The sequence below is a fragment of the Camellia sinensis genome, chromosome 11 (genome assembly GCF_055761805.1).
Source record: "Camellia sinensis isolate YWXY chromosome 11, ASM5576180v1, whole genome shotgun sequence".
NCBI lineage: Eukaryota > Viridiplantae > Streptophyta > Magnoliopsida > Ericales > Theaceae > Camellia > Camellia sinensis.
Window position 1 is genome coordinate 148,047,326 of NC_138971.1, and position 72,089 is coordinate 148,119,414.

Here is a 72,089-nt window from a genome sequence, read left to right on the forward strand (position 1 = left end):
AACAAAATTCCCACTGGTCTTTTCCCAACTCGGGTTTCATTGTAAATGTAGCTCAACTGTTAATTGAATCTCTGATTTTTAATTCAATCATGGGAAAGATTAGAGAAGGCTCTTGATTGAATGCAGTGAAAAAGGCTTTCAGGTCTCCCACTAAAGACACCCAGAAAAGTAGTAGCAGAGGGAGATTAGAAGACAATGAACAAGAAGAGGAAGAGAAGGTAACAACAATCCTGCTACAACATCTTTCTCGATGTGTTTTCTATAAATGAAATTTTTTGTAGAAGAGAGGAAAGCGAAGATGGATTTTTTGCAAACCATCGCATCACGAAACCATGATAGAGCACAATGAAGCTAAGAACTTAACTAATAGTAATGCTGCTAATACCTGTGATTCTAAAAATCCTGTCCCTGAGGCTGCCGAAGCGGCGCAAAGATTATGAGACAGATGATTACACAGATAACACCCCTTATAGATTAGCAGAAGATACTGTTTATTTTACAATAAAAGTTGAACATCATTTTTATTTTCTAGTGTTTGGGTAAAAATTAAAAGATAAAATAAAAATAACAAAATTTTTCCATTGACACATTTTATCTAACATTTGACATGCAAGGAAAATGATACAATAAGAATCACAATATCAACAAGCTATTCCAACCAAAAAAAAAAATCCATAATTTTTTTTTTTATGTCAGTAGGATAAGAATCATAGCATCAGGAATACTAACCTCAACTACAAATCGGTCATCATCAACATGCATAGGAGAGCACCAACGAACTAGTCACCAGCACCAATTTTAGAAACTGTTTTGACATTTTCTATAAGGAAAATGTGATAGAGTGAGAAAGATAATGAGATTCAATCAAAAATAGAGAGGGAGAGAGGTCCAAATCTCATAGAGCAATGAAGAGAATACGTGAAATTCGATCGGAGAGATTGAGAAAGCAGATTTGATATTACCATAATAGCAGGTCGGAGAGACAGAGAGAGCAGATCTGATCGGATAGAGAGCAGATCTGAGAATAAGATCTACATCTCTACGTCGTTGTGCTTGCTTCTACTCACTGTTGCTAACGATCCAGATCCAACACTGCTTGCTTATCTTGTACATGATTAGATACATTAACATGGCACTCAAAACCTAGATAAATCGATTCGAAAAAAGAAAATACAAAACAGAAGAAAAGAAACTAGAAATCAACTATAAATCGTTAGTTTAAGCCATGAAAGTCTACGGATCTTGTGTGAATGTAGTAAATCCATATAAAAAAACTCTAACCTTGAGCCCTAGATCGACTTAGATAAGAGGGATTCAAACGATATTACAGACAAACATTCAAATCAAGTGTAGAACAAGAGTTTCCAGATCATACAACCAAAGAATCGATGGAGATGGAAGATCCAAGGCCTTGATTTCTCTCTCTGCCTCTCTCTCTCTCTCTCTCTCAAAAGTCACGCTCTGTTCTCTGAAGTCACGCCTCTGCTTTGATCAGAGAAGTCTTGCCTCTTCCCTCACAAATAAATGTTATTTCACAATTTTGTAATAACGGCACACAAAACAAGATGGGATAATTAAATTTACTCAAAAAGTAAAAATTATAAGAGATTTCACGACGTTTTTCAAAAAACGTCAGAAAAAAAACGTCGTAATTTCCTATTTTTCTTGTAGTGCATACTTTTATTTACTAGATATTAATAACTAATAAAATGGCTTCATTAACAATTTACAGCATTAGAAAAGATTTTTTTTTTTAAAAAAAACTTGTTAAATGTATTTATTTTTTTCTCATAAATAATTTGTTTTTACAACCCTTATGTAAGAAAATATTTTTTATAAATAATGTGCCAAAATTATTTTTTTTTAGGCAATTACCTCGGCCCCATACACATAATTTTTGGTTTTGCCCCTGATGATAGATGGGCGTAGGGGAGAAGGCACATGAGGACCAAGAGGGTCACATGCCACCCTCAAAAAAAAAAAAAAAAAAAAAAAAAAAATTGCAATTAATGTATGAAATTATGTAAAAGGGCTAGATAATATATGATTCGCATAGAGAAATTTTTTTAAATCAAAATTGATAGTCTTACCTAAGATGGACTAAAAATATTTGAATAAATCATAATATCAATTGAAAATGAATGTGCTAAAAAAATTGAATACAATTAGTAATTTTTTATATCTCAAAAAGCAAGAAAAATATCAATTTTAAATAAAACATTTAGAACATAAAAAGATGAGTGGTTTCTTTTATGGGTCCAGCTTGTCTCAAGTTGAGATCATGGACCCATCTAGTTCGGCCCATGGGGCTCATTTTTTGGGCTCGTTTTGATAATACGAACCGTGCAATGTGTAGAACTCGTCGAGTACTACATGCTTGTAAAAAATCACGTTAATCGGATATCAATAGCTATGTGATCAAATCAGTTTTGTATAAAAAAAATTGGACGGTGAAACAATTAACGGTTGATAAAAAACTGTTTTGTTCACATAGCTATCGATATCTGATCAACGTGATTTTTTACAGGCATATAGTACTTAACGAGTTCTACACATTGAACGGCTCGGATTATCAAAACGGGACCCGTGGTGGGCCCCCACGGGCCAACAGCACAGTGCAGTCCGATTTTAGACTGGACCAAAGCCACTGCCTTCTTTTATACCACACTAAGTTTTTAAGTTTGAATCTGCACTCTAGATGCTCTAAAATTTTTTTTTTTTTTTTTTTCAAAATACTTTTCCAAATATATCATTTTTCTTAAGTTCCATATGAAAATTATATTACAAAATAAATAAATTATTCCTGTGCAAGTTCCACTTGATAAAGTAGATGTGAATTTCCCACATAAGGTCTGTTTGGGAAGAAAATTTGTGGCTAAAATAGTCACAAAAGACAAAATAGGCGATTTTAGTCATAACAAACAAAATATCACATCCAACCCATAATCATTACACTCTTCTCTTACAAAAAAAAGTCAAAAAAGCCAAAAAGCCAAAAAGTCATTCCCAAACCAATCTTTTTAGCCCAGGCTAAAATAGCCAAAAAAGCTAAAAAGTCAAAAAGTCAACCCACTTCCCAAACCAACCCTAAGATATTCTTAGAACTCATTTGGGAAATCAATTTTTTTAGTGGGTTTTTAATTTTTTAGTTTTTTTAGGAGGTGAAAAAAGATGTGTTTAAGAATGATTATTTTTAATTGAATAAATAGTTGTGAGAAAAAAAAAAATTGATGTATAAGATATATCACCCTTTATTGTTGGGGTTGAATTTTTCACTTTTTGGCGACGACCCCTTAAATAACACAATAAACTAGGAAGAAAAGAAAAAAGAACAAACTATATCAGTGATTCCTACATTTTGATCTTTATATTATTTTGGTCTCTATTATTTAAATTAACTCAATTTTCACCTTTAATTTTAAATTTTGTATCAATTTAGTCTAATTGCTAATGCTAATTAGGGTTTTTGAAAGAAAATAATCACTGAGTTTGCTTAGATTAACTCACAAAGTTGAACAATTTACAATTTTCCTATAAAAGCATGACACATGATGTGCTTATGTGTGTATTTTTTATTTTAAAAAATAATCAAAATTAAAATAAATTAGTTCAAATTTAGATAAAATTATAAATTTTAAATTAAAATGAAGTCAATTAAAATTACAGAGAACAAAATAATATGATGACCAAAATGTAGAAATTATCAGTGTAATTTAGCACACAAAAAAACAAAAAAAGTCCCTCGTCTTTGGCTCTATAAATACATATATTTGGCTCTCCATTGCTGTATACAAGTTGATCAGCTCCATTTCTCATCATAATAATATTCTATTTTTAACACTAAATGGAGCAAACAAATTCAACTTTTTCACAGTTGTCTACTTTAGTGCATCTGTACTTTGTTTCATTTTCTTTTTCATGAACTCTCTTGAATTGATTACCACTGCCATGGGCAATCCCAGTTTAGTTCTCACCAACGAGACAGACCATCAGGCACTGCTTGCAATCAAGGATTTGATATAAGGAGATCCTCTGGCTGCCTTAAGCTCATGGAATCATTCAATTCACTTTTGCAACTGGAAAGGAGTCTCTTGCGGCCGTCAACATCAACATGTGACAGTCCTAAACCTGTCATCTCACGCATTGGTGGGCTCTGTATCTCCTCAAATTGGGAACCTCACCTTCCTTAGAACGATTGATCTAGGTAACAACAGCTTTCATGGCGAAATCCCACAAGAACTTGGCAAGTTGATTCGTCTGCAGTACCTTCTGCTTTTGAATAACTCTTTCCAAGGTGAATTTCCTACCAATTTGACTCATTGTTCACACTTGAGAGTTATCGGTGTGTTTAATAATAATCTAGGAGGTAAAATTCCTACTGAGCTGGGTTCCTTGTCCAATCTCTCCACCTTGAATCTTGCAGCCAATCATCTCACTGGAACTATCCCACTTTCAATTGGGAACCTTTCCAATCTACGTGTGCTTTGTATAGCGTTTAATAATCTAGAGGGAAGCATTCCCACCCAACTTGGGAAGCTTTCCAAGTTGGAGGTTCTTCAGCTATCAGTAAATAATTTGTCCGGTATGGTTCCTACTTCTCTTTACAACATCTCATCAATCTATTTCTTCTCCATCACTTTCAACCAATTGCATGGAATTCTACCACCAGATTTAGGCTTGACCCTTCCAAATTTACTAGCATTTGCTGTTTCAGACAATCAATTCTGTGGCCAAATTCCATTGTCAATAGCCAATGCTACAAGACTTGTGCAAATAAATTTTGGCGGCAATTCGTTTACTGGGCCCATGCCTATGAATCTGGGAACCCTGGATGCTTTAGAAGCTTTAGCTACTTCTGGCAATTCACTTGGAACAAACCAAGGCAATGAATTAATGAGCTTCCTCACTTCTTTATTCAATTGTTCCAATCTACGAATTCTAGATTTGGCTATGAATCATTTTAAAGGTTTGTTGCCCCATTCTATTGCAAATCTCTCAACCAAGATCACTTGGTTCAATCTACAGGACAACTATATATCTGGAAACATACCTTTGGGTATTGGGAACCTTGTAAATTTGCGTTACTTCTTTCTAAGTCAGAATTTGTTGACAGGTAGTATTCCAAATTCCATTGGAAAACTCTCCATGTTGGAAAAGCTCTTGGTTCAATACAATAACATTTCTGGAGAGATTCCATCGTCTATTAGAAACCGGAGTAGGCTTGGTGCACTTGACCTATCAACAAATATGATTGAGGGAAGCATTCCAATTTCTTTAGGCAATTGTACCAATCTACAACAAATTTATCTTGATTACAATCATCTCACAGGAGCAATACCTTATCAAATCTTTGGTCTGGCTTCCCTCTTTAATTTATCCTTGAGTCAAAATTACTTAACAGGACTACTTCCACAAGAAGTAGGTAACTTGAAAAATCTGGGTGGACTATATGTATCAAAGAATAAACTATTTGGAGGAATCCCCCCCACTCTTGGCAATTGTGAAGTTTTAGAATTCCTCTACATCGATGGTAACCTTTTCGAAGGTACAATTCCAACAGCCTTCAGACAATTGAAAGGTATTCAAGAACTAGATGTTTCTAGGAACAACTTGTCTGGACAGATTCCAAGGTTTCTCGGGGAGTTTCGGTTCTTTCAATATCTCAATCTTTCCAACAATATGTTTGATGGTGAAGTTCCGAATGGAGGAGTTTTCACAAACATTAGTGCCTTCTCAATTGTTGGAAATAGTAAGCTATGCGGAGGAATTAAACTATTGCAATTGCCTGTATGCTCGATGGAAGTCTTAAATGAAAGGAAACGACCTTCCAACCATAGAGTAATAGTTCTAGTAGTTACTCTCACTATTGTTGTATTATCATTGTGCATTCTAGCTATTCTTTACCGGAACAAAAGGTCAAGACAACAAGTCAATTTAGCCTCACCCTTGAAAAACCAATATCCACAACTCTCTTATGGAGAACTTTTTCCAGCAACCATTGGGTTCTCTCCATCCAACTTAATTGGTGAGGGAGGATATGGTTCTGTTTATAAAGGGATTCTCAACTCTGATGAACAAATTATTGCTGTGACGGTGCTCAAACTACATGCACGTGGAGTGAACAAGAGTTTTGTTACAGAATGTGAAGCATTGAAGAACATTCGCCATCGAAATCTTGTCAAGATAATTACAGCTTGCTCAAGCATTGATTTTAAAGGCAACGACTTCAAGGCTTTGGTCTTCAAGTTCATGGAAAATGGGAGCTTAGAAAATTGGTTACACCCAAGTCTTTTAGAGCAACATGAACCTAAGAACTTGAACTTTGTTCAAAGGCTAAACATTGCCATTGATGTGGCATGTGCATTGGATTATCTTCATCATCATTGTGAAATGGCTTTTATTCATTGTGATTTAAAGCCAAGTAATATTCTTCTTGACGGTGATTTGTGTGCCCATGTTAGTGATTTTGGCTTGGCAAAGATATTTTTAGCAACCAATGGAATTTCTATTCATCAGCAATCAAGTTCAATTAGGATCAGAGGAACAATTGGCTATGTTTCCCCAGGTAATTGTTTATTGCTTCTTACATTTAAATTGATTAAGAAATATTATTTAGTTACATTATATTATTATCTTCCGGTGAACTAAAAACCAATTACGAGATTATATAGAAATTAAGCCATGTTTTAGAGATGACTTCCTTGACTTTGCCTTATTGTTTGTATAGCTACCACAACAAATTAAATCAACCATTGTCCTTCCTACCCCTATGGTATTTGAGCATAGATTTTAACCCTTGAGATAATTTTATCTTTTGAAATGTTGGAGCTTTTTTTTTTTTTTTTTTTTTTCTTCTAGCAAAAGAAATTCTACTTACTAGTTCAACAATCATACCAAAATTTAAAAATTTGGGTACTTTTTTCACCATTTCATATTGCAGAGTATGGTATGGGTGAGGAGGTATCAACGCAAGGTGATATGTACAGTTATGGAGTGTTACTACTAGAAATGTTCACAGGAAAAGGACCAATTAGTAACATGTTTACAAGTAATGTAAACCTCCATAGCTATGTAAAAATGTGTCTTCCAGAGCAAGTAATCTAGATCGTTGATCCCCAAATCATATTGGAAATGGAAGAGGAGCCAAGTAGGAGCATGCAAAGTAGTACAACCAACATTTCTAAACTAGAGGCTTGCTTGGTGCCAGTCTTTCAAATTGGAGTTTCATGTTCTGCTGAAATGTCGAGTGAAAGAATGAGTGTGAAAGATGTTCTCAAAGAACTACACAAGATTAGAAATGTATTTCTTGGGGTTAGGGGACAAAGGCATTAGGATGGAAGAAGAAATGATTCTTAACTAAAGCCACATCTGTAGGTTATTTTGATGTTCTAGAATTTTCTTTCCTTCACTTTTCTTCTCCCCCATCTTTTCTTTTTTGAATCTGTAATTGTTGAGCTAGAAAAGGCATGAAAGTGGTTGTACTTATGGCATTGTCATCAAATATTTATAACTAGTCAAGGTTTCTATATGTTTATATGTATGCCTTCTCTATCTAGTTTTGTCATAGTTTCATTTTTTGGTTTATGGTCTCAAGTAAATCTGTTGTACATAATAGAACTTGGCTCAAACCAAAACATTGATGCCATAGAAGCTAAAAGAGAACAACAAAAACAACAAATGATTTAGCTCACAATATGATGGATTATGAAGTTTTCATATTCCTCGTATAAATTATTGAGCAACGGAAAAAATGTTTCATTCATGTTGATTTCACTCTCATCATATATTAATCTAAATCTTAATCAATGTATAAAGCTAATGGGAAATACAAATAATCTTTATTATGAGGAAAACAAAAATTTACTAGTAAAAAGTGTTGAAAAAATAAAAAACACAATGCTAGCAACAATCTTCTAGTATAATAAAAAATCCCAAACTACAAGTTAATATAACAATAGCAACACAACGAAAACACACAATGCAACTACATTTCATTTTTTCTATGAGTTGATTATTGAAATCATTAGATATCTCCACTTCAATGTGTTGTTATTTACAATTTGGGGTTAATGATGTATTGGTGAGTGATCATGTATTATAATAAAGGACAAATTGTTAAGCAGATTTAGGCCGCGAAGAATTTCAATTGGAATTGAATATGCAATTTGCTGATTTATTGTTATTATGTTTCCTTTTGCACATCATCCTATGATTTATGAACAAGGGGACAATAGTGTTCAATGGTTATGCAATAATTCAATATCAATTTGGGTTCAATTTGGTCGGTTTTGAGCATGGACCATAGGTTTTAATGTTTTTTATGTGGAGCTTTGGCAAACTACATCAGGCTGACTGAGGAAAATGGTTTCCGGTTTAATCAATGCCAATCCCATTGTCTATGAAAAAAAGGAGCACTGAACAAGAATTGCACCGGATGATGTCGACGAGTATGCTGTGGAGCCCATTGACCAACTAGAAATTTTTGATATCCTTTGAGTTTGATTATTACATTTGATGCTCTGTCATATCCACTGTGTTTTGTCAGCTATATATCTCACAAATCGTAGGTTTCTTTGCAAAGCTTGGTGTTGATATTAAAATTCACTTGTATGTAAGTGTATTAGAATTTAGAAAGGAATGTGTAGTTATACATGTTGATCAAATTGAACTACATGGGTGAAGTTCCTATTTAGCAAAGTTTTGCTGCTTGTCCATATCTCTTAGACAAAGGGAGCAAAAGCAATTGTAAGGAAGCATGTGCCGCCATGTGGTTCAAAACTTTTATGAGTATGTAAAACTTCCGTAGAAACTTTTGAATATTAATGACATGTTATAGAAATTGTTTTGAAAGGCATCTTAAATTTGATATAAAATTTAATAAATGCGTGGTGACTATCTCACCGCAACTAACATTTGCAGTCAATATGCATTACATTTGATTGTGTGTCTATATACAAAAAATAAAAGAATGACAATACTTTTTCTGTTAAGGAATTGAAAATTTTGTCAAAGTGGAGGAGGAAAGTACAAAAGGAAGATATAGTGCAATATGCACTGGGTAAAAGAAGGCTCTTTAACAAAAAAAAAAAAAAAAAAAAAAAACAAGCACAAGAAAATAAAAGCTATACATTTGTCAAAGAATTAATGGAGAATTTCTAGGGAAGATGCCACTCTCCTTGGAAGCAAAACTATCATGTTCTTCTCATCAAACAAGTGTATCTTTTTGTTGGAAGCAAAACTATATTTTTTATTGCAACTAGTTATTCTTGCTCTTCATATCGTTTTGTTTTGAACTTATTTATTGAATAAAATTAGATACTAATTCTTAACATCCAAGTATGACAGATATAGTTTCATAGAAAATTATATAAGGGAGCTAAGTGGTTTTGGAAACTCTGTACTTCTCTTAACATTCTTACATCATCTTAGAGACATAAAAGATCTGAGCATCCCTATTCTTTGGAAGAGCTGAAAGTTATATCAGAAGATGCAATTGAAGTAGATGACAAGCATAACTGTGTGAGGTAGAGACAAATCCTCCTGTATTGGTGGAATTTTCAGTTCTTATAAATTAAATATGGTTTTTTTTTTTTTTTTATTCAGGGTGACATTCACTCCAACAGTGGAACATTGCAGTATGGCAACAGTGATTGGCCTTTGCTTGCGAGTGAAACTCATGTGCATCCTGCCTATGAGGTATAAGGTATGAGCTTTTGTTTTGTGATGGTACCTCTTTGGTTACAAATTACATATTCTGTATGAGTCCCATCATAGAGGATTGGAAGTTCATATGGTTGTGGTATGTTTCATTAATGTTTGTAGTAGATTGGATCCTATTGTGGATAAAATAGCATATCTTCAATGGTTTCTTTAGTTAGGTCTGATACAAAAATGGATACAGAATTAAGCAAAAATAGAAATTAAGAAATTGTAGCTACCTAAAATTTGAGTGTGACCATAAAGCATATCTAGGTTAATAATTCTAAACCATGGTTATGAGAACTTTCCTGTTATATTGAAAATATTAAGGAATGGCCTTCACTATAACTATGGTTCTGAACTTCTACTGATCTCAACAAGGTTGATGTCATTTTGAGATGAGTAATATAGATATAATGGGGAAGTTTTGGAAATGTTAATTCTAAACATGATTGCTGAAGCCACTTTGAATTCCTTTTTTTGTGAAGTGTTGGCTTTATCTCCCCGGATGTCAAGCTAATAATTGGTTTTAAAAAACTGTTTCATGTTTATAATTGGTCGTATATCATCAATTACATTTATAATCTGGTCGCACATCTCTCTTTGATTTAATCTGGAAGCACACTTCTACTTCAGGGGGGCTGAATTGAATTTGGTTTACTTGTGCTTCACTTCAATTGAAATATCCAACAATTGCTATTGGTTTTGATTTAATTTTGTTGTCTTTCTATTTCTTGACACCTCTTGTTATTGTTACAGGTGGATATCAGGGTAGCGCCTGGAACTCATGCTGAAGCTGTATGGATTTGATAATGAACCACGGTCTGGCCATGCTCCTCAGGTTAGGATTTCATCTTTCCTTAAAATTTATTATTGTGACAATTCCAATTGTGTCGGTTTCTTAATAATGACTATCAATATATATATTTTTGAAGATTTACAAGATCTGTTACAATTTTTCCAGGCAGAAGAGGGCGAAGAAAAAGAAGAAAGGTGAGAAGAGTGCTGCAGAGATAGCATTAATTGTTGAAAATGTTATGGCTGAGCTTGAATTGGTGGCTGAAGAAGATGCAGAATTGATTAGACTGTCAAAACCTGCTATAAATAAACTCAAAAGCTGCCTCTCCTTATGGAGGTAGTTCTCTCAAAGTAAGATGATTTTCTCTCAGTAGTTTCATCGACATCATGTTTCCATTTTATTATTTATGGTTCTTATCTTGTTTCCTACATCAACTGCTGATTGGTGCAGGAAACAACTTCATCATGGAGTATTAACTCTTCTGAAAACCTGGCTCGAACCCCTTCCAGATGGAAGCTTACCGAATATATGAAAATTATGTGTGTACTGATTTTCTCTGCTTGGATGTATGAAAATTATGTGTGTACTGATTATGTCTTGCACTTCATGCAGTTTCCCATTGATTTAGAGCATTATGATAGGAGAGAGCCACTGAAGTAGAGTGGTCTTGGGAAGGTCAGGATTCTCCTTATGAGGCGACACTGACACATGAATAATGGTTATGGCTTGGCAGTGCAAGGAACAACTCTACATATTAATTTTTTGAGTTATGCAGGTTATTATGTTTTTGTTGAAGTCTGACGAGGAGACCACAGCCAACAGAAGAATGGCAAAAGACTTGGTTGATAAATGGGTAGTGTTATAATTTTTTTGGACTTTTGGCACTCATACTTGTATTGATCACTCTTTATGGTTCCCCTTTGTACTTGGATAAATTTTATGGTATTGTTTGCTAGAACATATAGTGTGAATGTGCATGTGGTGGATAGACTTCTTTCCTGCTCAATGATCAACCCAAGATCTATTCTCCAAGATGTTGATGAAATTTTGTCTTGAAAATCCAGAACCATTCCTGTTTCATTTTATTCTGTACTGAGCTATCTTCACATGATGTTTGGTCATGGGGGGGATCTATTTTCATTGAGTAAATTTATGAGTTTTGAAGATGTGCTCTCTGATATTTTGTTCTCCCCTTCTAATATTGTTTGATTAGTATGTGAACCCTTGTATGTAGGTATTGTTTGGAACCTCGAGAGTTTTTTTTTAATAACTGATGTGGGTACGTGGTTCTCATTCATATTAATATTTCCTTATCATTTAAAAATTTGAAAATAAAATGCAAAGTCAACCAATATTCAATAAGAGCACACGGTTTGAGGACATGAGAAACTTTGATGATGAGAAGGTTCCCTTTCGGAGGCCATCTGCAAAAAAGTATATATTATCTTTGTTTAATTTGCTTACACATGTATTTTGAGCGATTTAGCCATCTTGACCTTGTTTCCATATATATCTAGTCTTACTCATGCGAGGAATGTCTTGTTTATTTTTCAGTAGGCCAATGAATAAAGTTTCATGAATGGAATGTAGAGATGATGATCATGATTTGCCTGAATTTTCACAGTAAGATGTCGTAACAGAATTAATCCGTTGGGTCCTAGTCAGTTAGTCAATTTTGATTTATTATATGGGTGATTTGCACTATGTTTTGAATATATATATTCGAACACATCAATTTTATGAGGGACGTGCAAGGAATCGAAGTCTGGCCAGTCATCTTCCATGCGTCTTACTTTAAGGCCTGAAACAATGCCAACGGATTTTCTGGTTCGCCCCCAATCCAAGATTGATCCAGATGAGGTTAGGGCCTATGCCAAATAGGTTGTGCAAGATCAGCACTGTCTGAAGGTTGGTCTTCCTCTCTTGGACACTTAAAATGAAATAGATTAGGATAACTATGACAAACTCTTAAATTTAACCATCTACTATTGCAATTAGTTTCTTTCTTTCATAATATATATATAAATATTATATATGTATAAATGTATGTATGTATGTATTTATGTATGTATGTATGTGTGTATGTATATATGTATGTATGTATGTATGTATGTATATGTACATGGTAACGAAGGCAGTGCTGAAATGTCTACAGGATACATGTTCAAAATATGGCTTCTATCTGTCGGAAGTCTTATTGATTTGAAATTGAATTTTTCAATCCATTTAAACTCAAATGATGCCAGTTAAATTTTCATTCGAACATGAGAAAGCTGAGAAGTGGAAGTATATGGCATTTAATTTAAATCATGTAAATGACCTTGATAAAATTTAAGCTATTGTGAAGTTTCAATTTTTATCTAATAATAATGATAAACATAATTTTTTTTGATAGAGGCCTTTTCTCAAGCTTGCTGTAAAAGATTTTCAAATGTGCACAAGCTGTGCTAATTTTGTTTGACCTATTATTTTGGGGACATGACTCTCCTAGGGTCAGAGCGCATATTTTTTTATAAACCCCATAAGGTCAGATCTCATGTCAACATGCAACTGCAATGTGGTATGTACAACCTTTTCTCTCCTGTGGATTAAAAAAATAAACTAAAAGATAGTGTTTGGTTCACTGAAATGAATTTGAAGGGTTATTAGATCAAAATATTCATTCTCATGTTTGGTTGACAGAAAAAATAATGAAAAATGCATTGCAAATGAAATTGTCATTTACCATTGTAAGGGAATGATCACTTCACAGGCAAATCTAAAGAACGATCATTTCTTTACATCTCATTTCAATGAACCAAATAACAGCAAAAGAGTCCTAGGCCCTCTTTTAGAAAGGAGGAGACCAAAGAGGAGAGAAAAGAGGGAGAAAGTAGTTCGCCCCCCCCCCTCTCTCTTACCTGGCCTGAATGAAAGCTGATGCACTGAATAAGTGAGAACCTTCGATTGAATTCCATTTCACAGTATAGTAGCTGATTACTTACCTATACTACTTAAGAGATTTTAGTAATTAGTCTGGCTAGCAGCCTTTATTTATTTCTGGTACTAGTATATTTGAACCCCAAGTCATACTTCCACTCATAATTTTACTTGATTATTATGTTATTTTGTTATTAAAAAAAAATAGTTATCATACCATGTCCACTGCATTTGAACCTGTTTTTGGCAGTGTGTTTTTGCTGTGTCTATAACTAAGCAGCACAGATACGTCCTATGGAGCAGACATGGACACATGTAGTTAACGTCTGGCCATGTCTTAATATATATATACACATATATTTTAATTCTTTTCACTGGCCACATTATGGATATGTCAGACACGTGTCCTATTTTCGGACACCCACCTGAAATGGAGGGTCATACAATATTTTTGAAAAGTTTTAATGAGGGGATAAATTAGAGAAAGGAAAACTTTTCACCTTTTAGAAGAAATAACTTCTTTTGGCCACTTTCTCCTCCCTATCATTTTCCCCCCTCCAAATTATTAGTGAAGGCGGTTTGAAAGTTGGGTCAAACTTGAGCCACGCCCATTTACCTGCTGAACCAGAAGGTGTCTTCTTGTAATAACTTCGGCTGTGTTAGGTGGACTCACATTGGCCTATTTTTTCTTGGGTCATGCTTGCTGTGGTTCTGTATGCATGTTTGTGTGTTTAGACGTCGTGTCTGTGTGTGTGTGCACATTTTGGGGGTGTTATTATCATTTTTTCTAGACAAGCTCTGAGCAGCGCACTTGCTTCCTTTGTTTGTTGACAGATGCAAAAGAAGTTGCAACAGTTGAAAGCTCCAAAAAAGAAGCAGCTTCAAGCTACAAAACTTAGCGTGGAGGGTCGTGGCATGGTCAAATACTTAGTTCTCTCCATGGGCCTATGCATGAAGTAGCGGGTTCAATTGAACCACTGAACTTTGATTTTTTTTTTTTTTTTTTTTTTTTTTTTTTTTTTTTTTTTTAAGAATTATGTAGTATTATATAAAATTTTTGAGAGGTTTTTATAATTGGCACCATTAAAATTGTTCAAAAAAATAGATTAATCAACAAAAAGTTTGTTTAAAAAAAATAATTAATTCTATGTTTATCATATTCTTATATCATTTTTTATTTAGCACAAATAATTATTAATGGTTGAATATGGATATCATTATAACAATTATTGTGTATGTTATACACAAGATATCATGTAAAAATATAGTAAGCGTAGTTTTATAGACATAATAAATATCATGATATTATTGTTATTATTATTATTATTATTATTTTATAATGATATAAAAAAATTTATACATAATTTTTGTGCAAAATGATGTAATTTATTATGGGCCTTTCACTTTAAAATAAAACATCCATGAAGATGCTTTTTATTTATAGAGAAAATTTCGTTTTGCTCTTCAAATTATACCTTGATGATCAATTTAACTAATGTACTTATAATTTTAATTTTATACCTAAACTATTTAATTTTAGATCAATTTCATCCCTACTGTCAACTACCATCTATAATTAAACGACACTAGCTGTCGTTTTCATTTGAGATTTCATTTACCCCTTGAACTATTCCCAAAATATTAATTAGACCTTTAAACAATGAGATTTGGGGGTCTAATTGATATTTTAAAAATAGTTTGGGGGGCAAAATAAACAAAATAAAATTTCAAATGAAATTTCGGTATCATGTCATCAACTTTCATTCGATTATAAACGGTAGCTAACAACTTGGGTGAAATTGATCCAAAATCAAATAGTTTAAGTATAAAATTGAAATTACGGCAAATTACAAAAAAAACTCCAGGGTTTAGCGTGTTTTTCAATTTAAACCCCAGGGTTTTAATTTTGACAAATTAAATCATAGAGTTTCATCCGTGTTTCAATGTGAACCCTTTGTCCATATCCGTTTGATTGAACAAATAAATCTGGGCAAAATTTTCAGATTCAAACACACATGTTTAAGGACTTGTATCTCTCTCGTCGTAACTCCATTTTGCATCATTTTTGCGTCATTGGATTCATCTCATGGCCTAGATTTCATTCCATCCCTCATATGCCTTGTTCCACCTCTTTTTGCATGTCGTCGGAGCTCCGAAATTTGGCCAAAAATAAGATTTTTCTCTCTTTGGGCAAAATTTTTAGATTCAAATACACATGTTTAAGCACTTGTATCTCCCTCGTCATAACTTCGTTTCGCCTCATTTTTTGCGTTGTTAGATTCATCTCATGGCCTAGTTTTCATTCCATCCCTCATATGACTTGTTTCACCTCCTTTTGTATGCCGTCAAAGCTCTGAACATTGACCAAAAATAAGAATTTTCTGTTTTTGGACAATTTTTATATTCAAACCCACATGTTCAAGGCCTTATATTTCCCTCATTGTAATCCATTTAGCTTCATTTTCACGTCGTTGGATTCACTTCATGGCCTATTTTTCATTACATCCTTCACATGCCTTGTTCCACCTCTTTTGCATGCCGTCAAAGCTCTGAATTTGGCCAAAAATAATATTTTTTTCTTTTTTTTTCTTTGTCTATCTTTTATCTCCATGCTTTTTCCTTTCTCTTTCCTTTCCACAATTATTCTTTCTTTTCCTCTTCCTTCATGGCCCTTCGCCCACTCTTATGTTTCTTTCCCTTCTCTTGTAGGTCATATACCTTCACCGCCACCGTCGGAGGTTCAGTGTCCATTACGATCTCGGTGGAAGGGCTATGAAGGAAAAGGAAAAAAGAGAATAATTGTGGAAAGGAAGGAGGAAGGAAGAAGCATGGAGATAGGAGATAGAAGATAGAAGGGGAAAAAAAAGAGAAATTATATTTTTGGCCAAATTTTGGAGCTTTGACGACATGCAAAAAGAGGTCGAACAAGGCGCACAAGAGGTGAAATGAAAATTAGGCCATGAGGTGAATCCAACAATGCAAAAATGAGGTAAAACAGAGTTATGATGAGAGAGATACAAGGGCTTGAACATGTAAATTTGAATATGAAAATTTTGCCCAAAGAAAGAAAAATCTTACTTTTTTGCCAACTTTCAGAACTTCGATAGCATGCAAAAAGAGGTGGAACAAGTTATATAAGGGGTGGAGTGAAAATTAGGCCATGAGATGAATCCAACAACGCAAAAATGAGGCGAAACGGTGTTACGATAAGGGAGATACAAAGGCTTGAACATGTAGGTTTGAATATGAAATTTTTGCCGAAAGAGAGAAAAATTGTATTTTTGGCTACCTTTTGGAGCTTCAACGGCATGCAAAAAGAGGTGGAACAAGGCGCATGAGGGGTGGAATGAAAATTAGGCCATGGGATGAATCCAACGACACAAAAAACGAGGCAAAACGGAGTTACGACGAGGGAGATACAAGTGTTTGAACATGTGTGTTTGAATCTAACCTTCTTTTTTTTTTTTTTTTCAGATTCCGTTTGTTCAATCAAACGGATATGGATGGAGGGTTCACATTAAAACGCAGATGAAACTCCAGGGTTTAATTTGTCGAAATTGAAACCTTTTGGGGTGTAAATTGAAAAACACGCTAAACCCTAGGATTTTTTTTTTTGTAATTTGCCCTTGAAATTATAAGAAGTACATGGGTTAAATTGATCATTGAGATACAATTTGGGGGTAAAATGAAATTTCCTCTTATTTATAACATCATTTTTGTGATTTTTTTTTTGGGTGTATAAATTTTATATATAAATAGAGTTTATATCGAAAAAGAAAAAAGAAAAAAAAGAAAAATATGATTTTTTTTTTAAAATACGAAATTCTTAATTGGATCTTACAAATGACAGTATTTCGTCACTAAATGCCCATTTCATCGTAAAAAAAAAATAAAAATAAATAACACTTTTTGTAACTAATATATATATAATATCTCATACCTACAAAGTAATTTTGTCCCTAAATTTGTCTCTAAACCTTAATTTGTTGTAATATTTTGTCACAATATATTGACGAAAAAACTATCACAATCGGTTTATTGCAATGAAATAAAAAAAAAATTACAAAAAAAAAATTGTCACAAAATGAAGTTTTCATCTTCGCATATTTTAATTGACACTAATTAACGGTCAGTGTGTTTCCTCATATTCAGCTACAAAATTTGGAATATTTAAAAGCTTTAATGTTTAAAATTAAACTAACATATTCACTTTGAAGTTATTTAGGCCCAAAAGTCAAATCAGTACACAAAAATTGCCCGGTCTCTCTCTGTTGTTGGAAGAAGTTATGAAACCTTCAAACTCCGGCGAAATGGGCTTTGTTTCTATGGACATTGATTCATAGAATTTTACCTGCAAATGTTGCTTTAACTAATAGAGGATTGGGGGTTGATATTCAATGCCCAAGATGTTTGGAGGAAGAAGAATTTGTGGAACATCTTTGTTTTAAATGCTCTTTTGCCAAGCACATTTGGAGGGGTTCACGGTTGCGTCTGGATATTGAATATGTACAAAGTTTATTGGTTCAGGAAGGGATTGAGTGGTGGTTTCGAAATGTACCACATGAGCAGGCTATAGTGGAAGCAATTAAGGTTTTATAGGGAATATGGATCCACAGGAACAAGGCTATGTGAGTGTTTGGAAAGTGAGTTTTTTGTAAGTTTTTTTAGTTGTAGGATATTATTGCAGAATTTTTTTTTTTTTTTTTTTTTGTGTTTGGGAAGATAATTAGGTTTTTTTGTAGTTGAATGTGATGTTTGTGAGAGAAAAAGTGAAATGATTATGGGATTTGATATGATATTTTGTGTGGATTTTTTTTTTTTTTGGTAACCAATTTATCTTGTAGTGAAAAAAAACAAAAAAAAAAAACCAAAAAACTTCCTTCCTTCAAAAGGATATTGAGCATCGGATTCGGACTATTGAGTGGATTAATCACCTAGATTTACCTTCAAATAGACAACTTCATGCTAAATTGATGGAGATTAATTCTATCCAAAACAGAGGGGGGGAGGGGGGGTGTTTCTTTTATTATTACTAACAATGCAAGTTGGTGTCCAGATTCTATTGTGCACAGATTTTTGATCGATGGAGCTGTTAGAAATGGTTCGGAAAAAATCTTGAAAAAAAAACAGAATTTTTTCTAAACTTTGGTCTAATTTTTAGGTGGGACCCGTGCCCAAAGTTGGCGGGCTAAGTGGTAACGCGTTCTATGCCGCATTGTGATTCACGCGGTATATTTGGTTGCTCAAAATCATTATTGGGTGAATGAAAAATTGAAGCCAAAGAGAGCTCCATGGAAATGGAGTTTTGGTGGAAATTTCTTAAAGGTGTGGTTTAGGCTTGTCCCATATTGATTTGGTGGGATACTTTAAGTGGGTTTATAGGGCTTGGAGTTGGAATTTAGGGTAGGTCCCAAGGGGGCACCCAAGTTTTGTAGAGGGGGAGGTTATGGGTAAAATGGGCTAGACCCATTGGACCCAAAATAAACATGCGCGTCGCCATCTGGTCTTGCTTGGGCGCAAAGTGCTTGGTGTGTGATTGAGTTGGGCTTGTCTAGCGCATACTAATCTTTTTGGGCCGAAAAACATTTGAATTTGATTTTATTTATTTAGAAATAAAATCTGTCCATTTTTTATTTCAAATTATGGTTGGAAATAAAATTCAAATTCAAATTTTTTTTGCACCTCTTCACAAACAGATCCGAAAGTCTGTACAGAGTCAAAACTGTTCAAATACAGTTTTTTTTATCTGTTCAAAATTCAAACCCCAAAACAGTTTCATATCTGTTTAACTATAAACCAAACAGATTCACATCTATTTAATTCAAATTGAACAGGTCTTGCACCTGTTGAGTATTGTCCGAACAGGTTTTTTACTTGTTGAGTTCAAATGTGAAGAGCTACCAATCCATCTATAAATAGACTAGTCCTTCATTTGGATTTGCACTAGAATTTTTGTCCATAATTCTGCTTTTGCTCTCTGCATATTTTGCTGCATTAACTACATTAATTTTCTGTGAGAAAGAGTGTATACACTTAGCGTGTTTATTGTGCGAATAAATTGTAATGCTACATTTATTAGCAGTTGATCATTTTATCTTGAGAGATAGACGGCTGCATATTTGAAATCAGCGTGGAGAGGATGAATCTGTCTTAAGAACACAATGTCAAACACTAGACTTGATCAAAATATTGTTCAAGAAATTAATCAAGTAAGTTGTTAATTTATTTTTTGTTTTATTTATTTATATCAGATTTTGATTTTATTTTTGTAACAAAATAAAATATTTTTTTATTTGTTTAATTTTATTTCTAGTTTGATTTTTGTAATCAAACATTCTCCCTTATTTCTTTTATTTTTTTTGTTTGTTATTAAGTATACAAACTTAATCTATACAGAATACAGTGAAGATTGTCTAACAGAAGCATGGAGGCAACAATCATCTCAAGCTGGGCCTGAGTGGGTTGCGATGGACTACAACGGAAATCCAATCATCAAGCAACAATTTTCTTTTACAGCATCTTCAGCACTAGTGGCGGAGGCAAAGGCATGTTTGGAGGTGCTCAAATGGTTTTCACACACCAAATCGTGTCAGCCAATATTCCTATAGATTGTTAAATGCTGGTAATGCGAATTAAATCAAAGATGGCTATAGAATGGGAGTTGTATTCTATGTTGAAAAATATTAACTTTGTAGTGTTTTGGATCATGTATGCATTACTAAGGTAAATAGGAATGGTGTTCAATTTGCCTATGAGGCAGCGAAGTTAGCCTTAAGTAAGGGCTAATTTTATTTTGTATGCTATTATGTGTGATTGTATTTATTTTATTATAATGAATGTCCTTATTTCCTCTCCAAAAAAGATAAAATAAAATTTATTAGATCTTAATAATCGAATTCATTATTTTTATGTTGATGTTTGGGTAGTATTGTTCTGGCCGTGAAATTTACTATGGGTCTTATTTTGATCAGTTGAACTGTTTATTTTTTAAGTCGCTTTATGGTGATCATGCACAAAAAAAAAAGAAAAAAAAAAAAGAAAGAAAAGTCCATCTAATGTATATTGATACATAATTTTATCATATTATTGTATGATCTATTTCAAAATCATTCATGTCATACATTTTTTTTTTAAACAAACGCTATAAAACTATATATAGTTAGGGATATTGTGTATGAATAATTTATACAAAAAGACCTAAAAATGAATAACTCAAGTTACCGAAAGGAGCACAATAATGTTCCCTATAGCCCTCCTATCTAATAATTGTCATTGATTTAATGCACCTATCACTCACGATAAGAAAATATAGTCATTATTATCCATAAATTTTCCATGTTACCTTTTGGTTTAGAATCAACCAGGGTCATTTTTTGATAAATTTGTTTCCAAGTGTTTTATTCTATTTAACATATTATTCCATCTAATCTATGTTCTTTTTGAGTATTTCATTAGGTCTTATTTAATGTAATATGACCAAATCATCTTTTTTAAGTTTTTGCACATATTTTTATTTTGAAACTAATACACAATAAAAAAAATAACAATAATCCCTCATTCGAGAAAATCTCTCCCTTATTCTATTGAGAAAATCACTCTTATTTAACAAAGAAAAATCTCAAATTATGAATTTTCAATTTTTTTTATAATGTGAATATTTTAAAAATAACGTAATAAAAAATTTGAACGAAAATCAAAATATAATGCGAATGTTCATAGTAAATAACAAACATACAACTAACTTTCGAAAAAACAAAACATATACCAAAGTTCAATGTAAATGTTAATGTTCACAATAAATAACAAACAACAAACATACAACTAACTTTCGAAAAAACAAAACTTATACCAAAATGCAATGTGAATGTTCACAATAAACAACAACAACAAACAACAAACATACAATTAACTTTCGAAAAACAAAATTCATACCAAAATACAATGTGAATGTTCACAATTTACAATTAACATACAACTAGCCTTAAAAAATAAACTCATACCAATGTGAACATTTACACTGCAACATGAAAACATGAAACAAAAATGAAAAAAGTAAAAATCGACTATTTCGATTGTTCAATGGTAACAAAAATGATTATTCAACCAACAAGCATAGTAACAAAAACAACAAACATACAACTAATTTTCGCGAAAACAAAACTCATATCAAAATATAATGTGAATATTCATAATTTATAATTAACATACAACTAGCCTTAAAAAAAACTGAAGTCATACAAATGTGAATGTTCACACTTTAACATGAAAACATGTAACAAAATTGAAAGAAATAAAAACCGACAATTTCGATTGTTTAATGACAACAAAAAAATAATTGTTCAAACAACAAACATAGTTCATCAAACAATATATAACAAATCATCAAATAATATATAAAAAATTATCAAATAGTTCATATATATTGACGCACATTTTTAGAAAAAATATGTATATAATTAACACAGGTATAATACCGGTTAATAAACTTCACAATACCCGTGACTATACAAATCAACGAAGAGACTACAGTTTATGTGTAATAGTGACAAAAAAAAAATTGATTGTTCATCATTAGTTTACCATTATTTCTGTTGCGAGTCCATCATCAGTCTACAACTAATCTTCTCTTCCAAATATTCTTCCATAGCAGGACATTAATGCAAAATAATAGTAAAGGAAGATCCTTGATCAAGCGAATCCCTTCTTCCATATTCTATATACAATGTTTTATATATACCACAAATAAAATATATCTAATAATTGATATTCTCTCTCCTAAATATATGATAATAATATATATATATATATATATTATAATAAAAGTCAATAAAAATAAAATAATCTATATAATAATTATAATATAAAGTTAAAAAAAAAGATCTATTAAAATATAAATATAAATATATGAGACTTGATAAAACATTAAAAAAATTTATGAAATTGAACTATAAGTCTACTAAATAAAATTTGTAAATAAATCTCTCAATCAAGAATTTACATGCTAATAAGAAAAATTATTTCATGCCATTGCCAGCAGTGGCGGCTTCGCAATTAAGGCAGGGTATTCCATTGAATATATATATATATATATATATTTATTTATTTATTCTTTGTATATATTACTAAAGTTTTATTTGGCATGGGCTATGATAATCAATTTTTTTGTGTTGGGACTTTTTTAACTTTGTTTGGTTTTTGTTTTTAGGCTTTTTTTACTTTTGCGAGAGAAAAAGTATAATGATTATGGTTTAGACGTGACATTTTATCTTATTGACTTATATAACTTATTTTATCTTTTTATATTTTTTTAGCCCCAAAATTAAGTCAATCAGTCCACCTTTCATAATTTGAATTTTTTTCTTTATGCCATTGCCAGCAGTGGCAGCTCCACAATTAAGGTCGGGTATTCCATTGAATATATATATATATATATATATTGTGGGTGCTGATTTCTGACCACATTGTCAAACAGGTACTCATCTGGAGAACACCAGCAGAATAGATTGCGCCCGAACAACCTGTCACAGAAAGATAAGACTTCGGCAGTGGTTCGTCCACCCGGTGGCACTCCGATGATCAAGTCAGTACTCAATTATCTCTCAAAGATAGCAAACAGTGTTTAACTTACTATGCCATGATACAAAAAGGGTACCTTAGACCCACGAGGGTGCCTTACTTTTATAGGCAGTGCAAACCTGATCCTTGTAGAAGCCTAGTTTCTCTTGGACTCTGGCTCAATGCTCATCCTGAACTCTCAAATATATAAAGATAAACTCCCTAAGAGCTTTATCCTTATCCAGACTGAGGTCCTCCCCCATTCTAGGACTTTTGTCCCTTATCTACTCATCTCGGATTCCGGTATCTCCGTAGATAACCTCGGCCTAGCCGAGATCACCTCGTCGCTATGATCAGGACACGTGGCACCTCGGCTGGCACTCCGATGCCACCTTGGCCACGTGTCGTCATTCACAAAAATATGCCCCCACAATTGCCCCCTAAGTTCTATTACCTCGGCATCCTGATGTGATGGAACCTACATCGTTTGTCCACATAACACGTTGGCTAAGACTTGCTTTATCCTTCATTACCAAGGTCGTCACACGTCAGCTCCATATGACCAAGACTACAATGTGTTTTATTCAACGCCTTAGAACCAAAAACTAAGTTTTTCAAGTTCTTTAACCGAGATCGTCCCCCTAGCCAAGGTTTTTGCTTCATTAAATCAAGAACTCCAAGAGTTCTATTTGCGCATGAACTGTCACGCACGGTTTCTTAACCATTTTTGCCACACGTATTTTCCTCATTGATTTGTACCTGACACGCACCATCAGGTCGCATCGCTTTTGCGCATGCCGCCAGACAGGCACGTCATCCAAGGCACATTCATTGTGGTTTGCCGCCTTTTTGTGTTTTGATAAAAATGTTTTCTCTCTTTCCGTCTTTTCACTTCACATCTTTGATTTCGCTCAAGTCTTCTGTCTCTAAAGTTTCTTGCTTCCAAACCGCCATTGTCCAAGCTCTCAAGCTCTGCAACTTGCTCCGTTCATCTCCTCCAATGAAGCATTCACCGTTCTGCTCCATTTACCGTCATCGTCTGACTTCGGCGCACCTCACACCGGCGCCATTTTCTTCAGTAAGTCACTATTCCCCTCCTTTTAGTTTTTGACTTACTTCGAACTTTGTTACATTTGTACACTACTATTGCGAAGCTATTCATGTTCTTTGAATCTTCATTTGTATCCTAAATTCCGTCATGTTTGTTTGTGATTTTACCTCTGTCCAATCTGTTTCTGTGTATATTTACACACATTCCACTCACACACTTGTTTATCTCGCTATTGTACTTGATTTTGCACATCTGCACACGCTTCGTACAATGTTCTTAAATTTCTATTGGTTTTCTTGGGTCTGAATCATTGTGTTTTCTTCCTTTTTTTCTTGCTTTATTTCTAGATTCTTACCCTCAATTCTTGTTTCCGTAGATTTAGGCTTGAGATTTGATTTAAAACCCCATCCCTTAGGAAAACTGAACCAAAATCCCCTTAGATCCTTAGATACCTTTGTTTCAATGCTCTCTAGGATTCAGCCAAGGTCCTTTAAACCCATACAAACCGTTTCCTTCTAAAATCTTGCATTCTTCCCCTTTAGCCAACATCATGGGTATGTTTAGGTGGAGGGTGGACACCCCAGAAAAGCTTGAGCACTTTAGGATAGAGTTTTCTATCCCTGTCGATGTAAATCTTAGGTTAGCAGGGGAGGAGGACTCCATTATGCCCAACGACAACTTCATGCCCTTCCCAACCTTTATAAAGTGCGGACTAAGGTTCTCTCTCGATATCCTTTTTCGCCAAGTCCTTCATTACTACAAACTTAACCCAATGTAGCTAGCCATTAACTCTTATAGAGCCAGTAATGGCATAATTGCCCTAGCTAGCTGAGAAAATGCTAGGATAACCCTAGCCAACATCCAATACTGTTACACCATGTTTGGCCTGAAGTCAGAAAAGGGCTACATCTATTACCTTAAGCCGAGATCCACAAAATACAAACTCATTGCCGACCTCCCAGACTCCAACAAAGATGCTGGAGATGATTATTTCATCTTCTCAAGCAACTGGGAGGGAGTTCCCATCAGATGATGACCTCCACCTCTACCCTTTGAGCCGAACAGTTTTTAAAGAGGGTAATGATATGAGCCAAGTGTCACTTTACCTGCTTTCAAGTCTTTGTTCATTTTATATGTTCTAATGTCTGTTTTTTTGCTTACAGTTCTTCCTTAGCCACCGAAAGACTTCCGCAAAACCTTCTACCCCAGCAAAGATTTCAGGAAGCTGCTGGACTTGCTTGTTAATTAGCGTAAGGCTCCTCTGTTGCTGAACTATATCTCAACTTACAAATCCACCTTGTCTGACGTCCTAAGAAGAGCAAGTCTCCACCTTCAGTAACAACTCCCCAAACTACTTCATCGCCAAGGCCTGATCAGGGATCAACCTCTGGTCCCGTGGAGCAACCGTCAACATCTGCTCCACAATTAATCCCTCATGCCCAGCGTCAATGTCGTCGCTGAGTTCCCATCTTTGCTCCGGCAGGAAGAACTTGCAGCCAAAAATGACAGAGTGCTAAGACGTCGGCTTTCGATCTGGCCCACCCCCCCCACTGCTCTTCCTGTAATCCACTTCAGCACAAAAGTTACAATCGTCACCACTGCCGACAAGATGGGACGCAGTAAGGTTGTCGTTAAAGACCTTCTAGCCGACATCCCTGGTGTTGTTACAGTCTAATCTTCACCATCGCAATCCCAACCAAGGGCCAAGCCAAAAAGAGTGAAAAAGGCCAAAGCCAAGGCAACAATGACTTAGATCGATTCTGAGGACACTTTGCTTATATCCAAGCTGGCCGAGGTTGAGAAAAGCTCCTCCACCCCCGAGAAGAGGCCCGCCAAGGCTGAACCCTCCGAAACCACTAAGTCAAAGAATCTGAGGTCGGACTCTGCAGCCACCTCGGGTTCTCTTAAATCTGATGACCCTTGGGTCCCCTCTATCACGATTGAGGACAAGCCAGTCAGAGCCAATGATAGCGCTACTGATATTGAGGTCGGCTTTGCCCTCTCCACTGCGTTGTTCCTTTCCAATGACCTCAACCGTATGGTCCATGTCAGCGAATATGAAAATTTCTCTTTGATGGTACATCACTTTGTACTGGTAAATTTCTAACACTTGGTACTCTTCATTTTTTGTTTTCATACTAAAAGAGTTTACTAACTTTGTTCATTCTGCTTTTCTAGGAGATCCAGCACGCCCACTCCTTTGCGATGCAGGCTGAGGACTTGAAGAAGGAGCTAGTCCACAAGACGAAGGAGGTTGCTGGTTTGCTTAAATCCCTAAACAACGCCAAGGCCAAGATGAGAGTGCTAATAGATCAGGCCAAGGCAGCCAAACAAGCCCAAGATCAAGCCGAGGAAAAGGCAGGTGATGTGGAGGCTGTTGCTGAGGTTCTCAAGGCCGAAATAAAATAGGCCGAAGCAAAAACAATCAAAGCCCAAGCAGAGCTCCGAAGTGCTTTGGCCACAAAAGATGCCAAAATCGAAGTGGCGGATGAGAAGGCCTATGCCGAGGGGGCAGACGACGTCCGCGAGGAGTACAAGAAACAAGTCAGACAGGCATGCAACAAGGGTTACACCCTTGGTTGGATGGCTGCTATCAAGGAGTTGGATGTCCCCGAGGATTCCCCCCTTCATGATGAAGGCCGACTTTCGGTGCCATTCCCTCATGTTTCAAGCCATTCTGAGGCTAAGGCTCGGGTGGAAGAAGGAGAAGAAGAAGATGAAGATGAAGAGGCCGAGGTGGCAGCCGATGCTAAGGGTTCTGTTGGGGCCAAGTCCCCAACTCTGAATGAGCAAGTCCTCGATTTGACTTAGGATAAGGAGGACGAGGTCTCAAAAAGTGCCTCCCCCAAGAAGACTACATCCGAGGTGTCTACCACCGAGAAGAGCCTCGATCAAACTTTACAAGAAATTGACGCCGAGCTCGAGGCTGAGAAGGCTGCCGAAAAGATGTCATTGTTGTCTTCTGGGACACATCCTACCACCGACGTCGAGCAGTCTTTTCTAATAGCTTTTATTTCTATGCCTTGTACTTTTTTGCTTTATGAACGATGTTAGCTTTATATTTGGCCGATGTGCCCTTTTTGTATCAGAACAAGTAATCCTTCTACAGGCCGAAGTGCCTTTTTTCCCTTTCAATGCAAGTATAACTTCTTCTTTCAAGTGTTTGTATGTTTGTATGCTTTTACTGCTTCCATACTTAGAATATTTTTGCATGTCTTCAAAGTGTATTTTTATCTGTAATACCTCGGACATAACTTCTTGATTGTTTATCTCGACCTTGGTTTAACACTTGAAAACATTGTAAAAGTGTTTTCAGAAGTGTTGACTTAAACTTTGCCACTTTACTCTTTCTTATCAAGACTTATGTCTTCTATATTCCCCGAGTTGGACAACCATGGTCATCTTGGCAAGTACGTATGTACTTCTTGCAATATTACCTCGGCTTAACTTCAACTTTGTAATTTTTCTTGAAAACTTCAACAAGTGTTAAGCCAACTCTAGCTTGTAAATTTTTCTATAAAATTCCAACTGTTAAGCACTTTAAACTTTATTCATCATTCTCCAGCTCTTTGCCCCCTAATGTGAACTTAAGTTTCACTTATGTTCACATTATGCATGTGCCGATGATCTTGTTGCCGAAGTTAGATTCAAACAAAGACTAGTCGAGGTTCTCAACCTCGGTTTCGCTGTTACCCTTACTGAAATGCACCTATTTCCGATCTGAGTTTGATTCTGCCGACATGGCAAGTCTAGGTTAATCCAACTTAGTTCAACTTCATTATATGCAAGTATAATTTCAAGTCCGCCATATAATGAGTCTAAGTCATTCGTCATGTTTCACTTAGAAACATCGCCAACTTAGTTTAACTCTATTATATGCAAGTATAATTCAACTCTGCCATATAATAAGTCTAAGTTGTTCGTCATGTTTCACTTAGAAAAATTGCCAACTTAGTTCAACTCTATTATGTGCAAGTATAATTCAACTCTGCCATATAATAAGTCTAAGTTATTCATCATGTTTCACTTAGAAACATCGCCAACTTAGTTCAACTTTATTATATGCAAGTATAATTCAACTTTGCCATATAATAAGTCTAAGTTATTCATCATGTTTCACTTAGAAACATCGCCAACTTAGTTCAACTCTATTATATGCAAGTATAATTCAACTCTGCCATATAATAAGTCTAAGTTATTTGTCATGTTTCATCTACAAACATCGCCAAAGGACTGGTTAGTCGTATTACATATGTTTGGAAAAATCAAGCTAAAATTTTATTACTACTTCGGCTAATAACATAAATTTTAAAAAACAAAAATCTAATGATAGAAAAACTTCAAGTTGCAAGTGTTCCAGGGTCTTGGCAACTCTTTGCCATCACTATCCTCAAGCCGATATGCACCATTACCGGCAACCGAGATAATTCTATAAGGGCCCTCCCAATTTGGGCCAAGCTTGCCCTCTCTGGGGTCCTTCTTGTTGCCGACCACTTTCCTCAGCACAAGATCCCCAATTTTGAATTCTCTTGGGTTAACCTTCTTGTTGTAAGCCTTAACAAGTTGTTGCTGGTATGCCCCCAGCCGAATTGCTGCCCTCTCCCTTCTTTCCTCCAACAGGTCCAGATCTCGGGCCAGGAATGCCTCATTAGTCCCATTCTCTACTCCCTGGGTTCTGATCCCTAGGATGCCGACTTCTACTGGGATAACTGCTTCAGTGCCATAGGCCATGGCAAATGGAGATTCCCCAGTTGATCTTCTCGGCGTAGTCCGATATGCCCAAAGTACATTGGGCAACTTATCCATCCACTTTTTCTTTGCTGCTTCCAGCCTCTTCTTGATCCCATCCAGTATTGTTTTTATTGGATGCTTCTGCTTGACCATTACTCTGAGGGAAGCTTGGAGTAGAGTAATAATTCTTGATTTTGTATTTTGCACAGAAGCTCTTGATTAGCTTGTTGTCAAACTGTGTGCCATTGTCTGCTATTATTGCCCTTGGGATCCCAAACGTAGTAATGATGTTCTTCCATATGAAGTTCTTCACATCAACATCTCGAATCTTTGCAAGGGGTTCTGCTTTTACCCACTTGGTGAAGTAGTCTGTTGATACTAGTAGGAATTTTTTCTGTCTAGTTGCTTGGGCTAGTTGCCAACAAGATCCATGCCCCACTAGGAAAATGGTCAAGGACTGGATACTAAATTTAAATTTGCTGCTGGTTGATGTATCAAAGGTGCGAACCTTTGACACTTCTCGCACTCTCTGACATAGGCTTCAGCATCCTTCTGCATGTAAGGCCATCAGTACCCCTGAGTAATGGCCTTATGAGCAAGTGACATGCCCCCAGTGTGGCTCCCACATACGCCTTCGTGTATTTCATACAAGAAGTCTTCAACTTGTGAAGGATGCACACATCTCAAAAGGGGACCAGTAAAAGACCTTCTGCAGAGATGTCCCTCTGCTGTCAGACTGAATCTTGCCGACTTCAGTCTGGTCTTGTGTGCCTCTTTTCTATTCTCTGATAGCTTCCCATCTCTAAGGAACACTACTATTGCATCCATCCAACTTGGTCCCATCTCTACGCATATTGTTTCATACTCTGTGATTAGTGGTTCCACACTTGAGCCTGACAAGTAGTCAATCATTATTGTCCTTGCCTCCCCCCCATTTCATTGCACTAGCTAGGTTAGCCAAGGCATCGGTATGGCTGTTGTCATCTCGGCTAACCTGCTGTAGTCGGTAGTCTTGAAACAAGGCCAGTAGTTTAACCTCCTTAACGTAGGCTATCATTCTTTCATCTCGGGCTGCATTCTCACCTGTTGCCTGGTTTACGATAAGCTGGGAATCAAAAAAGACCACAACCTCGTCGGTTTCCATTACTGCTGCTAGCTTTAATCCTGCGATTAATGTTTCATACTCTGCTTCATTGTTGGAGGCTTTGAACCCCAAACAAATTGATTGTTCTAACATTTGTCCATCTAGAGATACTAGTACTACTCCAGCTCCCGCTCCTTGTCGGTTTGAACTCCCATCAACAAACAGTCGGAAGGAGTCGCCGATGTAAATATCGCAGGGCTTGAGTTTCTCTTCTTTCTTTTGCTCTGCCGTGGGGTTTTCATTCCCAGGTGGGTTTCTTCTTGTTCTCCTGGACATCCTAAGCTGCGACTCTTCAGAGCCCGATGTGAGATGGCACCGGGTGTGAACTCGACCACGAAGTCGGCCAGAACCTGGCCTTTGATTGCTGTTCTGGGCCTAAATTCCAAGTCATATTGGCCCAATACTACTGCCCATCTGGCTACCCTTCTTGTCAGATCTCCTTGCTGTAGTAGGGACTTCAAGGGGTGTTCAATCAATACCACAATCTTGTGGGCATGGAAATAATGGTTCAACTTCCTGGAAATAGTTGTTCAATTAGCAAGGCCAGTGTCAATTTCTCCAGGGGTAAATACCTGGTCTCTGCGCCAGCTAGGGTTTTACTCACTTAGTAAACTGCACGCTGTTCTCCCTTCTCTTCTCTGATTACCACTGCACTCACTGCATGCTCTGAAATTACCAAGTATAAGAACTGCTCCTCTCCAAGTACTGGATTTGGGAGAACTGGTACATTGGTTAAGTATCTTTGCAAGTCGACTAAGGCGACTTCGCACTCTTTTGTCCACAAAAAATCTGTGGCCTTCTTTACAAAACTGAAAAAAGGTTTGCATTTGTCAGAACTTCTGCTTATGAACCTATTTAGGGCTGCGACCCTTCCAGTCAACATCTGTACTTGTTTTGCTGAAGTTGGGCTCTTCAAGTCCAGGATGGCCTTGATCTGATCTGGGCTCGCCTCAATGCCCCTTTTGGTAACCAAGTATCCTAGGAACTTTCCTGACCCAACTCCAAATGCGCACTTCGACACATTGAGTCGGAGCCGAAATGTCCTCAGGATATCAAAAACTACTTTCAGGTCAGCCAGATGATCCTCAGGCACTTTGGTCTTCATGACCATGTCATCCAATGTATACCTCCACTGTTTTGTCTATTAGATGTCTAAACATCTTAGTCACCAATCTCTGGTAAGTTGCTCCTGCATTTTTCAACCCGAAAGGCATCGCTCTGTAGCAATACAACTCTTTTGGGGTGATGAATGCAGTCTTCTCCTTAATGGGAGGGTACATGATTGTCTGATGGTACCCCTTGTAAGCGTCCAGGAAGCTCATTCTTCCATGTCCTGATGTGGCATCCACCAATTGGTCAATCTTAGGGAGTGGGAAACTGTCTTTGGGACAAGCCTTATTCAGGCTGGTGAAGTCCACGTAGACCCTCCATTTTCCATTCTTCTTCTTCATAACAACTGTGTTTGATAACCATGTTGGGTAGAATACCTCTCGAATGGCTTTGGCTTCCAGCAATTTATCCACCTCCTCTTCTACTGCCTCAACATGTATTAAGGTCGGCCTTCTAGCCTGTTAAATGACAGTTTTAGCCGATTTGTCTATATTCAATTTGTGGCAACTGACCTCGGGGTCAATGCCAGGCAGCTCGTATGGTGTCCAGGCAAACACCTCAATGTTTGCTCATAGGAACGGCTCTAATTCCTTTTCCTCTTCCTCGACCAAACCTGAGCCGAGAAAGAAGAAGCGCTCTTCATCATCTTGTCAGACCATAACGTTTTTTAGGGCTTCTTCACTTTTCTCAGCTGGTTCTTTGTCGACGTCGTCCAGGACCTCCATGTCTTCATCCTCAATCTCGGTTGTGTCTGCATCTCGTATGGTATAGGTGGATTTCATAGCTGTCATGGGGCAATTCTTCCCCTGTACCTGGTCCCCTCTGATCTCTTCAATTCCCTGCTTCGTCGGGAACCGCAATAATTGGTGTAATGTTGAGGGAACAGCCCTCATTGCGTGTAACCACGGTCTTCCCTAGATAACGTTGTAAGGTGAAGGGGTGTCAATGATTGTGAACTCTATGCTCACTTTCCTGGTGCCTGCCTGCACCTCCAAATTTATTGCTCTCAAGGGCCATGTTGGCATTCCATTAAACCTGACCATTAGACTGTTGGACTGTTCCATATTGTCTTGGTGAAGGCAGAGCTCCTTGTAACATCTGATATATATGATGTCACAAGAACTTCCTTGGTCAACTAGAATGCACCTTACCTGGCATTCTCCAATCTTCAAGGATATCACCAGAGCATCATTGTGTGGATACTGCACCATGTCTAGGCCAACTTCAGTAAAGGATACCATTGGACCCGGACACTCGCTTGCCCTAGGCCTTTTTTGCTGGACCTGACACACGTGCTGTAAGTGTCTTACCCTCTGAGTCTCCCTACGTATCTTGTTCTTATTGACCCTCGAGTGAATCACATTAATCACTCGAGGTCCTTCTGTTTGTGGTTGTGGTGCTAGTGGGGGTGGTGCTGCCGGTGCCTGGGGCAACCTTGCCTGTTCTTTCCTTGTTCGGGCCTTATCCACCAGGTCCCTCAAGTGGCCTTATCTGACCAGGTCTTCTAAGTGTGTTTTTAGGGCTCTGCACCCCTGAGTCAGGTGCCCATCCTCATTGTGATAGGCACAATGCTTCCCCAAGCTCCTTCCCATAAATTTGCCGGGGATCTTCTCTGGCACTCTATAGTAAGGTTGGTTCCTGATTCTCTCTAGGACTTTGTAGACCGGGATCCGGAACACTGTGGTGACTTCCTGTGCAGCCCTTAGTCCTGTATCTTGCCTGTTATATCTAGTATTTCCTCGGCCTCGCTTTGGTGAGTCGTTTCTCTTCTCTTGCTTTGACGCCTTTGTCCTTGGCGTGTCTTCTTCGGCTCTTGCATACTTCTTGATCTTGGCCATGAGTTCCTCCATACTCTTGGGCAGCGTCCTTGCCAGTGACTTTCGAAGCAGGCAGTCATCGTTCAGGCCGTTCTTAAAAGAAACGACCGCCAATTCTTGATTGCATCTTGGTATTTGGTTAAACACTTCATAATACCTTTTAGCATAAGCCCTGAGGCTTTCATCCTCTCCAATTCTCAGAGCCATCAGGAAGTCTACCCTCAATGGCTGCAATTTGTTTATCACAAACCTAGCTATGAACATCTCGGCCCGGCCTTCCCAACTCTTCACAATTTCTTTCGACAACTTGTGAAACCAGTCTGATGCGATTTCCCTAAAGGAAGAGGGAAATACCTTACACAGCAGCGGCTCGTTCCCGGTGTACAGTGCCATTGAGTTCAGGTACAAGCCGACGTGGAAGTTAGGATCAGGCTTGCCATCGTATATCTGGAATCTCGGCATGCGGAATCTTTTCGGGGCCTCAAACGTGTCCAGCTCTACTGAGAATGGTGTTCTTGGCTTAACCGGAGATGTGACCTCGGCATCTTGTCGCTTCCTTTGTAGGTAGTCTCTCAAATCCTCCTTAGTCCATCCAGGAGCTTGACTGTCAACGGATTTCAGCTTTTTAGGCGCGTTGCTCCCGGTGTCATTGTGAGTCCTCTTGGACCTCCCTCCATTCGTCGTGTCAAAGCAAAGCTATTTCCCTTGAACATGCCGATGTTCCTTGGCATAGGCTTCTTTGGTACGATGTGTCTTCTAAGACTCTCCTCTCATCGATTCTCCTTGCCCGACCTCTCGTGAAGGCCAATGAGAATACTCCCTCGCCTTGTCATGCTAGGGGACTGCGGGGATTGCTTTCTACCCCCATTTCTGGGCATCGTTTTTGCCCGCTGGAATCGGTGTGTCGTCCAATGGAAACGGTGGTTGTATGATGTTGTTCTGCATCATAAAATTGACAACCGATTGCAGGTCCACCAATTTGTTTGCCATCACCTTCATCTCACTGTCCCTCCTCAGGCATCTATCTTTCCATACCTGGAGATCGCTTTCGTTGTAATACTTGCCTCGGTCTGCCTTCTTTGGCATGTCTCCCTCTTTGTCGATGTCTTTCTCTCCTGGATTCTTATCCCGAGGTTCTTCGTTGTGGTTATCCTCCTCTACGTTAGGGTCAATGTGTTTACCACTTCCAGTTGAGATGTTGTCCCCAATCTTCTCTTTCTGTCTGTCGTTGGCCATCTATTCTCTTTCCTTTCCCACAGATGGCGCCAAATTATGGGTGTTGATTTCTGACCACACTGTCAAACAGGTACTCAGTTGGAGAACACCGACAGAGTAGATTGCCCCTGAACAACCTGTCATAGAAAGATAAGACTTCGGCGGTGGTTCGTCCACCCGGGGGCACTCCGACGATCAAGTCAGTACTCAATTATCTCTCAAAGATAGCAAACAACGCTTAACTCACTATGTTAGGATACAAAAAGCGTACCTTAGACTCATGAGGGTGCCTTACTTTTATAGCCAGTGCTAACCTGATCTCTGTAGAAGCCTAGCTTCTCTTGGACTCTGGCTCAATGCTCATCCTAGACTATCAAATAGATAAAGATAAACTCCCTAAGAGTTTCATCCTTATCCAGACTGAGGTCCTCCCCCATTCTAGGACTCTTGTCCCTTATTTGCTCATCTCGGATTTTGGTAGCCGAGGTCACCTCGTCGCCATGATTAGGACACGTGGCATCTCGGCTGGCACTCCGGTGCCACTTTAGTCACATGTTGTCATCCACAAAAATATGCCCCCATATATATATATATATATATGTTTATTTATTATTTGTATATATTACCAAGTTAATCAGTCCACCGTTCATAATTTGAATACTTATATTTACATATTTTGAATATTCATCTTACAAATCTTGACACTCCAATCCAATTCACTCACTCAAACATTGCACACTAATTCTACAACCCATTCACAGTATCTTTAATTGTAATTGTAATACCGTGGCTAATACAACCCAAAATGCATTTAGTTTGTACATTTTATTTTTTGAGTACTAAAAAAAGTTCATTGCATACAAAATAAAACTACCGAAATAATGAATCAAGACATAAAATTTGAAGGGAAAAAAAAAAAAGTCATTTCAAGCTTGTCTGAGTTGTATGACTTGTTGAGATTAATGGTAACACTCCATGTATTTACTGCTATTTATTATTGAAATAATAATAAAAATATATTAAAATTCCCTTTTGTTTGTCATTTAAAAAGTTTAAATTAAAAAATTTATTGAAAGTATACAATAGCTATTGAGAATGTAAATCTTTTTATATGAATTTTAATTACAATTTTGAATGAATATCCTAATCAACATTTCTGAAGCTAATGTAATAAACAAATTTGAACTATCCAAATCTGGTAGTGACATAAGCACTTTAAGAAATGAATAATTGCTCCTTTAAGAGGCCCTCCTATCTAAGTCAACGTACATTAGAAGAAAAAGGAAAAAAAAAAAAATCACCATATAATGAAATGTCATTAACGATTATAATTGATATACTAATTGATACATATATTTTCGTAGAAAGGAAGTGGAATTGTTTTAGTCTCATACCGTGTCACATTATTCTAAGAATTAAAGACGGCTGAGAAGGGTACTGAATACCAAATTAAGGTAAATTTTATCATCGAGGTGGATGTAGTCATATCTTATGCTTGTATGTGTGCTTTTTTTTTTTTTTTGTTATTATTTGTTGTCTAATAAAAACTAATTTTTTGCATGCAATCTCTTTTTATAGAGCAAATTTCATTTATACTCCTATACTTTTACACAATTTTCAATGACTCCTCAGACTACTCTTATTTTCACGTGTACCCCCAAAGTTTTTAAAATCGTATCAATTTTGCCCGTGCCATCACATTTGAAATGGAAAAAGTTAAAAAAATTACATTTTGGCCCCAAATTTCAAAAGAAAGATGCAGACCTGCCCTTTCATACCAGCAAACCACCACCACCAACCACCACTTCAAGCCCTTCTATCTCTTTCGTCATAACTCCGTTTCGCCTCATTTTTAGGTCGTTGGATTCAACTCACGGTCTAGTTTTTTGTATCACATCTCATATGTCTCATTCTTCCTTTTTTTCCATGCCTTTGGAGCTCCAAAAGTTGATAAAAAAATAAGACTTTTCTTCTTGTTTTTTACTTTTCTTGGAGCCATTTTTCGGACTTCATATCTTTCTCGATTCTTGACAGTTCTACTTCATTTTTTCGCCATTCTCTTCACCTCACTTCCTACTTCGCCCTACACTACCTTACTTTCTCACTTCTTCATGTAATGGATAGTTTTGGTATGCCGAAAGTTGTCCGAAAATTAATTTCAAAACATTCATCTTTTGTTTCTTTCTCCTCTATCTTCCTCATTCTTCTTCTTCTTCTTCTTCTTTACTTATAACATGATGTGAAACATGGTTCTAGGTGGCAACGTAACTGGTGGTGGCAGTCCGGCGATTGCGGTAGGTTTGGTGTTGTAAGGTGGTGATGATGGTAATGCTCATGGTGGCGGTAATGGAACTTGGTTGTGAAAAATGTGGGTTTGCTGTTGTAAGGTGGTGGTGATGGTAATTCTCATAGTGGCGGTAATGGAGTTCGGTGGTGGTGAAGTTGGTGGTTCGGGTGGTGATTGTAACACCCCCCCCCCCAAAAAAATACATACTATTGAAATAATAATAATAACCATGGCTCTTAAGAGATACCGAAAATATCCCCAACATATTCCATTACATAATCTCAAATGTTTATACAAGAATAATCTCACATGCAATTATACATTCAATGAATCTTAGAACATGAATCTATAGCATGTAGAATCATTCAATCAAAATAAGTAAATGCCTTCACGGGCTTACAAGTCCCAAGGCTTAAGCCCGGTTACACAAAAATGGTCTCTCAGACCCATACATGAATAGCCCTTGGCTTACAAAAAATTACAATCACAAACAAAATAGAGCCTTGTGCTCTCAATACATACTTCCACGCCCTAGTTCGGCGGGTTCACTACATCTTTTCCTACACCAAAATTCCATAGGAGTGAGCATAAAGCCCAGTAGAGAATTCTTAACAAAGTATATACATTTATGCAAGATGCCCAATATGACATGCACATGCCTTGCTATGCCTTTTAAAAGAAGACTACATTTACATCTTTTGAAAACCACCATGCTTAATTTTAACTTGATGTCTCAACAACTCAAAAATTTACAATTTAGTTCAATGGGGCGGTAAATACAACTCAGGTAATCCCTAGGTTGGTGTCTGCAAGTAGGCATGACTAGCACTACCAAAACCCCACTTTACCGATTGCTAACCGAAAGGGAAGTGGTACCTCCTCTGCGCGTGTTTTCGGTCTTTCACACCAGACACTCAGGCCAACTTAATCAATTTCATCTACACCTCCTATCCGAACTTACCAACGTATTTATCCCAAAAACATTTCAATAAAGTTCATTTCTCAGCATTTCTTTCTCAATGCAAGTTTCAAATCACAAATTCAATGTTTACAATAAGCAAGGTATTTAGGGTGTTCATGCAACAATAATCCATGCAATGAAATGATCAATTGTGTAATGAGGTAATTATCCACACGATGCATCATCCTACCATTCACAAACTTTCCTACAAATTCTCCGTTTGTGATCACAATTTCCACTTTTCTTTTCAATACAATTCCGCATATATATAACATATGTATTTATATAGCTATCTAAATGTAGCAACAATCCCACATCTCATGTATTATCAACCTTTTGTTATTTCAAGATTTATATACATATATACGTAAACAATAGATTCCAAGAAAGTTTACTACTTTCACATATACTAAGAAGTTTGACATTTTGCATCCTATGTCATGAAATTTCCATTTGAACATTCATTTAACACAAGTAAATTCATAAATTTTCAACATCCAACAAAACCCCCAAATGTCTAGGTTTTTCACCCAAACAATGCATTTCTTTATTTCTTGGTAAAATCTCACCAAAAACATCATTTTTATGTCAATGTGCTTCAACGATTCAAGAAAATCTTTCAAAGAAACAAAAGATGAGTTCTTTTTGCAAAGCCACTAATTTCTTAAGCCAAAAACCAAAACTTTTTGTAATATCTTTAAGAAAACTCCAAAATTAACATCAACATTGCATAAACATGTATATATAACTCAAAGAAGTCCCTACCTCAATCTTGTTGAAGAGATGAAATGAAACCCTAAGATCAAAGGTGTAGAACTTTTATCTCCACCGCACAAAGTAAATTCCTAGCTTAGCTCTCCAATATTTGTGAAGCATGTTGGGTCAAAATCCTAATGGATTGCAAGAGATCAAATGTTTTAGGAGATTTGGTGTAGGAAATATAGAGAGAAGGGAGAGGAAATGATCTTTACAGAGAGATATATATATATAAAAAGTGATACATACACAGCCCAAAAGAAAGAAAAACAGAGTTTTTCGTACTTAGCCCGTTCCGCACGTGCGGCACTTGCCACCGCACGTGCGGAGCGTGCTTCCCGCACATGCGGCATTGATCTTTGCATGTGTGGCACTCTCTTGTACCTCCCCTCCGCACCTGCCTTGTAAGTAGAGTGCAACCCAGAAACTCCCCTGTTTCCCGCACGCGTGGCCTCACCTCTCGCACATGCAGCCCCTCTCCCACACATGCAACCCAAGGCTCTGCACGTGCAGCTCAACCCTCTAGTCTAGAAAAATTCCAACTCAACCCCCGGGCACTCCGGATCCAACCCACACCTTCCACAACACGTGAAACTAGGCAAAGAAATAAATAAAAATAAAGATTTTGAGAAGGAGTTTTCAAAACAACAATCCAACGCTATAACGATTTTTAAACCGAGGTTAAACAAAGAGGAGCAAATGAATAACAAGGCCGGTCATCAAAGTGATGTTGGTGAAGTTGATGAATGTGATGAATGTAATGCATTGAATAATGAAGTTGTTGAAATTCGCAATAATGAAGTTGATGAAGAGATATGTATCATCTTTCTATATATATATACATATATATCAATAATCTATCTCCATAGCTGCATGATATTATGATTATTGAATTGTGTTTTCTCTCATCTTTCTCACTAAAACAAAGAAAAACCTTAGATGAAGAAGAAGAAGAAGAAGAAGAAGAAGAAGAAGAAGAAGAAGATCACTACCCGAACCACCAACTTTACTGCCATCGAACTCCATTACTGCCACCAGCACCATCGCCAGTTCCATTACCACCTAGAACTATGTTCCACATCATGTTATAAGTAGAATAAGAAGAATGTGGAAGATGTAGGAGAAAGAAATAAAAGATAAATGTTTTGAAATTTTTGAAATTAATTTTTGGAAAACTTTTGGCATACCAAAACTGCCCATTACATGAAGAAGTGAGAAAGCGAGGTAGTGTAGGGCGAAGTAGGGAGTGAGGTGAAGAAAATGGCGAAAGAATGAAGTAGAACCGTCAAGAATCGCGAAAGATATGAAGTTCGAAAGATGGGCCGAAGAAAATGATGGGTCTATATCTTTCTTTTGAAATTTGAGGCCAAAATGTAATTTTTTTTAAATTTTTTTCATTTCAAATGTGACGGCAGGGGAAAAATTGATACAATTTTAAAAACATTGGGGGGTACACGTGAAAATAAGAGTAGTCTGGGGGTCATTGAAAATCATGTAAAAATATAGGGGTATAAATGAAATTTGCTCCTTTTTGTACTGAAATGTAGATTTTATCTTATTTATTTTTGTGATTTCATATCGTTTGTATTAGTTTCAGTCTCTTTAACTTTACTAAAAGAGAATTCAATATAATTATATCAAAATTATGAAATTTGTTGTATCTTCTTTCAATTTCAAAGAAGATCGGTGTAATTTACTTGACAAATTATTAAGGGTAAACTATCTGGCAGATATAGGGAAAAAATAGCGTAAGTCTGCATTAGTCTTATAATTTTAATATAATTATACTAACTTTCTTTTTAATAAAATTAAAGAGATTAAAACTAATGTAAATAGTGTAAAATCACAAGAACAAATAAAAAAAAAATATACAATTAGTGTAAAAAAAAATGACAACATCAATTTTAACGAATTATTGATAAAAAATGATCTAGGTGTTATGTGCTCTAAAACCTTAAGGGATCTCAATGTAATTATGTAAAAAATTGTAAGACTTCTTGTACTTTCACTAAACAATTAACCCAATTAAAAAAAAAAGTAAAATATATTGATTATCAATTTTTAATTCATAATATGGTATACCCAACAAATAACTTGCGATTGCCATATTCCACCTCATTATTGCACTTTAATATTTTAATTTTAAATTTGGTCATCAAACTAGAAAATGAGAGTTTAATGGTGCATTTAGTTTAGTTTTGAAATTAGTTTTCAAATTTATTTTTAAAAGAATTTTGAAAATTCAAAATCTGTTTGGTGTTTTGAAACTAGTTCCTAAGTTGTATATTTTGAAAATAGCTTTTAAAAAATTAAATTCAAAACTTGTTTGGTTATGAGTTTTCAAAATTAGTTTTTGACTTTTTTTGGTCTTGTAATCATTTTTTTTTTTTTTTTTGCAATATTATAGTCAAATTTTGTTTACTTCTTCCACATACCTAATCTAAATTTACTTTTTAAATGTATCTAATCTAATCTATTGGGCAAAATGTCACTTCAATTTTTATTTTTTTTATGAACGTTTTAGAAATTTATGAATAATGACAAATATACACACACATAATAATAACAATAATGATTCAGACCCCCACCAAACATCATCCCCACAATCCTCACTCATTTGTGATTGGTCCAAGTAAGAAAGAAAAAGAGAAAGAAGAAGAAAAAAAAAAAACAATACAAACACATCATTGGTCCACATCACTGTGAAGGTGGTGGGGGTCTCCCCAAAAAGGGGTCCCAAACATTTTCTTAATAATAATAATCATAATAATAATAATAAAATTGGGTTGGTGAATTAGATTTTGGAAACTTGTGTGAACTTATTTGGGTTTCAAAACTTGGGTTCAAAAGATATTTGAAATATATTTTGTGAATAAATTTCACATTAGCCCTATATAGGTAAAAATTTAAATTATTTGTAACATGATGATGTCAATGCCACATGTGACACTAGAATAATTGCCCCGGTAACAAACACTGCTATAATTATATATATATATATAAAGGCTGCTAACTAAGTCAACATAAATTTAGTAACATTTATGATTGTAATTGGTGGAAAGGAATTCTCATTCTCATGACGTTCACTGTGTCATTTTTTTAAGAGTTATGGACGGCAGAGAAAGCAACTCAGTAACCAATTAATACATAAAATATATTTATATAATTGATACTTTCAATTTTGATTTTATGGGAAAATTACCAACACCTCTCTTGAGATTTAGTTAAATTACAGATTCTTTCTTGAGGTTTCAAAAATTACATCCCGCCCCCTGAGGTTTAAATTTGCATAACAATTGAATCCCTACCGTTAACTAAACGTTAAGAATGATTAACTGACATCACTAAAATATAATTGATAAACAATATTATCCCTCAAGGAGGAATCTATAATTTAGCTAAACCTCAAGGGGGTGTAGTTAATTTTCCCTTATTTGTCAAAAAGGTATTTTAGTCAATTTATGATATCTGTTAACGGCATTAATTACGATGGGGCGGGATGTAATTTGTGAAACCTTAGGGGGGAATCTGTAATTTCGTAAAATCTCAAGGAAGGTGTACGTAATTTGCCCTAATTTTATCAATTTCATTTTTAAAATTTATAATTTAAGATAAATTATTCTCATTTCAAACGATCATTTAAATCATTAACGAAATAATTATAAATGTTAACTACAATTCTAAAAGTATATATTTTGTGTCATTTTGATCCCTAAAGTTTTGATTTTGTCAATTTCATCCTTCAATATTGTAAGTTTATATTTCATGTTTTCATAAATATTTTGGTATTAAATTGATAAAATTAAAAATTTAGGAACCAAAGTGACACGAAACACACTTTAGGAATCATATGTGTATTTTATTATCATTTCGTTAATTATTTAGACGATTCCCAAATTAAAAATTTTAAGACCAAATTAACAAAATTAAAACTGAAAGACCAAAATGACATAAAATGCATACTGTAAGAATCATAAATGTAATTTATCCCAAATTAATCTTCAGCAATTGAATCTACGCCATATATCATGTTGGCCCAAACAAATCTAAATGGGTAAAATACGCAAATGGTTTCCAAAATTTGCGTCATGAGTTATTCAATAATATTTTATCCACACAATAAATGGTGTCTGAATTTGATGCAGTATAAAATAGATTAGGTGTATGTTAAATTTGTTTGTTGTAGTCTATAAATAGGTGATGTAATAATACCCATTGTACTTAGTTTTTTGAATAAGATTATACATTGAGATTTGAGTAGAGCATGGTTTCTACAATGTCCCACCCCAAACCCGCCCCTAGAAGTTTGGGCATGACCACTTCAGAAACGGACATCTAACTTGATATATATATGAGATATGGGGCCTGAACGGAAGCATTAATATTTTAAAATAACAGAAACCCATCTCCATTGAGCTATAACTACCATGACAGGATCATTAATGAAACATAAGGCAGATAAACATACAGTGACGTGCATCTGAGAATTTAGTTAATACATATACACATACATATACAGACCCAGCCCTCAAAATTTGTAACAACCCGCAATTATGTCTTAGTCACGTTCATGAGCATTTGTATGATTATGACTCGTTGAGCTTGCATATGTATGTTTGTGACTTGTTTTGCCTAAGTAAGGTCCATATCCTGTTTTGTGTTTATGTGATTTGCTTAAGTATTGTATGCATGCTTTGCTCCTTTCTTGATGTTAAGCCTAGGTCATGCCAAGCCTAGGTTATGTTACGCCTAGATCATTCCAAGCCGAGGTCACCTTCAGTCTAGGATTCATCTTGGAACCACTTTGTTTGACCTCCACCTTCGCCTTGACATATTGGCCGAGATGTCATTATCTAGGCCGAGGTGTTCATCACCAAGGTCGAGATGTGTACTATCTAGGCCGAGATGTTACCTTTGCACCTAAGTGATCTTGTCCTGGAGTGGTATGACCTAGATCGAGGTGTGGCACATCTAGGCCAAGGTGTGGCACAGCTTAGTCAAGTGTTTTCTTTCCTAGCCGAGGTCATTGTCACCTTAGTTGCTGAAGCTTTGTCCTTAGCCGATGTCACCCCTTGCCGGAGTGCCTTACCGAGTAGCTTGTTAGATACACTTTGTCATAGTATTGTCTTGTCAATCTATTACCTTTTTGAGGAGAACCAACCAGCCGTTGCCACGTGTCCGAGCTGAGTGTTAAGTCAGCCGGCAGAGAGAGAAACCTATCATTTGTTATATCTTTGTTTTGAAGAGAGAGAGAAGCTCTAAGAGAGGAAGAAGAGTTCTTGAGGAAGAGTAGATTTCTAAGCTTGATTCCTAGAGATCGAACCGTTAGATCCGTGTTCTAAGGTTAGATTCTTGATCTGCTCTTGTCGTTCTTTATGTTTATGTTATTGCATTGCATGATTGAATATGATTTGTAAGCCATGCATTGTTTTGAAGTTCGATTTTAGAAAGAGAAAATGGCATTCATGTGTTTTTCAAGAAAAGTCCTGTTTTGATCCGAAGGCTCATGCCAAGATCCATGTTTTTGTGTTTGTTTCCACATGATTTCCAAGTATGGGTACCCGGGTCCATGTTTTCGAACTCATAGCATGAAATCCCAGATTTTTGTAGTAAAGAAGTGATGATTTTAGCATTCATATTCTTTATGATCTTCATGTTCATGTTCTTCCTGCTCTTCACGGGTGGAAACCCAGATCTCCATACCTCACTTCCCGAGGTGTAGTCGCCGAGATCACTCTTACCTAGACCTCACACTTAGGCCAAGCATCGTATCTCACCTTGGCCTACCTTTCATGATCACTTACACCTTTAGTTTGTCTTGTGCGCACCTCGGCATGCAGCCTCATGCCGAAGCCTAGGTAGCCACACCTCGGCCAAGAGGTGTGGGACCTCGGCAAAGACCTGGTTGGTACCCAGCTTGTCTTCCTGACATGTAAAACAGTGTTTTGACTTCCAACATGTTTTCCCGAGATCATTTGCATGCATGTGAGACCTGTTTTGAGAAGTATGTTCAGTATGCTTTGCCATGTGTTTGTAGAACTTGGACCTTTGCCTTGATCCCGACGTCCTAAGAATTAGGTGAGTGGTATTTCTAATGAAGCTATGTTATAAGGTTTTGATAAAGCTTCGCCTTGTTTTGATAAAAGTATTTGTTAAGCATGAATGATATCCCTATTTAATGTATCAAGTATAAGCTTTGTTTTGGATGACATTCTTGGAACTGTCCTTTTGTGTTAGGGGACGTTAAGCCTAAGTAACGCCGTCCATTCGTGTTAGGGGACGTTAAGCCTAAGTAACACCGTCCTTTCGTGTTAGGGGACGTTAAGCCTAGGTAACATAGTCCGTACGTGCCAGGGGACTTTAAGCATTTGTGGCACAAGTCCTTCCGTGCTAGGGGACTTTAAGCCTATGTAGCATAGTCCTTCCGTGCTAGGGGACTTTAAGCCTAGGTAGCACCGTCCTTTCGTGCTAGGGGACGTTAAGCCTAAGTAGCACCCTTGTTAAGATATCGGCCACTGACGGCTATGAACGGGTGTGCTCGATGCCGAGGTTATGCTTCTGTTTTGCCCGGAATGTCATCACCCCTTGTTTTAAGATTTGACGTATGTTAAGTAAGTAAGCAAGTTTTGAAAGACCAAGATTTGATTGATGTTTTGTTTCAAGCCAAGTAAAGCTTTGTTATGTATGGTTTTGACAAGGATATACTATGTATTGTTTTGAAAAGATCTCGGGTATCATTCATTTAACCCCTTTATTACTTGTACCATTCACTGAGTATCCAAGCTCACCCTCCCTATGTATATATGTAGGTAACAAGCAAGAAGTCGGCTTCGCCGAGATGTGTGTTTTGTATGCATGTTATGTCGGCAATGAGGATGCCGGTAAACTAGAAGATTATGTTTCATGATTTGTGGCTCTAGTGTTTTTGTTTATGTCGGCAATCTTGAAGCTTATGTATTTTGAACATGTCGGCTCGAGAAGCCTTTTATCAAAATGTAATATGTATTTTTGTACTTCATTTTATTGTATTCAAGTTTTAAGGCTATGTAAAGATGTATGCCATTTCATTTGACTTATGCACTGCTCTTATGGACCACTTGTATTTTAAATTATTGCTTCTGCACTTGTGAGCCCCATATATTTATACTTTGATTATGTGTGAATTTTGAAAGTTGGCCTTCGGTAATCTTGGATTACTGGCCATCACGGCATCAAACTACTAGGGGCGGTTTGGGGTCGTGACAAAATTGGGCGTATAACAAAAGCATTGAATGGTAAAAGGATTATAAGCACTTCCTCTTAGACAGACAATCAGGGTACAAAACCAAAAGTTTAGCAGAACTCCATAAAATGAGCTGCCTTCATTTAAGTGTCTGGACACCCTGAGGTTGACATAAGAGGAATGGATGCCATGGGTTGAGACTGACCTTCAGGTGGAGTGCCTACAGAAATAGACATAACATAAAGTGAGCCAAACTCAGTGAATAGTAATACGTAACAATTTAACAATTAACTTGAATTACAATGTACATGAATAAGGGCAGAGGACATATCGTTAGCTTTATCCTGTAATTATTTTCAGAATAGCCTTAGGCCTAAACTTAAACAGAATGGTTTTCAGCCCTTAAATAGAACGACATTAAGCCCTTTTCATGCATGTATGAACTCAAGAGGTGGCTTGCACGGATTCTAGAGGTGACTCGCATGGTATCACTTAGTTCCATGCAGCACTTTGTTTCATACTAATAGATCATATAGAATGGCCATAGGCCCAGATGTCACAAATTGGCCATAGGCCTCACAGATGTTACAGAACGGCTATAAGCCTCACAACTTTCATAGAACGGCCATAGGCCTCATAACTTTCACATATGTATGGACTCAAGAGGTGGCTCGTACGGATTCTAGAGGTGGCTTGCATTGCAGCACTTAGTTTCATGCAGCACTTTGTTCCATACCAGAAATTAATAGGTCTAACGGATTATACCGAACAACTCCTCTCATATCATAGCATAACAGAACGGATAAACAGAACAGAATAATTCACATCATAGTGTGGGTCACATAATAATGTTCTTGATATTCAATTCTTTCCTTGGATTGAGTTATTCATAGGTTAATTTGATATTTAGCATAATTCCTTAACGGTTACTAACATATAAAGCAACATGTATAAAGTGTCATACAAAGTCATGTTCCCAGTAAGGGGGGTTTACATTTACCATTTCTTTCTGTTAACCAATTCCACAGTATTAACTCCCGAATACAGAACACAGTACAACACATCACTCCTGTTTTTGTATAACACAAGTCACTTTTTATCATAATGAACCCAGTTAGATTTATCTTTAAACTAATCCAACGTTAATAATTCGTATGAAATTCTCATGCGAAGTCATAGATAATTTACAGATTATGGCACATTATTGACAACCATTAACCATAACCGGAATACAGATTAGTTTCAGAGTCATACCGATGTACACAAGTCTTTCAACGTTCCCATACATTCGCATCGATTTCCAATCAGCATAAATGTTAATATAATTACTTGCAAGGAACAAAGTGTTAAGAATAAGAATCATTAACGGTAAGTAAATGCACGATCTCTGTACAACTACTCACAGTGCTATAGCGGAGCGCTTGACCCTCCCGGGTTATGACCTACACATGTGCACAATTTATACATTAATTATTTTTCTTTCTTTCATTATTTCCTGCTTCATTTTACTTCAAACGAATTTACAGGCATCCTAGGGACATCAAACATAAGTTTCAAAAATACCAGAAGGTTAAGCACGCAAAACGGAGCAGAACATTTTTTCAAGCTTGGGCCGCACGTGCAGCTGTGAGCCCCGCACGTGTGGCGGTTGGTCCCGCACGTGCGGCAATGAAGCCCGCACATGCCTTTTTAGCAGTAGCCAAAAGCTCAAATTTTGCCATTTCCCCACACGTGCGGCAGTGACTCCTGCACGTGCGGCAGTGCTTCCCGCACGTGCGGCCATGACCCTCGCACGTGTGGCGATTTCCTGTGTTGCACAGTCCGAATTGTACACAAAATCTATCTTGACACACATGGAGTAAGGTTCAAAATAGGTAAATATAATACAAGAATTAGGCTCAAAATCATCTAAAACATACTCACAATCTCTTTCAATCCTTATTCATTTTGAGTTCACAATCATATTCCATCACAACTCAATTCTTTTAACATTATCCATATAAATATTTCCATGTGGGTTCGCTTTAGAAACAAAGAGTAAAATATAATTTCAACATGAAATTCAGGAATAATTTACCATGCTTCTATTTAACACAATTTATTTTCAACCAACTAAGTACTAACATTACTCCTCAAGAGGACAATATTTACACACACTTGATCTCCAAGATGACTCCAATTTACAAAACATAGAAGGATTCTTATTTACTCAAAGAAAAGGTCAATTAGAATAAATTAACACACCTTGAGTTGAAATCCCTATGAACCTTCTCAATTTTGTTTCTAATCTTCTACTTGATGCACTTCCTTTCAAACCCTCTTCCTCTCTAGCTCTCTCTCTCTCTCTCTCTCAGGAGCTTCTCTTGTGATGGTTCCCCATCCAATGTCCAAGAACATAGATATTTATAAAAAAAGTGAATAAAGACGAAAATTAATCATTTTAATCATCCTAAATCAAATTTTCACAGAAATGCTTATTATGACCTAAAAATTATGCCGACTTCAAATATAAAATCAATTTCAGATTATCAAGTCTCTAAGGCCCTCAATTTCCGATTCAAACGTTTAATAATTGTGACAGATGTTTTTTTTTTAAACATATATAGGTCTCTAATCGTAAAATTTATTTGCTTAAACACAAAATCATATAAAATTCCACCGTAAACATTTAAATGTATAGACTGAGGGACTGTAAATATTCACGAAACACATGCGAGGGTCGAGTTATTACATATAATGTCCCCAAAATATGGTATAAATCAACCCAAGAGATTCACAAACATAATATGAAATGTATTACTTTCATTCATCAGAGTTTATATTACAAAAGAGATTACATGCATTACACTTTCATAAATATTCATTCTGAAACTACAGCATGTAACACTAATTAATAACAACAAAATAAATGTCCTATGGGCTTACATCTTTCCAAGAGATATCGTGGTTACAACAAAAATGAGAGTCTTAAGCTCTTTACAATTAAAGCCCTCGACTTAAGAAGAAAACATATAAACATATAGGTAACGAACACAAAAAAAAAATAGAGCCTTCAAGCCCGTCCTCTCAAGCTATGCCCTTGGAGGTGGTATGTCACCAATACCTGAAAATGGTTTCCCAAGTAGGGTGTAGCGATCCCGGTTTCGACCCTTCTTTTATGTTTTGCCACTTCGACTGGGCAAGTCGGGGATCGATTTTGACCCGGTCAACTTCAGGGGTCAGCTCGCCGAAAGCAAAAATGCAAAATGCATTCAAAATTACTTACGGGAAAGTGTATTTGACGCTCGAGCGGGACTCCCCATGCGTGAGCAGACCATGTTATATCAGTCCGTAAAATTAGGGTTTCATATCATTTCTTGTAGCCCCCTCTCTCTCTAAAACCCTCCAAAATCCTGATCTAGAGCTTCTCTCTCTAGAAGTCACCTTCTCTCTTTGATTTCTCCAAATCCTTTGGGACTTAAGCCTAAGTTCTTCACCAAAGTTGGTCATTACCTCGAGGGCTTCATTCTGTGCGGTGAAGATCGAGTTTCGGCACCGTTGATTTTAGGGGTTTCATCTCATTCCTTCTTTAAAACTTGAGGTAGGGATTTTCTTTGAGTTATATATATATTTTTGCAAGATCTAGATGGTTTTCGAAATCATCCTTTGATAGCTTCTGAAAATTTATTTTGATTTAAGAAGTTGAGCGATTTTGAAAGTGAGTTTGTCTTTTGTTCTTTTAAAATAATCTCATGGGTTTTGATCTTTGTTGATTGAAGAAAAGATGATTTTCGAGAGTTTTCTTTCAAAAGATTTGAGCTGTGTAGTTTGGTGAGAAAACCTAGAAATTGGGGATTTTAAAAGAGATTGAAAATCCATGGGTAATATTGTTATATTTAATTTTGTGTGCCAAAATAAATAATGTTTAGAAATTTTCTTATTTATATTTGTATAAATGATTAATTTTGTGGATTATGAGAATTGTTGTTCATTTTAGAAATGGTTATTCAGAATGTTGATATAGTCTTGAAATGACTAACCTGTTGTGAATACTTGAGAAGAGGAAATTGTGTTATTCCGTGGATGATGAATTGGAATAAAAGTATTTATGTTCATCTTGTAAAATTGGCATATCATTTCATTTTATTACATTAGACTTTGAAGGTTGATTTGAAAACTTGCATAGAGAAAAGAATGTTGAGAAATAAGTTTTCATGAAATGGTTTTGGGGTAAATATGTTGGTAAGTCTTGATAGGTGGTGTAGAATAAGTTGGCCTGCGGGTCCGGGATGAAAGACCAAAAAATCTGCGCGGATAGGTGTTGAGCCTTCTGGTTAATAATGATAAAAATGACAATTTGGTAGTACTCGTATAGTCTACTTGCAGACACTGGCCTAGGGATTACCAAAGACGTATTTACCGCCCTTGGAATAAATTGTTAAGTTTTGAACAATTAAAATTGCATGATATCATTGAGCATGATGGTTTTCAAAAGATGAAGATGTGTTTCATTTTCAAAAAGGGCATAGCATGGCATGTGCATTTCATCTCTTCAGACTTGTATAAAATGTATATACTTTGTTAAGAATTTTCTACTGGGCTTTATGCTCACCCTACGGGATTTTTGTGCAGGAAAAGATGTGGTGATTCCACCCAACTAGGGGCGTGGAAGTATGTGTTGGGAGTACAATGCTCTCATTTTGCGTGACTTTGTTTTGTAAGCCAAGGGTTGTATTTGTGTTGAGTTGAAATTCCATTTTGTGTAACCAAGAATGTTCTTGGATAAATTTGTAAGCCTATAGGGCGCTTATTATCTGTTTGGTTTCCATTTCATATTTGTTGGAAAATGCATGTTTGGGAGTAGAACCGGAGCATTGAGATGAGAACGACGTGTATTTGGCATTTGGGATTTAATGGAAATGAGTGTATGGATTAGTTAGCTATATATATATATATGTGTGTGTGTGTGTGTGCGTGTCTATCAGGTGGGTTTTGTTGCATAAATAGATATATCATGCCCAATTTTTTTGAAGCATTACATAGGGTGAGCCAAAACCCAGTAAAGATATGTTAAAACAATATATGAGAATTAACTAAGATATCAGTATCAGATAAATGTTTTAATACTTGCAAACCAACTTACACCTTTTCCATAACAAATCAATTTCGACATCTATATCTCAATCCGTTTCTATTCAATTATCCAAATCAATTCATTGAGATAGTTCATTGTTATCTAAACAATTCAAAATGAGACTACAACTCATTCATTAACACTTCAATAACAACCATTACTCAAACACTTCCATTTTCTTACCATTTTACGGAATCACATTCGAGGGAACCAGTACCCATATATATATATATATAAGATTTCGGGACTTTCACCCTGGACACTCTGGCCAACTTAATTTTCAATGGAGTACATCCCCTATCTCCTCCTAAACAATGATACATATACAATGTATTTAAAAGCGTGTCATATACAATGACTACCAAAGTTCACACATTCAACAATTTAATCAAACCGTCATGTTCAATGACATAATTCACATGACTTGTTTCAATTTACCTAGTCCTCATGCAGTTTCTACAACAATCATCGATATCCTCCACCGATAGCCCAAAACTGATATTTCTAAACAGAGAAACAAATCTATCAAACAAATAATTTGCCAAATTTTCCATAGGTGAGTGATTTATCGAATTCAATTACACCATCCATTTATACATTCTTCCAATTTCATATTTCTCGTATCAATTTCATTATTTATACAAATAATTTATTCAACTCATATTAGGGCAAATCTCCCCTTTTTTTTTCAAAAATTCAAAACCAAACCCTAACTTTATCCAAATCTTCCCAAATCTCACAATTTATACAAAATGACAAATATCTAGGTTAAAACCCATATCAAAGAGTAGAATATCCCTACCTCAAATGTAGAAACTCAAAGGAAGAATGGAAGAAGCCTCAAAGATGTCCAAACTCGATTTTGTTCGGATGAAATGGAAGCCCACAAGATGCTCTATCTTTTTAACAAAGGGACTAGGGTTGAGAGACTCCCAAATCAAGGTGTATTTATAGAGAGAGAGAGAGAGAGAGAGAGAGAGAGAGTATTTTAGAGAGAGAATGAGCTAGGCCAGGGTTTTGGGTGAAAGAGATACAAAAGTGATGCAGAAAAGCTCTGTTGTGAACTGATATACGCAGTCCTCGCTCGAGCGAAGGAGTTGTCGCTTGAGCGACCAGACACAATAAATGACCTCGTTCGAGCGCAAAAAACCTCGTTCGAGTGCAAGAAATGTCGTTCGAGCACAGAATGCAAAGCTTCAGGTCTGCCACAGACGCATGCACGCTCGAGCGCAAGAAGCCTCGCTCGAGCGACGGAACAAATAACACAAAGCTCGCCCGAGCGCAAGAAACCTCGCTCGAGGGAAGAACTTCACCTTTCCCAAAAAAGCTGCATCTGGAAGGAAACCTGAGAACTCCTAATTCTCGTTCGAGCGTAAGAAACCTCGCTCGAGCGAAGAAGCAAATTACAAAAGGCTCGCTCGAGCGCAAAAAGCCTCGCTCGAGCGAAGAGGCCAAAATCTGGGCAACAACAATCTAACCCAACTAACAGCCAACCTGTTCCAAACGCGCCCAACGAGTTCCAAAACTCAAATACAAGGAGTCAAAGGGAAAAAACAACACACAGATACAATACCTCACCACGGACCCCAAGTCCGGGACATAATGAAGGTCGGGGCAAAACCGGGATCGCTATGACTCTCTCTAACCCTTAGGGGTTTTACCCCTAATTTGGGCATTTGTTTTCTCTCGCTATTTGATTCTTGATTTGCATTTGGATTGTACCAGAATTAGCCTGAGTGAGGTCGCAACCTTCTGTCCCAAAAGCAGCCCGCCCACTCGCCCAAGCCTTCAAACGCAAGTTTCTAGTATTTTGGAAAGGATAATGCTAAGGATACAAAACTTTCTATCAAATGAATGATTAAATGTCTCACATGAGTGTAGGGTCTACTTTTTTGTGGACCCCACACCTATGTAAGGCAGTTAGTCATTTATTTGGTAGAAATTTTGGGACCTATAAGATTTTCTTTTTGAAATGCCCAAACCCCCTCCAACTCCATCTTTCATCTCTTCAAACGCAAACCATCTTTTCAAACAAGAAAATCAAACATGGATACACCAAAAATGAAGAAAACAGTCAATGTGCTTTACAAATAGGGTGAAACACCAATAAATCTTAAAATGTGATCTTGTGAACTGTTTAGTCCTTTTTTTTTTTCCTTATGTACCCAAAGGTCTTATTAAAGTGGAAATTACACAAAAGAGTAGTCACTTACATGTTTGAGTTTAATTTTTTAAGGATAAAAGTGGATTTCTCTAAATGTAAAATTACATATTTAGACAATTTACACTATAGAGGTTTTGGGATTTTCCATCCTCATGAGACAAATCCCACATTACGAACAAAAATGTAACATTCTAATTTAACACTCTAATAATATAACACTCCAATATAACACACTAAAAAACTCCTTGATGTATTTTTTCCAAACATAACAATGTAACCCTTCAAAAACACTTCTTAATTAGTGTACTTTTCCCAAACATAACAACGTAACACTCCAAAAAAAACTCCCCAAACGTAACACTCTAAAAAAACTTCTTAGTGTATTTTTCCTAAATGTAATAACGTAATACTCTAAAAAAACTCCCCAAACGAAACAACATAACACTCCAAAAAAACTTCTTAATGTGCTTTTTCCAAACATAATAACAAAACACTCAAAAAACTCCTCAGTGTATTTTTCCCCCCTTAGTGCATTTTTTTAAAACGTAACACTCTAATGTAATACACAAAAAAACTCCTTACTGTACTTTTCCCAAACGTAATACTCCAATCAATGTAATCCCAAACGTAACACTCCAATGTAACGCATAAAAAAAACACTAAAAAACTATTTAATATACTTTTTCTAAACGTAACACTCATAGTTTGAAAATTATACATTTACCCAAAACTTACTAACGAATTTTTGTACTCTTTTTGGAATGGTTTGAAGAATCTCATATTCTTTTTTTGGAGTGTTACATTAGAATGTTATTTTTGGGAACACTAATGAATTTTTTTGTGTGTTACATTAGAGTGTTAATTTTATTTTTTATTTTTTTAGTGTTATATTGGAGTGTTATGTTTGAGAAAAATATACTAAGATTTTTTTTTTGAAGTGTTATATTAGAGTGTTACAATTTGAAATTATACATTTGCCCAAAGCTTACTAAGCAGTTTTTGTACTCCTTTTAAAATGTTTGAAGAATCCCACATCATTTTGGAATGTTTGAAAGATTCCATATATAAAGTCATTTTTATGCTCATTTTGAAATGTTTTTCAAATAAAAAAGATTCTCATACAAAAATTAATTCTAAATTTAATTCCCATAAATTGTGTATCTTACCTTTCTAGCACAAAACAAAAAGAAAATGAAACATAATAGAAATAAGGGTATAACCGTAAATCTAATTTTCAAATAATATATTTTGAAAAAAATAAGTGTACTTTTTGTCTTTTCAGATTAAAAAGTTGAGGAAAAAATATGGATGTTTGGGTTATCTTTTTGACTTTTTATGAAAAAATGTGTATTAAAAATTTGTATAAATAAGTGTGTAGGAGAAGATAGTGAAGTAGGCTGTACGGATTGGGCAGTGCAGTCGGCTGGGTAGGAGATGGGAAAAGATTGCCTCCTTTTCGGGCTTTAATTGAACGGTGTTGTTTGGCCCATGGAGGCCCACCACGGGTCCCGTTTTTCTAATCGGAACTGTTTAATGTGTAGAACTCATCGAGTACTATATGTTTGTAAAAAATCACATTGATTGGATATCGATAACTATCTGATCCTGTTAGTTTTTTTTGTCAACTGTTAACTATAACACCATCCATTTTTTATACAAAACTGATTTGATCATGTAGTTAGCGATATCCGATAAACGTGATTTTTTATAGGCATATAGTGCTAGACGAGTTCTACATATTGACGGTTCGGATTATCAAAACGGAACCCATGATGGGCCCCCACGGGCCCAACTTTACCATTCAACGTAGTGAATATACACGTAATTTTTTTTTTCCTTTCACTGCCTTTGGTTTGACGTTAGCCCCTAGAGTGGTGTGAAGTTGATTTATATTTTAATATTATATATATTAATTTTTTTATATTTTTTTTGGTGAATAGTGATAACTTTTCTACTTTTTTGGTAACCTTTTGACTTTTTGACTTTTTTTAAAATTCCCAAACCAGCCCTATGGTCTATAAGAAAATCTTTGGGACTAAATGGATCATCATTCCTCAAGATAGGATTTATAGGTAAATTTTCCTAAAATTTTACTGTTTAGGTAAATTTCGACTATAAAATTTTTACTATTTTTTAAAAAGAATCTTATAGTCAATCTGAATCTTATTTAATAAATCTTGACGAAATAATTCTAAAAATATCAATTTTATTAAAAAGTGACATTTAAATCAAAAGTTTTATCTTTTTAAAGTTTAAAATATTAAATTGGTTACTAATGATATTTTGGTAAGAGTGGTGTATGTTGGACTTTTCAAAAAAAAAAAAAAAAATTTATACATATTTTTAATGTATTAAAATTTTATTATGTAGGAATGTTGATCAAATTCTTCAAAATTAATCTATATTTTAAGTAAAATTTAAAAATGTATTTATAATTTACCCTACTTTAAAAGTACTTAATAAAAATTTTCCATAAATTGAGGATGAATTCCACTTATCCGCCACTTACGCCATACCAATGAGCAATGGCAGTAAATTTATGTGGATTTAATAATTTTCCATGAATTGATGATGAATTCCACTTATCAACCAATTATGCCATACCATATGATGAGCAATGGCATTAAAGTTTCATTTAGCAATATCACATTTTAGTTTAAAAGTAAAAAATTTAACAAATTATACAAAAAAGTTTTAAAAAAAAAAAATTCTCTATTTCTTGCACATCTTTTCATAGAAAACCAATAATCATTCCAAATATACTAATTTGTTTTACTTCATATTTTAACCAAAAAACTAAAATATAGCGATCCTGGTCTTTCCCCATTTGGTTGTTGTATCCGGACTTAGTTTTCGTGGAGCTTGTTGCTGTGTATATCTTGTTGTCATCCTTTAATTCCTTATTTATGAGTTATAGGATGTGTTGGGCAGGTTTGTTACAGGTTGGGAGTGATTGAGAGAAAATGGTTCCTGCCCAGATTTTGGTGTCTTCGCTCGAGCGAGCACTTTGTCGCTCGAGCGAGCTCTTTGTTTTAGATCCTTCGCTCGAGCCAGGGTTTGTTCGCTCGAGCGAGAGTTGAGTTTTGTGTCTGGTGGCTCGAGCAAGAATTCCTTCGCTTCTGGTTCTGGACCTAAGAGTTGCATTTCTTGGCTCGAGTGAGCTTTCCTTTGCTCGAGCGAGCGAGGTGTATGTTTTGAGTTTCTTCGCTCGAGCGAGCATTCTGTCACTTGAGCGTGCTTCTGGGTTGCAGACCTGAAGCTTTCGCATTGTTGGCTCGAGCGAGGCTTTCTACGCCCGAGCGAGAGTTCTTTGTGTCTGGTTGCTTGAGCGGCCAATCCTTCGCTCAAGCGAGCCTGTGTTATATCAATAGACAGCAGCGGGTAAACATTTCACTTTTTCATCTCTTTTGATTTCAAAACCCTAGATCCGAGCTCTCTCTCTCTCTCTACACACCTTCTCTCTAGGGTTTTATCTCCTTTTAGTGTGTTTCTATCCTAAGCTCTTTGTAAGAAAGATAGAGGGTGTTGAGGGCTCCCTTTTTATCTGAAGAATCTTGGATTTGGAGCACTTTGGTTTTTCACCGTCTTCTCCTTTGGTCTCTTCATTTCGAGGTAAGGATACCCTACACCATCTTATGAACTTTGTCTTTAATTTTTGGCATTTCGATATGTTGGGGTTGTTGGGTAATTTTGGAAAAGTTAGGAATAGATTTGTAAATTAAAGAAAGGGGGCTTTCAAAGTATTAACTCCTATGGGTGTATGAGACCAACAAAAATGGAATTAAGGTTGTTACATTGGTGAAACCAAACCATAGGGTTGATATGTGAAATATGGGAAAATGCCCTAATTATTATGACAAATTAATTTGTATAATTAATTTTGGGAAATGAGAAATTGAGTTGAGAATATTGAAATTGGAAAATTATGGGATTAAATGGTGTAGTTGGATTAATTTATCACTCACCTATGAAAATGTTGATATCATATCCATTTGATGCATTTATTTTCTGTTTAGAAATAACTGTTTTGGGCTATCAGTGGAGGATAGTCTTGAATGTTGTAGACAATGCATGATGATTAGGCGAACTAAAACTAATTAATTGAATATGTCATCGAATATGGCGGTTGGTATAACTCATCAAATTTATGTATTGATTGACCGTGTATATGATATGTGTTTATATACATTGTGTTGTATGGGAGGAGATAGGGGATGTACTCCACAGTTTAGGGGAAGATAGGGGATGCACTCCTAAACCGGACACTGTTTAGGAGGAGATAGGGGATGTACTCCATTGATACAGCAAATATGTATATCTATTGAAGTATTGATATAGCAAATCTATATATCATATATGAAGTATGGAATTGTTTTGTTTGAGATTGATACAGCAATTATGTGTATCTATTGTGAAGTAAGAAGTGTTTAATATGAGTTGTTATCCCAATTGAAATGGATGTACTATTAATATGAGATGTAATCTCATTTAAATTATTTGGCCAGGTTCTGAGCCACGTTTATGAAATGAGTTGATAAGTAAAGTAAAGTGAAATGTAACGTAGACATGACTGTCATGGAACTGTAATATGATATAGATTGGTTTATAAGTGTTGACCATCCAGCAAATGCTATAATTTTAGTCATTGCTTATAGCTGGTTTAGTATATTTCTACTGGGCTGTGGCTCACCCTATATGGGACATCATTTTCAGGTACAGATGGTATGCCACCTCCAAGGACGTAGCTTGGGAGGCTAGAGGCTGACAGACTTTTTGTGTTATATTTTGTTGTATTACATGTAAATTCAAGCCGAGGGCTTAAAGTGTAATTGAGTTAGTACTCTATTTTGTGACCAAGTGTTGGCTTGGAAAGTTGTAAGCCCTTGGGGCATTTACTTTTGTTGTCAACATGTAATACTTCTGTACTTAATTACTCTGATGAATGGAAAGATGTTTATTTCTCTTATATCAATGCATGTTAGGAATGGTGGGTTTTATGTATTATTTTGAGGGCGTTACAAAAAAGTTACTAAAATAGTTTGTTCCCAAACGAGGCCTTAGTATACTTTTTTCAAATGTACACTCACATTTTGAAATTATACATTTATCCAAAGTTTATTAAAGGAGTTTTTGTACTCATTTTGAAATGGTTTGAAAAATCCAACACCTTTTTGGAATGGTTTGAAAAGTCTCGCATCTATTTTTTGGAGTGTTATATTAGAATATTACGTTTGAAAAAAGTACACTGATGAATTTTTTTATGTGTTATATTGGAGTATTACACTAAGGAGTTTTTTTTAGAGTGTTACATTAGAAAGTTACGTTTGAGAGTTACGTTTTAGTATTACATTAGAGTGTTACAGATTGAAATTAAACATTTGTTCAAAACTTACTAAAGTGTTTTTGTACTCCTTTTGAAATATTTGAATAATCTCACATCCTTTTAGAATGTTTTTGAAGAATTTTATATTTTAAGTCATTCCTAATAAAAAAGATTCTCATATAAAAATTTATCTCAAATTTGATTATCATAGGTTATGTATCTTATCTTTCCAGCACAAAAGAAAAAAAAAAAAAAATCGGATAATCGTAAATCTAATTTTTAAATCATATATATCTTTCCAAAATCAATGGGACTAATTGGTTTATAAGAAAACTCTTAGGATAAATCGGATCACCATTCTTCAAGATGGGATTTATAAGTAAATTTTCTTATTTTTTATTGCAAATATATATTTTTTTAATATGCATTGTATTTACTACATTTGTGTGCTGTATTTTTTTTTAAATATTTAAAAATTTACAAAATTTTCTTATTTTATTTTAATTATATAAATTTCATTATGTGTATATATATTTTTATTTAAAATATTTTATTTTATTTTGTAATTATTTTTTAAAAATATTTTAAATATTTGTTTTAAATTTATAAAAATATTTTCGTATTTTTTTGAATATTTACTTTTTTAAAAAATTTCTTTTTAAGTTTCAAAAAATGTTTGATCGCCCATATATATATATATATATATCATAACAAACTATTTGGCTAATACTTAAAATATTTATTTTTTTTGAAAAAATTTAAAAAAATTCTTCAAAAATAAAAAAAATATATTTTTTCAAAAAACTAAAAAATAAAAAATAATTTTAAAGAACAAAATAAAAAAGTATTTTTTTTTGAATTTTTTGAAATTTTCAAATAGAGTTTTGAGAATAATTTTTTAATCGAGTTTTGAAAACTTTGTTTGATTATGAGTTGTAAAAAAAGTTCTGAAATTTTTTAATTGAAATTATGTTTCCAAAAGAAAACCAAACGCTATTTCTTTATAGCTAAACTGAAGCGGTTCAGTGAAGAATCAAGTTTTTGGTTAACGAGTAAACTCTCTAAATTTGTCCTTTACCGACTTTGAAATAAACTACCTAATGTCAGTTTAATTAGAGTAAAATGAGGAGTACATCTTAGGTGTGTGCACTGACACCATAAAGCACATATTATTTAAGGCAAAAATTATAATTGTCAAAATTTAATCCTACACCCAAATTCTACATACGATTCATTTAGCACTTAAAGAACCATCCCAAGAGCATCCCTATCAGCTTATCTAAATTTTATCCTAAAATATTATTAAAAAATTCATTCCCTATTTTAGGAATCACTTTTTCATCTATCTTCTCCAACAAACTCCCTATACTTTTTCTATTCTATTAAAATAATATTTTTAATTATTTTTAAATTTAATATATTTTTAATAATAAAATAATTAAACAATATAAAATAAAGTCAACAATGGAGGCTCAAAGGTGTAAAGACCCAAATAAAATAAAGGTAGGGAATATATTTTGATGATGGTTTTGTGGTGGAGGATTTGTTTTTATATATATATATATATAAAAGGGAAGTGAGTGCTGGAGTGGGGTTCAAAGGAGGTGGAAGAAAATGATTAAAGAGAAAAATATACTCTATCTCTTATCTCTCTCGTGGGGTATGAAGAGTGGAAAGGATTTATATATATATATATATATATCTCACACGTTAGATCAACTGTTCTTTTTGCATTGCTCTGCTCGGAAATTTTCTGATGTATTTCGATCATATTTCACTTTGAATTTTAGGTCAATAGCATGTTATGTTGTACCTCTAATACCTTGCTTACTTAGTCAGTCTACTTCAGTGGATTTCTTGCCCAATTCTTAATTGAGATGGGGATAATGGGTTCTCTGCCACCTCCTCATGTAAGCATGAACTGATTCGGGTTGATGGAGAACCAGTCTAGGTGTTAGTGGAGTTGGCAAATTCGTGTGGGTCTATTAGAAGGCAAAAACACAGCATCATTTTGTTTACTCTCTCCCTCTTTGTCCACATCCTCCAAGCCATCCTCAATCGGCTCCTCCGTAAACCCCCATCATCAACAAGCTTCAAGACACCTTCTCTTCCATCAGAGGTGGCAGCGAGCTTCTGAAGGTTGAGTTGCCTCAAGTGGCGGTGATCGGCAGCCAGAGCAGCGGCAAGTCCAGCATGCTCGAGCTCAAAGTATTATGCCAGTTAAGCCATTGATGTGCATAAAAAAAAAAAAAAAAAAAAAAAAAAAAAAAAAAAAAAGACTGATTTTATTGAAGTCAGGGGATAACATCCCCGATTACAGATGCAAAAAAAAAATCTTGTTTTTGATAACGGCCGCACGCTGACTTCACTTACTAAACTTTCCCGCTGAGCTCTTCCTTTTTTTGTCGCCTTGGGAGACCCTTGAAGGCTCTGCCTCAGTGCGTGCAGGACCGCCGAGGGAGTTGACTCCCTGTTGGTTGTCAAAGGCGAAGTACGAAGGTGTTCCGAGTCAGGTCATGACGGTGGTCTTTCGTTTCAACTCTTTGTTCTTCGCCTTCAGGGCGCAAATCTCTGCTCGCTCATCTTTGTACATGCGTTGGAGCAGAGAAAGTTGGGAGTTTAACTGTTGTACTTCACCGGATCTATTCTGCAGCTGGTGAGATAATTTGGTAATTGCAGTCACGGTTTCCATGCAAGAGCTCAGTGTGAAGTGGTTGGCCTCAATGTCAAATTGAGTAGCCATGATTTGCTCAACTGACATCATGGGAAAGTTAAAAAGAATGGGAGCAGGGGCACTCGGTCCAGGAAGGTTGGGAAGAGTAGGAGCAGGGGCACTCGGCCCAGGAAGGTTAGGAAGGATAGGAGCAGAGACAGTTGGTCCAGAAGAGCTTGGATCATTGGGGTCCAGAAAGAGAGTGAGGGGACGAGATGAGGCCATGTGTGGTGAGAGATGTAAAGAAAAAGAAAGGAGAGTCAGAAAAATAACAGAGAACAGACTAAGTTTTGAGACAACTTTTCTCCTCCGTTCAATCTCTCTTTTCTCTCGATGAGGAAGAAGAAAACAGAAGAGAGTGATGAAAAAAAAGGAGATGGAAGAGAATGATGAAGAAGAAGGAGAAATGAGTGAATAAGTACAAGAGGGAAGATACTGATTCAGAATAATGCATAAGAGAAGAAGGAAAGAGGGAGAGAGAGTCAAGGCGAGCTTACAAATCGAGGAGGTCTGCTTTTGTCAGCCAACACGCAAAAGTAAGGCTGTGTGTCAGATGCAGTTTTCGAAGGAAGAGAGAGAAGCGGGAAAGATGTATACATATATGTATCTATATTGTATATTTACGCATTATATACATTTATTCGACAATTTTTGTCACAAGAGTGACTTGGGTTCAGTGGTTTGGCTCAGTGGTTGAGGGACCAAGGGACGAAGCTTGAGGTCAGGGGTTCAAAACCCCGTATCCTTGCATTCGTGTTTTATTTCCTTTTTGCGTGTTTCACTTACGCGCGATGACGTCCGCTAACGGAATATTCTGTCGTAGTAACGGCATATGGTCGCTAACGTCCGTAGACAGAATATTCCTTGTCAGTAACGGCATATTCTCCAAATGTGTCTGTGTATCTTTTGTTCGTATTTGTCCCTTGGTGAAAATGTGGTGGAGACACCACAAGGTTGAAGAGGCGACTTGGGAACGTGAGGCTGAAGTCCGTGAGAAGTATCCAGGCCTTTTTATCAATGTTGGGGAATTATGATAGAAATGTTATTTTGATATTAGGATGTACATTGTATATGTTACGAAGTAATGGTAGTTGTTTTGTCCTTGGGGAGCATTGTGCATTAAGTGATGGAATTAGTTCGTTGGAGTTGGGTTATCACCAATAAGGTATGGTGTCTTAGTATTTTGAGGAGACGTTTTGTCAAAATTTGTGTTATGCTTAAGGGATTAGATCCTATTTTGGTTATATAGCGATCCCAATTTTCCCTCCATTGGCTATTGTATTTCGGACTCGGTTTCATAGATGTTTGTTGTTGTATAGGTTTCATTTCCGTCCTTTAATTCTTTGTATATGAGTTTTAGGATATGTTGGGCAGGTTTGTAACAGGTTGGTAGTGATTAGAAATAAAAGGTTGCTGCCCAGTTTTTGGTGTCTTCGCTCGAGCGAGGCTTTTGTCGCTCGAGCGAGCTCTGTGTTTTAGCTTTTTCGCTCGAGCCAGGGTTCCTTCGCTCGAGCGTGCGTCTGTGTCTGGTTTTGGACCTGAAGGTTGTGTTTCTTGGCTAGAACAAGCTTTCCTTCGCTCGAGCAAGCGAGGACTATGTTTTGGGTTTCTTCGCTCGAGCGAGCTTCTCTTCGCTCGAGCGTGCTTCTAGGTTGCAGACTTGAAGCTTCATGTTGTTGGCTCGAGCGACCACTCCTTCGCTCGAGCAAGGCTCAAATATATCAGTTCGCAGCAGCAGCTTCTTCTTCACTTTTTCATCATCTCTTTTACACAAACCTTAGATCCGGCTACTCTTCTCTCTCTATACACATTCTCTCTAAGAATACACCTAGTTCTAGTGTATTTCTATCCTAGTCCCTTTGTAAGAAAGGTGGAGCTTGGTGTGGGCTACGTTTTGACCCAAAAATCTTTGGGTTTGGAGCATCTTGAGTTTTCATCATCTTCTCCATTTGGTCTTTTCTTTTGAAGTAGGGATACCCTACCCCTTCTTATGGGTTTTGACATAAATTTTAGTCATTTTGATTAGATGGTGAATTATGGTAATTTTGGGAAGGTTAGGGTTTGATTTGCAATTTATAAAAGAGGGGTATTTCCATGTTTGGGTCAAATATGTATAAGAGACTTGAAATTGGGGTTGTTTATGTTATATGAGTGAAATTTGGCCTTGGGGGCACATTTGAGAATAGAGGGATTAAAGCCCTAATTGAAATTAAGCAATTAATTCACATAATTAATTTGGGAAATATGAAAATATGAAAGTGGGTTGAGAATCATGAAATTGGATGGAATTGTGGTAGAATGGTGTGATTGGATTAATTTATCACCCAATTATGAAATTGTTGATTATTTATCTGTTCGATAAAATTATTATTTGTTTAGAAATAACTGCTTTGGGCTATCGGTGGAGGATTGTCTTGATTGTTGTAGACACTGTATGTTGATTAGGGAAAACTGAAGCTAATCACATTGAATATGTCATTGAATATGACGGTTGGAATAATACATCGAATATGTGTATTGATTGATCATTGTATATGATAAGTGTTTAAATACATTGTATATGTATATTGTTTGGGAGGAGATAGGGGATGTACTCTCAAACCAGTTTGGGAGGAGGTAGGGGATGGACTTCATTGATATCTAAGTTGGCTGGAATGTCCAGGGTGAAAGTCCCGAAATCTTGATTATGTTTGCATAACGTAGATAATTGAAGCATGGAAGTGTTTTAATATGAGTTATTGTCTCATGTGAATTGTGAATAATGAAAGTGTCTTAATATGAGTTGTAGTCTCACTTAATTGTTTGGCTAGATAATGAGCCAGGTTTATGAATGTGAATTGGATAAACAAAGGAAAGTGGAATGAAGCACAGATGTAATTGTCATGGAACTGCGATGTGTTGTAAAATTGGTTTATAGTGTTAACCATTTATCGAATGCTCATGTTTTAGTTATTTCTCATACTTGGTTTAGTATATCTCTACTGGGCATTGGCTTACCCTATATGGGACATCATTTTCAGGTTCAGGTGGTATGCCACCTCCAAGGACGTAGCTTGGGAGGTTTTGAGAGTTGAAGACTCTTTTTGTTGTTTTTGTTATTTTGGTGTTACATGTAAATTCAAGCCGAGGGCTTAATGTGTCTTGAGTTAGCACTCTCTTTTTGGAACCAAGTGTTGGCTTGGAAAGTTGTAAGTCCGTAGGGCATTTACTTTTGTTGTCAACATGTAATACTTTTGTAATGAATACTCTGATAAATGGAATATGCTTTATTTTCATATGTTTATGGATGTCGTGAATGTGGATTTGTATGTATTATTTTGAGGGCGTTATAGGTTACTTTAGGTTATTGATGTGGATAGAAGAATCACTAGATGGTTTATACTAGTAAGGGTTTTTATAACCAATAGTGGTGCAAAAGTAATGGTTTGGTTCGTTACCGGTGTGACGCGTTGAGACTCGTGTAGAAGTCAAAGAATTTTTATTGATGCATGGGTAAGTACCTGAGGGAGTTTGTGGGTGACGGTAGAATGTATTGTATTACTTGAGTTTAATTTCGAGGACGGAATTTCTTTAAGGAGGGTAGGTTGTAAAGACCCAAATAAAATAAAATAAAATAAAGATAGGGAATATATTTTGATGATGGTTTTGTGGTGGAGGATTTGTTTTTATATATATATATATATATATAAAAGGGAAGTGAGTGCTGGAGTGGGGTTCAAAGGAGGTGGAAGAAAATGATTAAAGAGAAAAATATACTCTATCTCTTATCTCTCTCGTGGGGTATGATGATTGGAAAGAATTTTTTTATATGGGTGATGATTGAGACTCTCTCCAATTACTACCCTCACCACCCCCACACACACACGTGGCGGGTGGTGATTGGAGGAGAAGGAAAAAAAAAAAAAGTGACCAATCAGGTGAAAAGGAAGTAGGGGGGGGGGGGAGGGGCTCCAAGTCATTATGGTTTTTATATCAACTGTTCTTTTTGGATTGCTCTGCTCAGAAATTTTCTGATGTATTTCGATCAGATTTCACTTTGAATTTTAGGTCAATAGCATGTTATGTTGTACCTCTAATACCTTGCTTACTTAGTCAGTCTACTTTAGTGGATTTCTTGCCCAATTCTTAATTGAGATGGGGATGATGAGTTCTCTGCCACCTCCTCATGTAAGCATGAACTGATCCGGGTTGTTGGAGAACCAGTCAAGGTGTTAGTGGAGTTGGCAAATCCGTGTGGTTCTATTAGAAGCCAAAAACGCAGCATCATTTTGTTTACTCTCTCCCTCTTTATCCACATCCTCCAAGCCATCCTCAATCGGCTCCTCCGTAAACCCCCATCATCAACAAGCTACAAGACACCTTCACTCCCATCAGCGGTGGCAGCGAGCTTCCGAAGATTGAGTTGCCTCAGGTGGCGGTGATCGGCAGCCAGAGCAGCGGCAAGTCCAGCATGCTCGAGGCCCTTGTCGGCTGCGACTTCCTTCCCCGTGGTCGCGATATATGCACTCGGAGGCCTCTGGTTTTGTAGTTGGAGAATCGCTCGGATTCCGATGATGATGGGCCAGGATCACTTCGTGAGGGTTGTCGTAAAAAGGAACCACTCTAGGTTGTTTTGAAGTTTCAAGCACCATTCATCTCTCATCTTACTTGAATGTGTCATCTTACAAGACAATTGATGGCCGTGGCCACCGGATAAAACTCGCAGGTAAATGCTTGAGGATAAAGAAATGGAACCTTGTTAGTGAGATTCTTATATGGCTTCGGACTCAGCATCAGTGGCACTTTAATGAGATGGATTTTCTTATGCTTATCACAGCTCATGGGGAACAAGGGGACTTTAACAAGGCTGAAAGGGTTTTGAGCTACATGACCAAGAAGGGTTATGCATCAAATGTGATATCCCACACTGCTCTTATTGAATCATATGGAAGAGGAGGTCAATACAATAATGGTTGTGTGAGGTAAATACATTGTTTCTTGTTATTTATTTTAGATTGTTTACTTTAAATCCTAACTCTAAGGACTGAGCCTGAGATGCTTGAGAGTTAGTAATAGCCTATTGATTAATGTGTTCAACTCCATTCAGTAGTAAATATTGGTGTGAGAAATTTTATGATGCCTATGAGGATGATGACAATGTTTATGTAGTAATGGAGTTATGCAAATGAGGTGAATTATTGGATAGAATACGCTCTAGAGGTGGAAAATACTCGGAAAAAGGTGGCATCAAACTCAACTCAATTTTGAACCCAAGGTTTTAGACCATAGTTCTTAAGATCAAAGTGAAAAGCTTGGTGATAGCAACATTTTGATCGGTGGAGATCAAAATCCGGCAAAATCAAAAATTTAGATTTTTGGCTTGCTTCCTCTTCATGGCTTGAGATAGGGATTTTCTTTGAGTTATATATATATTTTTGCAAGATCTAAATGATTTTAGAAATCATCTTTTGATTTGTTTTGAAAAATGGATTGTTGATTCAAGAAGGTGAATGATTTTGAAAGTCGGTTTACTTTCTTTTTCCTTCTAAAAATAGAAATTTATATTTTTGAACTACGTTGATGAAAGAAAGATGTTTTTGGTGAGTTCTTTTCAAATATTTGAAGATGAATGGTTTTTTGGTGAGAAAACCTAGAAATTGTGGATTTTTAAGAAAGATATTGAAAATTTTTAGAATATATTGTTATATTTATTTTGTGTGCCAAAATAAATGATGTTTGAAAATTGTTTATTTATTTACATATAAATGATGTTTTCTTGGAATATGGGAATTGTTGAAGTTTTAGGAATTGTTGTTTAAAAGTATTAATATAGTCTTGAGATGACTAAATTGTTAAGATTATTTGAAATGTGGGAATTATGTTATCCCTTTGATGAATTGAAATAAAAGTATTTATTCATCTTGTGAAATTGTATTGAAATGAGAATTTTGATCACAATGGGAACATTGTGTGTGAGTATTGAAAGTGGAATAAATATTGCATTATGTGTGTGTCAATTTCCGACCACACTGTCCAACAAGCACTCAGCTGGAGAGCACCGGCAGAATAGATTAAGCCCGAACGACCTGCAATAGAAAGAAGAGTCTCCGGCGGTGGCTCGTCCACCCGGGGGCACTCCGACGATCAAGTCAGTACTCAATATCTCTCAAAGATAACAAAAGTGCGTAACTCACTAGACAGAATATCAAAAGCATACCTTAGACCCATGGGGTGCCTCTCTTTTATAACCAACATAATCCTAATCCCAATGGAAGCCTAGCTCCAATGGAGTTAGGATTACTGCTAATCTTGGACTCCCAGTAGGATTAGGATAAACTCTCTAAGAGTCTTATCTTTCCCCAAACTGAAGTCTTCTCCCATTCTAGGACTCTTGTCCCTTATCCGCTTATCTCGAATTCCAGTTTCTTCGCAGATAACCTCGGCCTAGCCGAGATCATCTCGGCATCATGACCAGGACACGTGGCACCTCGGCTGGCACTTCAGTGATACCTCGGTCACGTGTTGTCATTAAAAAATTATGTAACGCCCTCAAAATAAACCCATTATATATATCATTGACATTCATTATTTAATGAAAACATTTTTATTAAATAATTCATCAGAGTATTACTAAATAAAAGCATCACATATAACATCGAATAAAATGCCCTACAGGCTTACATCTTTCCAAGCCAACACTTGGATACAAAAATATGAGTTCTAACTCAATACAAGAAAAGCCCTAAGCTTGAATGTTTACATGTATTAATAAATAAAGACAATTAACTAAAGATAGTCTTCTTCAAAATCCAGAAGCCAAACCCTCCCAAGCTAAGTCCTTGGAGGTAGCTTATCACCTGAACCTGAAAATGATATTCCCATAAAGGGTGAGCCACAGCCCAGTAGAAATATACTAAACCACATATAAGCAATGAATAAAGCAATAGCATTCAACAGATGGTTAACCAAGATAATCAATTTTACAGTCTCCTTACACTATGGTCTAAGATACGTTTTACTTTCCAATTTTATCAACATGGCTCAGAACCTGGCCAAACTTACAACAGTGAATTACATATATCATATTCACATCCTTCCAATATCAATAAACAAATGAGACTCAAGCTCAAATCAAAACACTTCATACTTCCAGATTGATACACATTTTAGTGCTGTATCAATAAAACACTTCTATATAAATAAGCACACATAAAAGTGATGCTAATGGAGTCCATCCCCTATCTCCTCCCAAACAAAATCCGGTTTAGAGGTCCATCCCCTATCTTCCCCTAAACCGTGGAGTACATCCCCTATCTCCTCCCACACAAAACAATGTATGCAAATGCAATGCTCAATCAATACACGTATTTTCTGTATCAATGCAATTGTCAAAATTAATGACTTAATCAATGTGATTAGTTTCAGTTATTCCTAATCCACATGCAATGTCTACAACAATCACGACTATCCTCCACCGATAGCCCAAAACAGTTATTTCTAAACTGAAAATAACTATGTCAACAATTCAATAAACAAATGATTCAAATTATCCAACTACGCCATTTAATCAATGAATTCCCCAATTCCATGAATTAATTATACAAATTAATTTAATAGTACAACTAGGGTTTTTCCCAAAAATTCACCAAAGTATCCCCAACATATCAAAATACCAAAACTTAGAACAAAACCTATAAAATGGAGTAGGAAATCCCTACCTCGAAGAAATAACCCCAAAAGAGAAGATGGAGATGAATGCCCAAACTCCAAAGTGCTCCAAACTACCAACAATTCAGATTAAATGGAAGCCCTCGACCCACTCTATCTTTTTAATGAAGGATCTAGGGTAGAAACACACCCTAAGTGGATCAAATCTAAGAGAGAAGGTGAGTAGGGAGAGAGAAAAGTCGAACCTAGGGTTTAGAACCAAAAAGAATAAGAAAAAGACTGATCAAATCTCGCTGCTGCGAATATATACTGGACAGGCTCGCTCGAGCGAAGACTTGGTCGCTCGAGCGACCAGACACAGAGAAACAACGCTCGAGCCAAGGAAGCCTTGCTCGAGCCAACAACTCAAAAGCTCGCTCGAGCGAAAGAAAGCTCGATCGAGCGAAGAACTCAAACCCTCAGGTCTGCAACAAGACACACGCTCGAGCGAAGGAACTATTGCTCGAGCGAAGAACGAACTAACTCGCTCGAGCGAAGAAAATCTCGCTCGAGCCAAGAATGCAAAGCTACAGGTCCAAACCAGACGCAAACTCTCGCTCGAGCTACCAAACCCTGGCTCGAGCGAAGAACCAAAAACAACAGCTCGCTCGAGCGACAAACTCCTCGCTCGAGCGAAGATCTAAAATTCTGGACAGCAACACTTGATTCCTAAACCCAACCAACCTGAAACAAACCTGCCCAACACATCCTATAATTCCAAGTGAGAAAATAAGGGACAACAACAACCATCATACAATGACAGAATCTACGGAATCTATGTCCGGACACAATAGTCAAATGGGAAAAGACCGGGGTCGCTATAAATTATGTCCCCACAATTCTACACTAATTATTAATTAATAAATCTTATATAATCTATTAAACATCAACATAATGCCCCAAGTAAGGGATAATTATTAGCAGATCTTGTTTATTTATAAATCTTGAGTGTATTTTTTTTTTCTTTTACGTATTTGCCTCTTGTTTTAACGAGGATAAAATTTTGATACTTTTTAGATGTATTTTGTATTTGTGGAATAATTATTTGGAACAAGTAATGGTAGTGATAAATTTATTAAAGTGATATATACTTAAGATATTTTGAATTTTGTTTGAGTTTTGATTAATTGTTAGTTTGTATCACTACAACATATAAAAGTTTTAGAAATCAAATTTTTTAGTCCCTAAAAGTGAAAATTTTGTTGTAAAAAATCTTTAGGAACAAATTTCTATTATTATGACAATAATCACTAAAAGATCTTATCAAAAAGTAAAAAACACGGCTTTTAGCGACAATTTTAAAAATGTCACTAATAAATACACATTTAGAGATAAAATGATTTAGTTTGAGACAAAAATTTTGGTCCCAAAAAGATAATAATTCATCACTAATGTCCAATTTTTGTTGCTAAAAATATAATAATGAGACTTTTGGGAACAAAATATTTGGTCTCTAAAAAGTAATTTTGTCCATAAATTTTTGTCTCTAAAACTTTAATTTTTTTATAGTGTATTTAAATGTAATGTGAGAAGCATGACTAGTTGAATTGAATTTTTTGTAAAATTATTTTTACAGTAATAAATTTATTGTTAAAAGTTGAAACAATATTTTTTTAATAAAAATTAATGAAAAATTGAAGGCTGAATTAAAATAATAGAGCTCAAATTATTTAAATTAAAATTATACGAATCAAAAGGAAATTAGTGTATAATTTTTATAATTTATTACTAAAAATCTCTTAAATTAATGAGACAATGAACACGAACACGTCATTAGACTACAATTCCACTTTCTTTCCACCAATTACAATTATTAATGTATCTAAATTTATATTGAATAATATAGCTACGTTTATCAATGTAGTAATTGTTCTGCTCTCACACTGATATTGATGTAATCATGTTATCAATAGATTTGAATATTTTATTCATGTGGATCGTTCACTCATATGGAGCTCACGTTTGATCCGCATGACTACGACTATCCATATCTATTTGGGCAATTACTATGAGTGGCTTAGAATAATTTTTCTCTATAATAGGTAGATTGTTAATTCTAAACCCGATGTTAATTAAAATGAAAAATTTATTAACAATAGTGATTTCATTTTCTTGTTATTAGTGATAGGACTATTAAATTAATCAGCCGTGCTAGAGGCCTCGAAATTTCGAGACTCAAATGCCCCCAATCATGTTTTTTTTTTTTTTTTTTTTTTTTTTGGTTTGGTTTGGTTTGGTTTGGCTTTTTTTTTTTTTGAAGGATGGTTATGTATAGGGGTGTGCTAAATAACTAGACATTCCACACCAACTCAACTTGTGTGGTTTGATAAGGTGAGTGAGTTGGGTTGGATTAAGGCTACTGGTTAAAATTTGTTTACTCTATATAGTTTTATGCGAGTCCTTACTAGATTTTTATTTCAAATCAGGAAGAATCGGAGGAAATTGAAATGGCTTTGATTTCAATTTCCTCCGAGTCGTCTTGATTTTAAATAAAAATATAGTATGGACTCGTACAAAATTGTATGAAATTAATAACTTTTAACCAGCAGCCTAACTGATTAGTCAATTTTATCAGCCAATCACTCTAACCCAACTCATTCACCTTATCAAACCACACAGGCTGAGTTGGTGCGAGATATCTAGTTTTTTAGCACACCCTAACACATAACCGCCATTGCCAAAAAGAAGCAAAAAAAAAAAAAATCAATCCAACACAGCCCAACAAAAAAAATAAAAAATTTCGAGGCATTTGAGCCTCGAAATTTCGAGGCCTCAATCATTTTTCTAAATCAATAGAGTGTCAACACATAAATTAATTAACACATGCGGGTGGCATATGCGATATGTATGTAATTCAAATAAGTAAGAATAAATAATAACAATAAAATTAATATTATAATCTGTACTTAACTTAAGTGGTATAGGTCCTACTTTAAACCCGTAGTCATGGGTTCAGGCTTTACCTAACTGTTTGTGTAATTTTTTTTTAAAAATAAAAAACAAAGTCACGTGACATAAGGAGAATAAACTACACCGATTGAGGCCTTCACTTAATAATAGTATTAACAGGTGGCACATGTGATGCGTGTGTAATTCAAATAAGTAAGAATAAATAAAAATAATAATAATAAAAATAATATTATATTTTGTACTTATTTTAAGCTGTATGAATCATCCTACTTTAAACCAATGGTCAGGGGTTCAAGTTTTACCCACCTCTTGTGCAATTTTTTTCTTTTTAAGAAAAAAAAAAAGATTTTGTCACATAGCATGATGAGAGCAAAGGTTTCACTACACCAACTAAGGCCTTCTCTTAATAATAACTAGTGAGTGGCACACGTTGCATGTGCAATTCAGATAAATAACAATAAAAATAAATAATAAAGAATTTAGTATCATAATATATATGTTGCTTAAGTGATGTTCTTATTAAAACTCAATGTTTTGGGTTCAAAATTTGCTTACGCTATGTATAATAAATTTTTTAATTTTTATTTTAGCATATATAAAGTTGTTGCCACATGGCATGAGAAGAATAAGGCTCCACTAAAACAATTTAGGCCTTCACCTAATAATAGTATAGATAGTTACTAGCGAGTGGCACACACGATACGTGTACAATTCAAATAAATAAGAATAAAAGAAAATAATAATGAAATTAATATTGTTAATGTATATATTAGATTTAGATTTATACTTATCTCCTTGTATTGTAGATATAGCTTCTCTCTATCTTTCCATCTCTATCTCTTTGTATCTCTATCTCTCTCTATCTCTATCTCTATCTCTTTCTATACTTATCTAGATTTGTGGTCAGCCTATAA

At 35.8% G+C, this 72,089-nt stretch overlaps 3 protein-coding genes and 1 pseudogene across 6 annotated transcripts in view; 2 read left to right on the forward strand and 2 right to left on the reverse strand.

Annotated features, from left to right (window-relative positions):
* Positions 1-1,521, reverse strand: part of LOC114308615 (conserved oligomeric Golgi complex subunit 6-like) — a 7,197-nt gene extending 5,676 nt beyond the window's left edge. Inside the window, exons 1-3 of one of the 4 annotated variants that reach the window (XM_082895860.1) lie at positions 1,282-1,521; positions 963-1,092; positions 730-820 (exon numbers count right to left, since the gene is read on the reverse strand). The gene's annotated coding sequence lies outside the window, so the exon portion shown is untranslated. Of the gene's footprint in view, positions 1-729; positions 1,144-1,281 lie in introns of all 4 variants that reach the window. The other 3 variants (XM_082895859.1, XM_082895858.1, XM_082895861.1) reach the window with 3 other exon arrangements.
* Positions 1,522-3,798: 2,277 nt separating this feature from the next.
* On the forward strand, positions 3,799-7,528 carry LOC114313463 (uncharacterized). The gene has a single exon (XM_082896577.1). It carries the CDS (start codon positions 4,585-4,587, stop codon positions 6,646-6,648), a length of 2,064 nt encoding a protein of 687 aa, XP_082752703.1. The 5' UTR covers positions 3,799-4,584; the 3' UTR covers positions 6,649-7,528.
* A 2,262-nt stretch (positions 7,529-9,790) lies between these two features.
* On the forward strand, positions 9,791-14,377 carry LOC114269056 (protein IWS1 homolog 1-like; annotated as a pseudogene).
* An 18,118-nt stretch (positions 14,378-32,495) lies between these two features.
* Positions 32,496-35,872, reverse strand: LOC145802755 (uncharacterized). The gene is made up of 3 exons (XM_082895528.1): positions 35,819-35,872; positions 33,180-33,521; positions 32,496-33,053 (listed from the first exon to the last, which is right to left on the reverse strand). Exons 1-3 carry the CDS (start codon positions 35,870-35,872, stop codon positions 32,496-32,498), a joined length of 954 nt encoding a protein of 317 aa, XP_082751654.1.
* Positions 35,873-72,089: the final 36,217 nt, after the last annotated feature.

Excerpts from the sequence above, each read along its gene's own strand:
- LOC114313463 (XM_082896577.1), top strand. The coding sequence starts at position 4,585 with ATGGTTCCTACTTCTCTTTACAACATCTCATCAATCTATTTCTTCTCC.
- LOC145802755 (XM_082895528.1), bottom strand. The coding sequence starts at position 35,872 with ATGACGAAAGAGATAGAAGGGCTTGAAGTGGTGGTTGGTGGTGGTGGT. Across the intron at positions 33,522-35,818 it reads TTGGTGGTGGTGGTTTGCTG|CTTTGCTTTGACACGACGAA; the intron begins GTATGAAAGGGC and ends CAAGGGAAATAG. Across the intron at positions 33,054-33,179 it reads ACGAGCCGCTGCTGTGTAAG|CCATTGAGGGTAGACTTCCT; the intron begins GTATTTCCCTCT and ends AACAAATTGCAG.